The sequence below is a fragment of the Scyliorhinus torazame genome, chromosome 10 (assembly GCF_047496885.1).
Source record: "Scyliorhinus torazame isolate Kashiwa2021f chromosome 10, sScyTor2.1, whole genome shotgun sequence".
In the NCBI taxonomy this organism is placed as follows: Eukaryota; Metazoa; Chordata; class Chondrichthyes; order Carcharhiniformes; family Scyliorhinidae; genus Scyliorhinus; species Scyliorhinus torazame.
This window is the reverse complement of record NC_092716.1, coordinates 28185826-28257914: the sequence shown is the minus strand read 5'-3', so window position 1 is coordinate 28257914 and position 72089 is coordinate 28185826. Positions and strand designations below refer to the sequence as shown.

At 46.6% G+C, this 72089-nt stretch overlaps 1 protein-coding gene across 1 annotated transcript; it reads right to left on the bottom strand.

The window, feature by feature from the left end:
* Positions 1 to 30700: 30700 nt before the first annotated feature.
* Positions 30701 to 56019, bottom strand: cotl1 (coactosin-like F-actin binding protein 1). The gene is made up of 4 exons (XM_072517900.1): positions 55677 to 56019; positions 55474 to 55556; positions 53838 to 53995; positions 30701 to 31221 (listed from the first exon to the last, which is right to left on the bottom strand). Exons 1-4 carry the CDS (start codon positions 55751 to 55753, stop codon positions 31105 to 31107), a joined length of 435 nt encoding a protein of 144 aa, XP_072374001.1. The 5' UTR covers positions 55754 to 56019; the 3' UTR covers positions 30701 to 31104.
* Between the last annotated feature and the right edge of the window lie 16070 nt (positions 56020 to 72089).

Here is a 72089-nt window from a genome sequence, read left to right as displayed (position 1 = left end):
AACATACTCGAAGAGTCCACTGGAGACCCAATTACAGTGACCTTCCTGGGAGTCCTTTGGTCCATTTGCACATTTGTTCCTGCCAGGTCAGCCAATTGATGTAACACAGTGATCAACACTATTAACTGGGTTCAGCGCAGCCTGACTTATTGCATTCTGTTTTCACACTCTTGGGGTTTTGATCGACCCCAATTTATTTTACAACTTGAAAGGAATGAAAAGGGGTCAGTAAGGATTTTTTAAAATTTGGGTTGCCCTGTTTTGCAAACAGAAAAATGTCGCTCTTGCAGAGAGTGTCCATCACAGAATCTGTTCAACTTTTATTTCACGTTTACTTGATTTTTAATCTAAAAAAACATACTTATGAGTTTGAACACTACAGTACCTTGAGTTGGGTATTCAGTGTTATTGGAGCAGAGGACAATTTTTTTTTACATTGTTCAAGTTAAACAGATATAATACATATAATAGTCAAAGAATGAAAATGAAGACTTAAGGGCTGGATTTTATGCCTCCTCCCACCCGCGATCTTTTTTCCAGCGGCAGAGGCAGCTTGCTATTGGTCACCAGAGAGATCTTCCGGTCCTATCGATGTCTAAGACGTTTTGCGTGGCTCCCCTGCCCCGCCAATGGCCATCGGCGGGACTGGATGACCCCAAGTACATATTTCAAACGTACACCTTATCCTGAAGTCTTTCAAATTTAGATGTCTGCTGTCAAATTCAATCATTTTTGAGGCAACTATCCAATCACACAAGTAATTTTACTGGATGACTTAATTTTTATTTGATAAAAGAGTTCCTTCCCTTATCTACAAATAGTTCTAGGCAACATTGATCAATTCTCCTAATCATCAACTTCTCACCATTTCTAGATCTACAGGAGAGCAGATTTTATCTTTTGGAGCGGTTAATGTTTCCTCCTATGGTTAATAGGGATGTGTTCTGTGTGCATGCCTTAATCAAAGGCAGCTCCCAAGACGCATCAGCAACAGACAATATGACTGATTACAGTGATTTAGAGAACCTTACACAAACCTTCTTGAGAAAAAAAATAGTGTAACCCATTGTATAGTATTCAGTAATACTAAATTCAAGTGTTAAAAAGATAAATTATACTGTGTCTTTCCGGGGCCCAAGGGTTCTAGGCCCCAGAGCAGTTGCTGAAAGGCCGCTCAACTCAAATTATTTATTGCCGTTTAGGTTTGACCATGGTCAAATAAAGTTGCCTGCCATACAGCTAGAAATTTGAGTCTGCCGAGAATACCTTCATAGGTCCAGTTACTCCTGCAAGCAGTCTGAACATTTCATTTTTATAGGAGTTGACTCATTTTGTCCTCTATCTGCTTCTATCATACCATAACAGTAACATCATATCATCTAAACTGGACATTTGTGCCTTCTGTTCCTCTGAAAGCAAACCAAGCAAACACTTGGCAAGACACCGACAGTTTTGAATTGAGAAACTGCTTTAATTCAAAGTATAGCAAGTTTATTTGCAATATGTATAAACATGAATTGTGGCTTTTGGCGGAGGGGGAGTGGAAGCTGGAAAATATCATCCTGTATTCATTTTGGTTCATCAACCGTAATTCTCACCTGCTGTGCAACAAACATGCCTCCATCTGCACACAAGGGAATATTGAAGCGATTGTATCAATGTAATCAAAGCTCAGAAGGCGCCCTGCTATGTGCATCCTTATATTTGCATCGTATTTTTTCATTTTGAAATAAATTCAGTCTTTCATATTTTAAAATGAATATATTTTGCATTAACAACCCTTACTTCGTCTTGAAGAGGTTTATACATTGAATTGTACAATAGGATATATACATGAATTTTTCATCACAAACATACAGATTAGGAGCAGGAGTAGGCCATTCAGCCCCGCACGCCTGCACCACCAATTTCCTTTTATTCTTTCAGCGGATGTGGGTGGCTCTGGCTGGGCCAGCATTTACTGCGTTTAAGGGTCAATTGCATTTAAGAGTCTGTGAATCGGGCGGCACAGTGGCGCAGTGGTCAGCACAGCTGCCTCACGATGCCGCGGACCCGGGTTCGTTCCCGGCCCTGGCTCACTGTCCGTGTGGAGTTTGCAAGTTCTCCCCGTGTCTGCATAGGTCTCAGCCCCACAACCCAAAGATGTGCAGGTTAGGTGGATTGGCCGTTCTAAATTGCCCCTTAATTGAAAAAAAATGAATTGGGTACTCTATAAAGTTTTTTTAAAAAGAGTCTGCGAATCTGGAGTCACATGTAGGGCAGACCATGTAAGGAGGGCAGGTTTACTTCCCTAAAGGACATTAGTGAACCAGACGGGATTTTACGCCAATTGCCATTTTAAATTAGACATTTAATTCCAGATTTTTATTCAATTCAATTCAAATTTCACCATCTGCTTTGGAGATTTACTCGCCACCCGAGTCGGGTGTGGCACAACCGTTAAATTTCGCCCAAAGTCTCAGCATCGTTATCAAAAACTAATTCTAAACTCCCCGGATGAGATTGCAGGCAGGTACCAGTGCGAATTGGTACACTGCTTTTGTTTTTAAAAATTATTTCATGAGATGTGGCAGGGCCAGCATTTATTGCTCATCTCGGATTGCCTTTGGATCGAATGGTTTCCTCGGCCATTTCAGAGGGCAATTAAGAGTCAACCATGTTACCTTGGGTATGGAGTCACATGTAAGACATTAGTGAACCAGATAGGTTTTTAACAACAATCAATTGTAGTTTCACCGTCACCATTACTGAGACTAGCTTTATATTCCCGATATATCAATTGAACTGAAATCCCACCAGCTGCCACGACGGTATTTGAACCCGTAGCAATGTGCCTGGGCCTCATGATTGCTAGTCCAATGACATTACCACTACCCCACTATCTCTTACTGTACCCCAGGTGGAAAGGGGGAAGGAATATCAAGTTCTAAACAATTCTGATTAACTTCCTTTCTGTTTCTTTATTGAGTATATTTTAATATTAAATTGATAAAGTACTTAGAGCAAATTGCCTGAGCCAAGCTGTTGATCCAGACAATCCAAGGGAATTAAATTGGCAAGATATGGAGTGATGGAATTGTTAAGAATTAAATATCTGATAAATAAGCCTGAAAAGCTTTTTCCTCTGTTGTGTCATCAATATATATTGTTTAGACAAAAAAAAAAATCAAAAGTAGCAGACACACAGAACATATAAATTACAGTTTTCTTTAAGTACACTGAGATTTCAGGTGGGATCTTTGTTAACTCATTCCTTCAGGAGACAAATTTCCAAGAATTCAAAAGACAAATTCATTCTATTCCTGCAGAGTTCCCGTCCTGTCCAGATGTGAGCTCTATCCTCTTTTAGCATTTTCCAGGTAGCCCATTGCCTTCTTTTTTGTAGCAACAACCCAAAGCACTGAGGCAAACTTCAAGAACTTCCTTCCCATCTAATCATCTCCTGCCCTTGCACCTTCTGAAGTTCCTTCATGTACAAGGCTCTTTCCATCCACAATGGAATGGTGGAATGGACATCCTGATTGTTGACTTTGCCTGCGGGTGCAACACCTTCCCCCCTAGTGAAGCCTCCCCACCCGATTATCACCTCTCCCAACTGACGCACTGTAGTGACGATACGACCCAAATGTTAAATCATACTTTAATCTCTTCCTTTACTCCTAAACCATATTCTCCTTTTATTTTGCCTCAGCTCATTTTGCCGTCTCTTCACTGCCATCCAAAAAATCTTACCTCCATGCAAACTCTCCTACACATATTCAATCTTGCCATTTCTTGTGGTTTCTCCAATCCCATGACCTTGATCATTTTTATGGAGCTCTCTCTTCCCTGTACTGTTCACAATCTACACATCCACTTTATCAATCCACACATACCTAATCTTTCAGCCACTCTCTCTCTCTCTCACCTCAATCTTTGAGTTCCTTGCCCGTAGTAAAACCTTCATTCTCTTCCATCCCATGTTATTGGTCCACCTTCTCCCCCTCACGTCCGAGACTTCACAATATCTGATGCAAACCTAGTTTAACTTTCCATTATTTGAATTGGATGGGCCCCATCAAGTGGCACCGGCAGCATTGGTTCAACACTTTACTAAAGCTGCCACAACTCCAAAATCAAGGCCATCAACTTCTTTACACCACAACCAAGCATTTCCTTAAACCCCTCCCACTTCTTCCCTCCACCTTCACCTTCATAAATGTGCAAAGAGGTGATGGACATCTTTCTCATTGCGGTGGCGACCCTTCATCCCGCTGCCTCTGGTGCTTCTCCTTCCCCTCATGCTTCCCTCAGCCAAGCCTCTCCTCATCAGGGGTGGGCTGATCTGAACTGGCTGCAGAGGGGGTGGGGTGGGAACGGACGACTTTAGGGGTGGGCTTGGCTCAGGGATTGCGGTTCAGCCAGCACTCACTGCTCCGATGTCTCTCTTCCCCCCCCCACTTCACCATCAACATCTCCGCCACCCCAGGGATCTGATGGGACCATGCAATGGAATGACCAGCTCGCGTGCGGGGATCATCCAGGTGGACAGCGTTGAAGTGGGCAGGAGTTAGACGGTGTCAAGCGATGCGGAGCACCAGAGCTCATCGCAGAGCAGGTTGTCATCTAAACGAATTAATTTCTGACTGGTGGAGCACTCAATTAGGAGAGGGAGCTTAACTTTGGTGAGGTGGTCTTTTAATGAGTGTGCATGACTACAATGCAAGCAGGTTTCCTGATATTGTTTGTTGGCAATCTCAACCTGCCATTAAAGACCCGAGAACAAGATTGCAAAGGTCCAACCCGCTATCAGGAAATTGATGTTTGGACGCACGCCAAATTAAGTTCCCCCGCCCGCCACGTTTCCCTCTGCAGGGAGGGACTGGAAGGTTCTGGCCAATGGTCTAAAGCACTTCACAGTCAAACCATTATTTCTGAAATGTAGCCACTGTTGTAATGTATGCAATCCCAACACAATACTTCTTCACTGCTGTATCACCTACAACTCAGTGTGCAGCACACACACCTCTGAGGCAGAAAGGTCAGGTCCAGTGCCTTGGGTAGAAACTCCAGGCTAAGATTCCAGTTAGTACCAAGGGAGTGCAACATCGCTGCACGTGCAATCATTCACCCGAGACATCAAACCGAGGCCCGGTCTGCCTTCTCGGACGGAAATAAAACATCCCATGGCAGCAGAACAGGAGGAGAGTTCTCACCAGTGCCAATATCCACCGCTCAATCGTTGACCCGAAATGGACCCGATTTGAATTCCCTGCAAGTGAAAGAGTTTTGAGTGAGTTAAAATCTCACCCGTTAACTCTGCTGCTCCCTCCACAGATGCTACCAAACCTGCTGAGAATTCCCAGCATTTTCTGCTTTTATTTCAAACTTCCCACATCCACAGTATTTTAATATTGGATTGGATTGGATTGGATTTGTTTATTGTCACGTGTACCGAGGTACAGTGAAAAGTATTTTTCTGTGAGCAGCTCAACAGATCGTTAAGTACATGAGAAGAAAAGGGAATAAAAGAAAATACATAATAGGGCAACACAACATATACAATGTAACTACACAAGCACTGGCATCGGATGAAGCATCCAGGGTGTAGTGTTAATGAAATCAGTCCATAAGAGGGTCATTTAGGAGTCCGGTGACAGTGGGGAAGAAGCTGTTTTTGAGTCTGTTCGTGCGTGTTCTCAGACTTCTGTATCTCCTGCCCGATGGAAGAAGTTGGAAGAGTGAGTAAGCCGGGTGGGAGGGATCTTTGATTATACTGCCCGCTTTCCCCAGGCAGCGGGAGGTGTAGATGGAGTCAATGGATGGGAGGCAGGTTTGTGTGATGGACTGGGCGGTGTTCACGACTCTCTGAAGTTTCTTGCAGTCCTGGGCCGAGCAGTTGCCATACCAGGCTGTGATGCAGCCTGATAGGATGCTTTCTATGGTGCATCTGTAAAAGTTGGTAAGAGTCAATGTGGACATGCCGAATTTCCTTAGTTTCCTGAGGACGTATAGGCGCTGTTGTGCTCTCTTGGTGGTAGCGTCGACGTGGGTGGACCAGGACAGATTTTTGGAGATGTGCACCCCTAGGAATTTGAAACTGCTAACCTGACAGGGGTGTGTACAGTACTTTGCTTCCTGAAGTGAATTACCAGCTCTTTAGTTTTGCTGGCATTGAGGGAGAGATTGTTGTCGCTACACCACTCCACTAGGTTCTCTATCTCCCTCCTGTATTCGGACTCATCGTTATTCGAGATCCGGCCCACTATGGTCGTATCGTCAGCAAACTTGTAGATGGAGTTGGAACCAGGTTTTGCCACGCAGTCGTGTGTGTACAGGGAGTAGAGTAGGGGGCTAAGTAGGCAGCCTTGCGGGGCGCCGGTGTTGAGGACTACTGTGGAGGAGGTGTTGTTGTTCATTCTTACTGATTGTGGTCTGTTGGTCAGAAAATCGAGGATCTAGTTGCAGAGTGGGGGGCCAAGTCCTAGGTTTTGGAGCTTTGATATGAGCTTGGCTGGAATTATGGTGTTGAAGGCGGAGCTGTAGTCAATAAATAGGAGTCTAATGTAGGAATCCTTGTTTTTGAGATGCTCTAGGATGAGTGTAGGGCCAGGGAAATGGTGTCTGATGTGGACCGGTTGCAGCGGTATGTGAATTGCAGTGGATCAAGGTGTTCTGGGAGTATGGAGGTGATGCGCTTCATGATCAACCTCTCGAAGCACTTTACGACTGAAGTCAGGGCCACTGGTCGGTCGTCATTGAGGCACGTTGCCTGGTTCTTCTTTGGTACCGGTATGATGGTGGTCTTCTTGAAGCAAGTGGGGACCTCAGAGTGGAGTAGGGACAGGTTAAAGATGTCCGTGAATACCTCTGCCAGCTGGTCCGCGCAGGCTCTGAGTGCACAACCAGGGATCCCGTCTGGGCCCGTCGCCTTCCGAGGGTTCACTTTCAGGAAGGCCAATCTGACTTCGGAAGCTGTGATGGTGGGTATGGGTGAATTATAGGCTGCTGGGGCACTCGCCAGCGGATTGTTGGTTACCTGCTCGAACCGAGCATGGAATGCATTGAGTTCATCGGGGATTGTCACTGAAAATAGATTGTCTGGGTGTTATCTTATTGCTGTTTGTAACCCCCTCACATGCAAATTGGCTACTGCATTTTCTGCATTGCAACCACATCAATTCAAAATAAAAAAGTACCTGATTAACAATAAAGCACATCATGAGGTTGTGAAAGGGACTGTACAAATGCGAGCTAGTATTGCATCTTTTATCCCAGCATTTTATTTGTACACAAGGGCCCACAAGCAGCAGTGAGATGAACAACCAATGCAGGTACTGGTTAAGGGATTAATGTCAGGCCTCCTCCCCTGTACACATTCAGTTGATCTCCCCGTCAAGGCTCAGAAGTAAAGAGTGGCTGTTTGTGGGTAGCAGCAGAACAACTGAATGAATTCAGAGATCCCAGTGATCTTAGCAGGAAAGCTGCGTTCGAAAGGAGCTCCCCACTGGGAGTGCAAAAGCAGCTGGATTTAAACTCTCTCTCTCTCTCTGTCCTTTCTCTCTCTGTCTGTCTTTCTCTCTCTCTGTCCTTTCTCTCCATCACAGCTCACATTGTCAGGGGAGAGTGAAGGAAACACCAATCTTACACTGGCACCCAAAAAAGAACATTCCACAATACTAGCTCTGATGTGACTACAGGTGCAGAGAAAATGCGCTGTTTTTGTCCAATAACAGGACATATTAATGTGCTATCTGTCATATTTGGTCTTTGCATTTCTCTTACACTGGGCATGGCATTATTAGTAATTTTTAAACAAATCTTTCGCGTGTATTAAGTCAGCTAAATACACAGCAGATATTCATTGAATTTCCTCTTATTTAGTAATTTTAACATTATGTTTCTCATTATTTTAACTACGAGTGTGTTATTTGCTTTTAGAAGCAGTTCTGAATTTTAGTGAACTTTTGTTTGTCTGGCACCATCTGTGATCAGGAAGACAATGATATGCTATTGTTTGACTCTGCTGTTACGAGTTGGGGGGAAATTAAGATTAATAAATGAACTTGGGATAAAATGAATTAAAAAGGGGAACTGATAAGGATAGGTGAAGATAGGTGAAGGTGAAGGATAGGTTGATATGCAAATTAACATATCCATGAGAATAGCACAGTCAGAAGTCTAACAACACCAGGTTAAAGTCCAACAGGTTTGTTTTAAATCACTAGCTTGCGGAGCACTCAGGGCATTCAGCCTCTGATCTCCGGGTAAGAGTTCTCCAAGGCAGCCTTTCAGGACGCGCGACAACGCAGAATCGCCAAGCAGAAACATATAGCCAAGTTCCGCACTCGGGTATGGCCTCAACGGGACCTTGGATTCATGTTGCATTACATTCACCTCCCCACTATCTGGCCTGGGCTTGCAAAATTCTAACAACTGTCCTGGTTTGAGACAATTCACACCTCTTTAACCTGGAGTTACCCCTATCTCTGGATCTGTAAAGACTTAATCACCTGCAAATGCTCGCATTCAAAGCATTGTCTTGCACCTTTGACTTTGTCTATATATATGTTTCTGGAACATACCGCTTCATTCACCTGAGGAAGGAGCAGTGCTCTGAAAGCTAGTGATTTGAAACAAACCTGTTGGACTTTAACCTGGTGTTATAACCTGCTCACCCCAGTCCAATGCCAGCATCTCCACATCATGAGAATAGCAAGTGTTTATTGATGCGACTAAGGCAAAACAATGGGGTTTCGAAGAGGTAACTGCAAAGTGGAGAGATAAGGGAATTGGGACATATATGCTAAAAGCCAGATCCACAGGGTGGGTAACATCAAAGTGAAAGCATTATATATATATAGCAAAATAACTGGAGAAAGGGACACAGTATGAGCGGCTACTGTCACAGTCACACCCAGCTGCAGAAAACAGTCTCCCCTGAAAACAAGTTATTGCTAAAAGGGCAGCCAGCTAAAATCCACAACTCGAACCAAGAAGGTTACACCTTTGCGAAACTGAAGATAGGGGGGTGTAGGAATTGGTTGGGGGGGAAGGAGATGAGTTGATGGACACAGCCTCGTCCTATGAGAGTCAGGTGAGGATAAGGACCCCCTGGTTCTCCGGGCATGCTGGACCCTTGCCACGGCCAGTGCTCCATCTTCCGGCTCCTCCCAGGGCTCGTTCTCCATCCCCTCCTGTTTCGCCTCCTCCTCAGCCAAGGCCACATGCTCCTCATCCTCTGCCAGCACGACACCCCACTGCTGTGCTAGGTTGTGGAGGGCACAGCAGATCCTCTGGGCTGTTTTGCAGTGCACCACCAGAGTGGTTCAGACATTGGAACCATATTTTCAGTAGTCCGATCCACGACTCAATGACAGCATAGGTAACACCATGGGCCTCATGATATCGGATCTCCGCCTTGGTCTCTGGCCTCCGCACAGGTGTCATCAGCCAGTGCCTCAGCAGGTACCCCTCATCCCCCAAGAGCCAACCCGTCATCCTGGGGAGGCCCTCGAAAATGTCAAGCATCTACGAGTGTCCCAGGGTGTAGCAGTCATGCACACTCCCTGGGAAGAGTGCACACATGTGCACCGAAGGCAGTGGTCACACACAAGTTGAACATTCAGGGAGTGGAACCTCTTCCTGTTACTAAAGTTACTCCCTGATGCCTCAGTGTGCACAAGTTGACAGGCATGCCTTCTATTGTCCCCTGGACCTGGGGCATCCCGGCGATGGCAGAGAATCCTGTAGCTCGGGCACCTTGGTGGGCCTCGTCCAGCTCAGTTGATAAAGTCTGACATCCGGGCATCTAGGCATCCATGAGCGCATGAATGCACTTATGGGCTGTAGCTTGGGAAATGCTGCTCAAGCCCTGGAATGATTTAGATTTATTGTCATGTGTAGCGAGGTACAGTGAAAAGTATTGTTCTGTGTACAGTCCAGGCAGATCGCTCCATACATGAAAAAGCATAGGACATACGATAAATATACCATGTAAGTGCATAGACATTGGGTGAAGCATACGGAATATGGTGCTAAACAATTGCATAGAAGTTCAGGTCTGGGGTGACCTTCATGGCCACCAGAAGCAGGTGTTCTCCTCCACGGGGTGCCAAGTCCACGAGGACATGGTGCCTTACTGTCTCTTTGTTGTGACAGAGTCTCCTGTGGCATATGCTTTCTGTGATCTCCTCGAAAGACCAACAATGCCTGTGCACCTTGGGCCGTCGTCCTCTGGGTTCCTCTTCAGCCTAATGGGCGACTGGGTTTTCAGGGTGTGCGGTGGCCCCATGCACAGGGTACCGTCTCCAGCCTGCGACAACGCTGCTGCCACCTTCTCCGGAGTCTGCCTGCCTCGTCTGCCACCAGCAACTCGAGGGCAGCCTCTGCAGGACCGACATAACCAGCCACATTGTTATATCTGTAAGGAATTGGAGGAGAGACACCGTCAATCAGTTAGGGCTTGCACACAGGACCCTCAAATCCCCCAAGCCTCCTCCAGCCTTACGTGTCCCACCTTCCCTCAGAGAGCCATCCAGTGAGCCAGTTGTGCTAGAGAACCTCGCTCTGTAGAAATATAGAAAGAAAGGAGGAGGCCATTTAGCCCTTCAAGCCCACTCCTCCATTCATCATGATCATGGCTCATCATCCAACTCAATAGCCTAATCCGACTTTCCCCCATATCCTTTGATCCCTTTCACCCAAAGTGCTTTGGATTCAACTACTTCCTGTGGAAACAAATTCCACTGTCTCACCACTGTCTGGGTGAAGGAATTTCTCCTCATCTCAGTCCTAAATTGTCCACCCTGTCATAATATACACCAGTATATCCTGGTGCAGACACACACACTGATGGACACACAGCAAGACCAATCAACACACACAACACCGCAGCCAATCACCAGTTAGAGCACACTCACTATATAGACAGAGGGCATCGGTTTTCCCGCTCATTCAGGATGCAGCCTCTCAGAAGGACAGAGCTTACAGCTTACAGCGCAGATCTTCACCGTGTACTGAGTGCATAGCTGGTTAGGACAGGCATAGGTCTTTAGTTTAATCTAACATCGTGTTAACCCACAGTGAAAGTATGTTCAACAGTTTCTAACTGAATAAAATAGTGTTGCACTATTTTAAGTGTTGGCGGCCTGTATGTGTTCCACGGATCCAGAGCACCCAACACATCATGGTACCAGGAGTTGAGGGATGTTAGAACTTCTTAGACATACCTGCAAGTGATCTGCCTTCCACCAGCACACAGTCATTCTGCAAAATGGACAGCGTCCGCCCGCCGCCGCCGCTCCGCATCACCGGTAACCTAGGGGCCAACTGGAAGATATTCAAACAACGCTTCCAGCTCTACCTTGAAGCCACAGACCGGGAAGCTGCCTCAGACACCAGGAAGATCGCTCTCTTCCTATCCATGGCCGGGGAAAATGCCATCCACATTTTCAATTCTCTCACCTTTGCTGATGGTGAAGATAAATCAAAATTCAAGACGGTCCTCCTTAAGTTTGACAGTCACTGCAACATAGAGGTGAATGAAAGTTTTGAGTGCTATGTATTCCAACAGCGTTTGCAGGGTAAGGATGAACCTTTCCAGTCCTTTCTCACCCACCTCCGCATCCTTGCGCAGTCCTGTAATTACGGGCCCACCTCCGACTCCATGATATGCGACCAGATCGTTTTCGTTGTTCAGTCGGACCCCCTACGCCAGCAGCTCCTCAAGGTAAAGCAGCTCACCCTAGCGATTGCCATCGAGACCTGCGTGCTACATGAACACGGCGCTAGTAGGTATTCCCACATCCAAGCGACTGAAACGGCGCGGCAAGGTCCCCACGAAGCAGAACGGGTCCAAGCAATCGAGCAACTCCAGGGCCTCAGCTTTTCGCGGACTCCCGGGCTTGTGCGCACCGAACGAGGGGACGGCGACGTCGACGAACGTACTGCGCAGGCGCGCACCACGAATGACCGCACCACGCATGCGCGGTGGCGCAGCGAACGTACTGACGCTACAACGTGCGGCAACTGTGGGTCCGCCCACTTAAAGCAGCAATGTCCTGCCAAATCCCGACGATGCCTGAGATGTGGCAAACTTGGCCACTATGCTGCTTTATGCAGATCAGCTCAGCCTGCCAACTCTCGCCACTCCAGCCAGCCTCGCAGGAATGTCCGGGCCATTCAACTCATGGTCACCGAGCCCGATTCGGACCTGTTACCCGATATTGACACCGAGGACCCGAAGGCGCCTTTTCGAGTCGGTATCATTACAAAAAACAGGGTGTCCCCGAAGCAAAGAATCAAGCCTCTATCGTATACAGCATCGATCCGGACGATGAGTGGTGTGCCACCCTTACGGTCAACCGGTCCAATATACGATTCCGCCTGGACACTGGTGCCTCCGCCAATCTCATTGCGCGGTCTGACCTCCAAAGCCTTCGTGTCAAACCAGCCATCCTGCCATCAGCCTCCCAGCTATTAGATTATAATGGCAATGCCATTGTTGCCAGCGGCTCATACCAACTTGAAGTGACGCACAGGTCACACAAAGCCATCCTTCCCTTTGAAATCGTGGGCTCCTCGAAAGCCTCCCTGCTTGGCACGCAGGCATGCAAGCTGTTGAACCTAGTTCAGAGAGTTCACTCTCTCGCTCCTGCTGACGCGTCTGCCTTTCAGGACACCGACTTCAGGGCGCAGCTCGACACCATTATCAACCAGTACCACGACGTCTTCGAGGGCATGGGCACGCTCCCGTACACCTACAAGATTTTATTAAAACTGAATACCACCCCTGTGGTGCACGCACCTTGCAGGGTCCCAGCACCCCTTAAGGACCGCCTCAAGCAGCAGCTGCAGGACCTCCAGAACCAAGGAGTGATTTCCAAAGTCACGGAACCGACCGACTGGGTCAGTTCCATGGTATGTGTAAAAAAAGCCTTCTGGCGAATTGAGCATTTGTATTGATCCCAAGGATCTAAATCGCAATATTATGAGAGAGCACTATCCAATTCTCAAGCGCGAAGAGCTCACATGTGAGCTGGCTCGCGCCAAGCTCTTTACCAAACTCGATGCCTCAAAAGGATTCTGGCAAATCCAGCTCGACAAATCCAGCAGGAAACTCTGCACATTTAACACCCCCTTTGGAAGATATTGTTACAACAGGATGCCATTTGGGATCATCTCTGCATCAGAAGTGTTCCATAGGATTATGGAACAAATGATGGAAGGTATTGAAGGTGTTCGCGTCTATGTCGATGACATAATCATTTGGTCCACCACCCCGCAGGAGCATGTTAGTCACCTCCAGCGCGTATTCAGACGTATACATGAGCATGGCCTCTGCCTCAGCAGGGCCAAATGCTCTTTTGGTCAGACAGAACTCAAGTTCCTCGGGGACCACATCTCCCAATTGGGTGTGCAGCCGGATGCGGACAAGGTAGCTGCCATCACAGCTATGAAAACACCAGAGGACAAGAAGGTGGTCCTCCGATTTCTGGGCATGGTCAATTTTTTAGGGAAATTCACCCCTAACCTCGCCTCTCATACCACAGCTCTCAGGAACCTGGTCAGGAAGACGACAGACCTCCAATGGCTCCCTGCCCACGAGCACTCAAGGCAAAACTGACCACGGCCCTGGTCTTAGCTTTCTTTGATCCATCAAAGGAGGCCAAATTTCGACTGTGCCAGTCAATCCGGCATTGGGGCAGTGCTCCTTCAACGTGATGAGGCCTCATCATGGGCCCCCGTTACATATGCGTCACGTGCGATGACCCCCACGGAGCAGTGCTACGCGCAGATAGAAAAGGAGTGCCTGGGCCTTCTGACCGATGTTGTTACGTTTCACGATTATGTCTACGGACTTCCTCAATTCACCGTCGAGACCGACCATCGCCCACTGGTCAATATAATACAGAACGACTTGAACGACATGACGCCTCACCTCCAGCGTATTCTTCTCCAGCTCTGGCGATACGACTTCAAGCTGGTATACACCCCAGGCAAGGACTTCATCATTGCTGACGCTCTCTCCAGGGCAGTCAACACTCCATGTGACCCAACGGGATTTGTCTGCCAGGTTGACGCCCATGTGGCATTCACGGCCTCCAATCTACCTGCCTCGGATGAACACCTCGTCCAAATTCGACGCGAGACGGCGGCTGACCCCTTGCTACAGCGTGTCATGCACCACCTAATGGACGGGTGGCTCAAGGGCCAATGCCCTCAATTCTATAATGTCAGAGATGATCTGGCGGTAGTAGACGGGGTTCTTCTAAAACTGGACCGCATTGTCATCCCGCATAGCATGCGCCAGCTCGTCCTGGAACAGCTACACGAGGGCCATCTTGGCGTGGAAAAGTGCCGCCAACGGGCCCGAGAGGCAGTGTACTGGCCCGGCATTAATGAGGACATCGCCAACACAGTGCTCAACTGCCCCACTTGTCAGCGCTTCCAGCCGGCCCAACCACGTGAGACCCTGCAGCCCCATGAGTTGGTCATGTCACCATGGACCAAGGTGGGCATCGACCTGTTCCACGCGCTGGGTAGCGACTATGTCCTGATCGTGGACTGCTTTTCGAATTACCCGAAGGTGATACGGTTGCATGACCTCACCTCATCTGCAGTCATTCGTGCATGTAAAGAAACCTTTGCTCGACACGGCATCCCGCTCACGGTTATGTCGGACAATGGCCCCTGCTTCACCAGCCAAGAATGGTCCAACTTTGCCAGGCTGTACAATTTTGCCCATGTGACGTCCAGTCCCCTGTACCCCCAATCCAACGGCAAAGCAGAGAAGGGAGTACATATCATCAAACGGATCCTATTCAAGGCTGCTGATGCTGGGTCTGATTTCTACCTTTCCTTGCTGGCCTATCGCTCCGCCCCACTGTCCACTGGCCTGTCGCCAGCCCAGTTACTCATGAGTCGCACCCTGAGGACGACGGTGCCGTCCATCCATGTCCCAGACCTCGACCACATTCCGGTCCTTTGCCGGATGCAGCTGTCTCATGCACAGCACAAGGCGGCTCATGACTCCCTTGCAGCTGATCCCCTGCTCTGCCTCCAGATGACAACGTCCGCGTCCATCTTCCGGATGGTGGCTGGTCTGCAACCGCTGTTGTCCTTCGGCAGGTGGCCCCCTGCTCGTTCCTGGTTTGTCTACCGGATTGCTCTATTCTGCGCCGCGATCGACGCGCCCTTCGTCTTGTTCCATGCTCGCTACGTGATCCTCCACTGTCGCCTCGCCCTCCTGCTGACCCTGCCACGGACTATGCAGAGCTCCCTGTCACTCTGCCTCCCCCTGACTTTGACGCAGTCCAGCCCGCTCCTGAACCGGCGGCTCTCGACCCACCCTTGAGGTGGTCAACCAGAATTCGTCGCCCACCTCAGAGACTAAATTGATGAACTTTTCGAATTTATGGACTCTCTGAATTGTTTCGTTGTTTTGTTTGATCGTTTCCCTGGTTTGTATATAGTGTTCATCTCGTTATTCTTGTTGCATACTGTTTCTCTGCACCAGGCACCTTCCCATGTAAATAGCTTAGTTCTCATGTATGTAGTCCTGTAAATATGTCTTCGCACCCCACACGTAGTTAGGAACATTCTCACCACACATTATTTATTGCCACACACATACATTTCTTTATAAAAGGGGGGGATGTCATAATATACACCAGTATATCATGGTGCAGACACACACACTGATGGACACACAGCAAGACCAATCAACACACACAACACCGCAGCCAATCACCAGTTAGAGCACACTCACTATATAGACAGAGTTCCCGTTCATTCGGGATGCAGCCTCTCAGAAGGACAGAGCTTACAGCTTACAGCACAGATCTTCACCATGTGCTGAGTGGCATAGACTAGTTAGGACAGGCATAGGTCTTTAGTTTAATCTAACATCGTGTTAACCCACAGTGAAAGTATGTTCAACAGTTTCTAACTGAATAAAATAGTGTTGTACTATTTTAAGTGTTGGTGGCCTGTATGTGTTCCACGGATCCAGAGCACCCAACACATCACACCCCGTATCCTCAGACTGTGATCCCTGGTTCTGGACACACTCACCATCGGGAACATCCTTCCTGCATCAACCCTGTCCAGTCCTGTTAGAATTTTATAGGTTTCTATGAGATCCTCCTCATTCTTCTGAACTCCAACGAATATAATCCTAACTGATTCAATCTCTCATCGCAGGAAGCAGTCTGGTGAACCTTCGCTGCACGCCCTCTATAGCTCGAACATCCTTCCTCAGATAAGGGGTCCAAAACCTCAGACAATATTCCAGACAATGTGATCTCAGGTCCTGTATCCTGCTCCTATACTCGAATGCCCTCGCAATGAAGGCCATCACACCCGGCCACAGCAGGAGTCCCTAGACTGCAGACCCCTGTCGGGAACAATAGGGAGACCAGGCTCAGGTGCCCTCCCCTGATCCACACACTAACCCTACGGTCTGAGGATATCCCCAGTGCAGAAGCTCAGCTCTTGAGTGTTGGATTGTTGGCAGCTGCCTCTATGGTGCTGACGCTTCCAAAGGTCAGGCAAACTGTTCAGTGTTTAAAGTTTGATCAAAATGCGATGCAATAATCATCATCCAAGACATGGCCCGTGTACTCCGAAGCCACTGGAGAATATGTTGTTTATTAAACGGTCAACAGTAAGAAAGATTTGAAAATCAACTACGTAACATACCACATATAACACTAACAATCAAACAACAAGGAAACGTCACCGTTCTGTATTGGTACCAATACAAAGCTAGATCAGCTCATTTTCACAGAAAAAACACTAACACACGGTATCACCCCTCGCAGGTTCCTCAACAAAAACGGAGGATAAGCCTGAGAATGTGTTGTCATGTCCAGAACTTCGCCATAGAAATGATCTGTCCATCAATGTGTCATTTGTTCTATGTATCAGTGCCATTCTCCACCCAGGAGCCGCAGCTGTGCAGGCCCTCCCACACGGCCCAATCTCACCGGAACAAAATATTCCACTGGCACCCAAGGTGCAGTTGAACATCCTTGATTTCTAGTGTGCCTAACCCATGGCGATGTGCCAGTTACAGGCAGCACTCACCAGGTCAACAACAAAAACATCAGCAATCCGCGAAAGCGTTCCTTCAACGGCATCATCAAGTGGCCCATTTAGATCAATGTCACACACCAGGTCCCACAGCTTCTTCTTGCTTCAAACCGGATTGCCTTCTGGACTCGGACGTCCTCCAGAGCCTGGTGTTCCGGCTACAGAAAAAAGGAACAGCAGCCTCCAGGCGTCTGCAGCCACCAGCAGCAAACACAACCTGCAGCTGTGAATGCTCTCACAACTAACAAGGCTAATTCCTCGTTAGCAGTAACCTTCAGCTGCGAGTTACCGTGACCTTCAGCATAGAAATAAGAGCAGGGCTTGTAGCGCACAAAGACTCCATGAGACGAATAGAGTGAAGTCGATGAGGCTTTATTAAGCGTGTCTGTTCCCCAGCAGCTCGATAGTAAACTGGCCTGCGGGGGAAGACTCCGGCTTCTTATACTCCGCCTTCAAGGCGGAGCTTGAGGTCAACGGCCAACCAGGACCCGGGATCTGTCAGCCAATGACATTAGGGCTTCCAGTCCCACATGACCCCCAATACATACTACCACATTCACCCCTTGTCAAAAATGAACCCGGCGGGGTGATGCTTCGTATGGTGGTAAGGGTTTACAGGGCTGGTCCTGGGAGGATAAAACATTCACATGGCAATACAGTATTGGACAATTTCGTACTGTTGCAACTATTTACAGAGGGTCTCGGAAGAAAAGCAAAATGTTCTTGTGAACAGTCCATATTTGTGTTACATCGACGCCACGAGTCGGTCGGGCGGTCTGGTCGTCCGTGTCGATCGCCACGGCCCCGGCGGTGGTGGTGGTGCTTGTACCAGTGTTGTCGCCTCCAGGAGCCGTACGGTTTCAGCTGTCGGTGCAAAGGGGAGGGGGACCGATCCTCCTGGGAAGGGGGCGGTCGCGGGGTGCGGCGGTGGCAGGAAGGGGGGGGTTGGGTTGATGGTGTCGGGGGGGGGTGCGTGTTGCCGGCGGGCGCCAGATCCCGCAGGGAGACCGTGTCCTGTCGGCCGTCGGGGTACTCCACGTAGGCGTACTGGGGGTTTGCGTGGAGGAGGTGAACCCTTTCGACCAACGGGTCCGCCTTATGTGCCCGCACATGCTTTCGGAGCAGGATGGGTCCTGGGGCCGCCAGCCAGGTCGGCAGCGACGTTCCAGAGGAGGACCTCCTAGGGAAGACAAGGAGACGCTCGTGAGGGGTTTGATTAGTGCTCGTACATATTAACGACAGGATGGAATGGAGAGCGTCCGGGAGGACCTCCTGCCACCGTGAAACTGGGAGATCCCTGGACCGTAGGGCCAGTAGGACGGCCTTCCAGACCGTGCCGTTCTCCCTTTCTACTTGCCCGTTCCCCCGGGGGTTGTAGCTGGTCGTCCTGCTTGAGGCTATGCCCTTGCTGAGCAGGAACTGGTGCAGCTCGTCACTCATGAAAGAGGACCCCCTGTCGCTGTGGACGTATGCGGGGTAACCGAACAGTGTGAAGATGCTGTTCAGGGCTTTAATGACTGTGGCCGCGGTCATGTCAGAGCAGGGAATGGCAAAAGGGAAGGGGGAGTATTCGTCCACTACATTAAGAAAATATGCGTTGCGGTCGGTGGAGGGGAGGGGCCCTTTGAAATCGAGACTGAGGCGTTCAAAGGGGCGGGAAGCCTTAATCAGGTGCGCTCCATCTGGCCTGAAAAAATGCGGCTTGCATTCCGCGCAGATGTGGCAGTCCCTTGTGACTGTACGGACCTCCTCTAAAGAGTATGGGAGATTTCGGGACTTGATGAAGTGGTAAAACAGAGTGACCCCCGGGTGGCAGAGGTCCTCGTGGAGGGTTTGGAGGCGGTTAATTTGTGCGTTGGCACATGTGCCGCGGGATAGGGCATCGGACGGCTCATTCAGCTTTCCAGGACGGTACAAGATCTCATAGTTGAAGGTGGAGAGCTCGATCCTCCACCTTAAGATCTTGTCATTTTTAATTTTGCCCCGCTGTGCATTATCGAACATGAAAGCTACCGACCGTTGGTCAGTGAGGAGAGTGAATCTCCTGCCGGCCAGGTAATGCCTCCAATGTCGCACAGCTTCCACTATGGCTTGGGCTTCCTTTTCCACTGAGGAGTGGCGGATTTCTGAGGCGTGGAGGGTTCGGGAGAAAAAGGCCACGGGTCTGCCCGCTTGGTTAAGGGTGGCCGCTAGAGCTACGTCGGAGGCGTCGCTCTCGACCTGGAAAGGGAGGGACTCGTCGATGGCGCGCATCGTGGCCTTTGCGATATCCGCTTTGATGCGGCTGAAGGCCTGGCAAGCCTCTGTCGACAGAGGGAAGGTCGTGGTCTGTATTAGGGGGCGGGCCTTGTCTGCGTACTGGGGGAGCCACTGGGCGTAGTACGAAAAGAACCCCAAGCAGCGTTTCAGGGCTTTTGGGCAGTGCGGGAGGGGAAATTCCATGAGTGCGCGCATACGTTCGGGGTCGGGGCCTATTATCCCATTGCGTACTATGTAGCCCAGAATGGCTAGCCGGTCGGTGCTAAAAACGCACTTGTCCTCGTTGTACGTGAGGTTCAAGGCTTTGGCGGTCTGGAGGAATTTCTGGAGGTTGGCGTCGTGGTCCTGCTGATCGTGGCCGCAGATGGTTACATTGTCGAGATACGGGAACGTGGCCCGCAACCCATGTTGATCAACCATTCGGTCCATCTCCCGTTGGAAGACCGAGACCCCGTTTGTGACGCCAAAAGGGACCCATAGGAAATGGTATAATCGCCCGTCTGCCTCGAAGGCTGTGTACTTGCGGTCACTTGGGCGGATGGGGAGCTGATGGTAGGCGGACTTGAGGTCCACGGTGGAGAAGACTTTATATTGGGCAATCCGATTGACCATGTCGGATATGCGGGGGAGAGGGTATGCGTCTAGTTGTGTGTACCTGTTGATGGTCTGGCTGTAGTCACTACTACCACCTGCGCTCTCCAGGGGCTATTGCTGGCCTGGATTATGCCCTCCTTTAGTAGCCGCTGGACTTCGGACCGAATGAAGGTCCGGTCCTGGGCGCTGGACCGTCTGCTCCTAGTGGCGACGGGTTTGCAATCCGGGGTGAGGTTCGCAAACAAGGACGGGGGTTGCACTTTGAGGGTTGCGAGGCCGCAGATAGTGAGTGGGGGTATGGGGGCCGCCGAATTTGAACGTAAGGCTCTGTAGATTACATTGGAAATCTAATCCCAGCAAGGTGGGGGCACAGAGTTGGGGAAGGACGTTAAGTTTGTAATTTTTGAACTCCCTCCCCTGCACCGTAAGGGTAACTATGCAGAATCCCTGGATCTGTACGGAGTGGGATCCTGCAGCTAGGCAAATCTTTTGTGCGCTGGGATAGGTGGTCAAGGAACAGCGTCTTACCGTGTCGGGGTGTATAAAGCTTTCCGTGCTCCCGGAGTCGACTAGGCATGGCGTCTCGTGGCCGTTTATTTATCGTCGTCGTCTGGAGTGTCCGGGGCCGAGCCTGATCGAGCGTAATCGAAGCGAGCCGTGGTTGTAGTAGTGGAGTGGGGTCCGTTGTTGCTGTCCAAGATGGCGTCGGGGATGAACAAAATGGCCACCCCCATACATCGCACGTGGCTGGGGGGTCACAAGATGGCGGCGGGGGTGGACAAAATGGCCGCCCCCATGCGTCGTACAGGTCTGGGACGGTCCAAGATGGCGGCGCCCCTCCTCCCCTCGTGGTGGTCGGGACCCAAAATGGCGGCGGCTGCGGGTTGCACATGCTAGGACCGCGAGCACTAGGACCGCGCGGAGCTCCCTCACCGCGAGCGCTAGGACCGTGAGCGCTAGGACCGCGCGGAGCTCCCTCACCGGGGACAGCGGTGGTCGGGGCCCAAGTAGGTGGCGCCGGCGGGTCAGGCGTGGGGCGCGGGACGGGGGTTAGGGTGGCGTTAGGGACGCGAAAAACTCCCTCCTCTCCGTGGAGAGTGTTGGCCGGGACCCAAAGCGGTAGCGCCGGCGGCGGGTCATACATGGGCTGCGGGGAGGGGGGTTGGGGAGCGTAGGCGGCATGCAGGGCTCCCAGATCTCCCGGGACCGCGGTGGTCGGGACCCAGAATGGCTGCGCCTGCGGGTCGTACATGGCGTGCTGGGGGGGTTGGGGCGCATAGACTGCTTGCAGGGCTCCCTGTGCTCCCGGGACGGCGGCGACCTCGCGGGACTGGCACACAACCGCATAATGGCCCTTTTTCCCGCAGCTTTTGCAGATGGCTGCGCGGGCCGGACAGCGCTGTCGGGGGTGTTTCGCCTGGCCGCAGAAATAACAGCGGGCGCCCCCAGTGCGACTCGGCGTTTGGACCGCGCAAGCCTGTGGGGTGTCCGGGGGGGGGGGGGGGTAGGGGGTTTGCCGCGGGGGGTACGTACGGGGCCCAATGGGTTGCCGCGCGGTCAGGGCCGTAGGCGCGGGTATTATGCGCGGCCACGTCTAGGGAGGCTGCTAGGGCCCGTGCCTCTGAGAGTCCTCGCGACTCTTTTTCTAGAAGTCTTTGGCGGATTTGGGAGGATTGCATACCTGCCACAAAAGCATCGCGCATTAACATGTCCGTGTGTTCGTTTGCGTTCACCGACGGGCAGCTGCAGGCTCGTCCCAAAATCAGCAGCGCGGCATAGAACTCGTCCATCGATTCTCCGGGAGCTTGCCGCCTCGTCGCGAGCTAGTAGCGAGCGTAGATTTGGTTAACTGGGCGAACGTAGAGACTTCTGAGTGCTGCGAACGCCGTCTGGAAATCGTCGGTGTCTTCAATGAGGGTGAAAATCTCCATGCTCACCCTCGAGTGCAGGACCTGCAGTTTTTGTTCGTCTGAGACTCGGCCGGTGGTCGTTCTGATGTAGGCCTCGAAGCAAGTCTGCCAGTGTTTGAAGGCTGCTGCCGCGTTCACTGCGTGGGGGCTGATCCTCAGGCATTCTGGAATGATCCTGAGCTCCATAGTCCTTTTTAGGCACGCTTAATAAATTGTAGCGCACAAAGACTCCATGAGACGAATAGAGTGAAGTCGATGAGGCTTTATTAAGCGTGTCTGTTCCCCAGCAGCTCGATAGTAAACTGGCCTGCGGGGGAAGACTCCGGCTTCTTATACTCCGCCTTCAGGGCGGAGCTTGAGGTCAACGGCCAACCAGGACCCGGGATCTGTCAGCCAATGACATTAGGGCTTCCAGTCCCACATGACCCCCCAATACATACTACCACAGGGCTCTGTTCTGGAAGTGTGTGGTAGGACAGACAGGCAGCCGCTGTTGTTGCCCCTGTTATGGGTCTCCATAATATTTAAAGATGGCTTGAAGGCCTCACAGACATGAAACCCATCACACACTCTCAGCTCAGTGCCGACTCCCAACCTGGAATGCTTCAGCCTCCTGACCCTCCCAAACACTCCAGGCTGCATGGCCGAAAATGGAAATAACCACTCACCTCCTCGGTTCCTCTCAGCAGCCACTGCGCCAGCGTCACATTTTTAAAAAGCAGTACTAAATGATGCCCACGTGATTTCTTCCTGGGTGCATTCCCAGGAAGCCATTGCTTTTGACTTCAATCTCGCTAATGAGATGGAAATGAATGCAAATGAGAGTTAATGAATGATCTGCTCGGCCTGATCCGGAATGATCTGCTCGGCCTGGTCCGGAATGATCTGCCCAGCCTTTTCCGGAATGGTCTGCCCGGCCTGATCCGGAATGATCTGCTCGGCCTGGTCCGGAATGATCTGTCCGGCCTGGTCCGGAATGATCTGCCCGGCCTGGTCCGGAACTCGCCATACTGTGCGGGGTGGTTAGATAGCAAACAGAGCTGGTTTAGCTCAGTGGGCTAGACATAAGAACCTAAGAACGAGGAGCAGGAGTAGGCCAGCTGGCCCCTCGAGCCTGCTCCGCCATTCAATGAGATCATGGCTGATCTTTTGTGGACTCAGCTCCACTTTCCGGCCCGAACACCATAACCCTTAATCCTTTTATTCTTTAAAAAACTATCTTTATCTTAAAAACATTTAATGAAGGAGCCTCTACTGCTTCACTGGGCAAGGAATTCCATAGATTCACAACCCTTTGGGTGAAGAAGTTCCTCCTAAACTCCGTCATAAATCTACTTCCCCTTATTTTGAGGCTATGCCCCCTAGTTCTGCTTTCACCCGCCAGTGGAAACAACCTGCCCGCATCAATCCTATCTATTCCCTTCAGAATTTTATATGTTTCTATAAGATACCCCCCTCATCCTTCTAAATTTCAATGAGTACAGTCCCAGTCTACTCAACCTCTCCTCGTAATCCAACCCCTTCAACTCTGGGATTAACCTAGTGAATCTCCTCTGCACATCCTCCAGTGCCAGTACGTCCTTTCTCTAGTAAGGAGACCAAAATTGAACACAATACTCCAGGTGTGGCCTCACTAACACCTTATACAATTGCAGCATAACCTCCCTCATCTTAAACTCCATCTCTCTAGCAATGAAGGACAAAATTCCATTCGCCTTCTTAATCACCTGTTGCACCTGTAAACCAACTTTTTGCGACTCATGCACTAGCACACCCAGGTCTCTCTGTACAGCAGCATGTTTTAATATTTTATCATTTAAATAATAATCCCTTTTGCTGTTATTCCTACCAAAATGGATAACCTCACATTTGTCAACATTGTATTCCATCTGCCAGACCCCGGCCCATTCACTTAGCCTATCCAAATCCCTCGGCAGACTTCCAGTATCCTCTGCACTATTTGCTTTACCACTCATCTTAGTGTCAGCTGCAAACTTGGGACACATTGCCCTTGGTCCACAACTCCAAATCATCTATGTAAATTGTGAACAGTTGTGGGCCCAACACTGATCCCTGAGGGACACCACTAGCTATTGATTGCCAACCAGAGAAACACCCATTAATCCCCACTCTTTGCTTTCTATTAATTAACCAATCCATGCTACTACTTTCCCCTTAATGCCATGCATCTTTATCTTATGCAGCAACCTTTTATGTGGCACCTTGTCAAATATACCACATCCATTGGCTCCCCGTTATCTACCGCACTGGTAATGTCCTCAAAAGATTCCACTAAATTAGTTAGGCATGACCTGTCCTTTATGAACCTATGCTGCATCTGCCCAATGGGACAATTTCCATCCAAATGCCTCGCTATTTCTTCCTTGATGATAGATTCCATCATCTTCCCTACTACTGAAGTTAAGCTCACTGGCCTATAATTACCTGCTTTCTGCCTACCTCCTTTTTTAAACAGTGGTGTCACGTTTGCTAATTTCCAATCTGCCGGGACCACCCCAGAATCTAGTGAATTTTGGTAAATTATCACTCGTGCATTTGCAATTTCCCTAGCCATCTCTTTTAGCACTCTGGGATGCATTCCATCAGGGCCAGGTGACTTGTTTACCTTTAGCCCCATTAGCTTGCCCATCACTACCTCCGTAGTGATAACAATCCTCTCAAGGTCCTCACCTGTCATAGCCTCATTTCTATCAGTCACTGGCATGTTATTTGTGTCTTCCACTGTGAAGACCGACCCAACAAAACCTGTTCAGTTCCTCAGCCATTTCCTCATCTCCCATTATTAAATCTCCCTTCTCATCCAAGGACCAATATTTACCTTAGCCACTCTTTTTTGTTTTATATATTTGTAGAAACTTTTACCATCTGTTTTTATATTCTGAGCAAGTTTACTCTCATAATCTATCTTACTCTTCATTTATAGCTTTTTTTAGTAGCTTTCTGTTGCCCCCTAAAAATTTCCCAGTCCTCTAGTCTCCCACTAATCCTTGCCACTTTGTATGCTTTTTCCTTCAATTTGATACTCTCCCTTATTTCCTTAGATATCCATGGTCGATTTTCCCTCTTTCTACCGTCCTTCCTTTTTGTTGGTATAAACCTTTGCTGAGCACTGTGAAAAATCGCTTGGAAGGTTCTCCACTGTTCAACTGTTTCACCATAAAGTCTTTGCTCCCAGTCTACCTTAGCTAGTTCTTCTCACATCCCATTGTAATCTCCTTTGTTTAAGCACAAAACACTAGTGCTTGATTTTACCTTCTCACCCTCCATCTGTATTTTAAATTCCACCATATTGTGATCGCTCCTTCCGAGAAGATCCCTAACTATGAGATCATGAATCAATCCGGTCTCATTACACAGGACCAGATCTAGGACCGCTTGTTCCCTCGCAGGTTCCATTACATACTGTTCTAGGAAACTATCGCAGATACATTCTATAAACTCCTCCTCAAGGCTGCCTTGACCGACCTGGTTAAACCAATCGACATGTAGATTAAACTCCATGATAACTGCTGTACCATTACTACATGCATCTGTTATTTCTTTGTTTATTGCCTGCTCCACCAGAATGTTACTATTTGGTGGCCTATAGACTACTCCTATCAGTGACCTTTTTCGCCTTACTATTCCTGATTTCCACCCAAATGGATTCAACCTTATCCTCCAGAGCACTGATGTCATCCCTTACTATTGCCCGGATGTCATCCTTAAATAACAGAGCTACACCACCTCCCTTACCATCCACTCCGTCCTTCCGAATAGTTTGATACCCTCAGATATTTAACTCCCAGTCGTGACCATCCTTTAACCATGTTTCAGTAATGGCCACTAAATCATAGTCATTCACGATGATTTGCGCCATCAACTCATTTACCTTATTCCAAATACTACGAGCATTCAGGTAAAGTACGCTTATGTTGGCTTTTATACCTCTGTTTTGAATCTTAACATCTCGATCAGTAACCTCTCCTCAGTTATATTTCCTCTTAACTTTTCTCCTAAATTTCCTTGTCGTTGAACCCATATCTTCATGTAACAACCTGCCGCGTCACTTACCATTAATGTTTTTACTTCCCATTTTATTCCTTTTAGTATTACTGGGCCTATTCACTGAGCTCCCCTCAGTCACTGTACCTTGTACTGTCACTCTTTTAGATTTTTGACTATGGCTTCTCTGCCTTACACTTTCCCCCTTACTGCCTTTTGTTTCTGTCCCTGTTTTACTACCTTCCAACTTCCTGCATCGGTTCCCATCCCCCTGCCACATTAGTTTAAACCCGCCCCAACAGCTCCAGCAAACACCCCCCCCCCTTCCCCTGGACATCGGTTCCAGTCCTGCCCAGGTGCAGACGGTTCAGTTTGTACTGGTCCCACCTCCCCCAGAACCGGTTCCAATGCCCCAGGAATTTGAATCTCTCCCTCTTGCACTCTCTCTCGAGCCACGCATGCATCCTATCTATCCTGACATTCCTACTCTGACTAGCTCATGGCACTGGTAGCAATCCCGAGATTACTACCTTCGAGGTCCTACTTTTTAAGTTTAACTCCTAACTCCCTGAATTCTACTCGTAGGACCTCGTCCCGTTTTTTACCTATATCGTTGGTGCCTATGAGCACCACAACAGCTGGCTGTTCATCCTCTCTCTCTCCCCCCCCCCCCCCAAGAATGTCCTGCAGCCGCTCAGAGACATCCTTGACCCTTGCACCAAGGGAGGCAACATACCAGCCTGGAGTCTCGATTGCGTCCGCAGAACCGCCTGTCTATTCCCCTTACGATTGAGTCGACAGCTGGTTTGTAATGCAGAACAAGGCCAGCAGCGCGGGTTCAATTCCCGTACCCGCTTACCCGAACAGGCGCCGGAATGCAGCGACTAGGGGCTTTTCACAGTAATTTCATACTTGTGACAATAAAAAGGTTATTTTATTAACTGTTCGCACCCAACAAGAATCACCATTTTGGCTTTGCCCGTTATTTGACAGATGCACCCAGATCCGTGCCAAGTGCAATGCTGTCGTTGAATTGCACCTACAATCTTATTGAATGGTGGAGCAGGTTTCAAGGGGACATGTGGCTTTATCCTGCTCCCATTTCTTATGGTCTGATCTGAAGCTAACCGTGTTTCACAGCGTAGGCAGAAACGGGAAGTGCCCGCTCCGTACAAGAATCCTTGAACATTTTCCTTTCCCTCCCCCCTACATTTAACTATGAGCCCATGAAGGTTGTATTTTCCATTACTTGCAAAAATATAAAACTTGATCAACTTTCACAAACTAAAGACTGTTAAATATGATTTATTAGCATTTTATAAAGTATTTGTGAAACAAATTGAAGTTTAAATTGTTCAGTGCAGTTCTTTCAAGGAGTTCTTTCAAGGGTTACAAACTAGATCAATTAAATGGATTGCTTTGGGGTATTAGATTGCTACTAGGTCAATACATGCACAACAACTTATACAACAGTCGATCAACTCACTCTGGCCATCAGAATTCTAACTTAACCCTTTTATTCAAATTCACCTTCACGTTACAGCTAGGCGCATCAAGGTTAATTGAAGTCAACTATGAATCAGCATCAGTTTATGACATTTGTGCAGTGTTTTACTTCACAGATTTCCTTTGCCTTCACAATAGTCGCTGCAATCCCCCCCAAAAATACATTGAATGTAGTGACAGAGACGACTTCAATGACGCAAGTTTGGCAAATTATAAATGGTCCTTTGACAGAATATGCAGATAAGCTGGTGTAAAGCTTAAAACACAGACATCGACCAGTCAGGCTAACTGGCATGTATCTGTGAATTATTTTCTTGCATCCAAGAACATTTTGTGAACTGGTTAGGAGGCAGCATAGAGGCAACCAGATGGCCTGGGTAAGGCTGCTTCGATGATCCAGCACTTTGTCCAGCCCTCACGACCCATGCTGCCTATGCGCCCCACCCACCCTTTGCAGTCCCATGTCCCTAAGCACAAACTCATGCCCAACTCACCACCCTTTGCCCTCACCCCCGCCAAGCACCAATTGATAAAATCCATTTAATAAATTAAAGTTCCTTCTGCCACTTAACCCCTTATAACGAGCATTTGTATTCACAACCCCACAAAGACTTGATAAATAATTGGAGCTGTCAGGCTGTGAACTGACAGGGATCCCACTAGGATAGATTGCAAAATCAGTCATGCAGCACAAATCCCATCATGATAATCCTCAAGGCTTAGCAAGCACCGACTTTAGTCATTTGACAGCTATGAGTTTATCCAAAGGGTCATCTGGACTCGATACGTTAGCTCTTTCCTCTCCCTACAGATGCTGCCAGACCTGCTGAGATTTTCCAGCATTTTCCCTTCTAGTTTGACATAGGTTGGCAACCAAAATGCTGGACTTCCAACATCTCTCAAATTCAGAATTAAGTTGGACACCTGGTTAAGATTCAAAGATGTCCAATTAGATCTGTGATGTCTTGATTACTAGAAAAACTCCAGTTAAAAATATAGCTTCAAAAATTATAACCATTGTACAGATTCCTACGAATAACTGGACAGGCCTAAACAAAAAAAATGGAGCCAAAAGCATCACATTTTAACTCACTATTACCATTAGAGCAACACTCAAATCTCAAAGCATTGAGGAGGAGAATCATCTGGCATTTCTCCAGGAGGATGAAGTGTAATGCAATGTACAGTAACAAATGGAACCATTAGCTAGTGACAATTTTCCAATGATGTCATTATTGCTTATATATAGTTTGATAACCAAAACATCAAACCTGTTCTTGTTATGAACTGAATTGTTTGCTTTCTAACTTGCAGCTGAGCCATGACCTTTGTTTTACTGCATCAACTTATTAGTTGCCCTATTGTACTTGCGTGAATTGACTGGTCAATAAAGAATTGTTCTCGTTAATGCACTACAGTATGCACCTACCTGTGGCAACATTTGCTTTCTCGTTGAGCAAAAAAGGACAGATCATTCTGTAATTCTCACAGTTTTGCTGGGTGGCCATGGACTGTATGGAACACTGTTATCGCGCCTCAGCTGTACCATTCTTTACTATTCCAATTCTCTCCTGTGGGACATGCTCCAGAAAATGGAGCTCATCCAAAACTCTGCTGTCAACATCCTATGTCAACTCTCACCACCAAGTGTTATTTGCCCATCTCCTTGTGCTCACTGAGCAGCATTGCTTTCCAGTGAGCAAAGCCTCAACTTTAAAAGCTTTTCAAATATGAACATGGAGTAGGAGAAAGAGGTCATTCAGCATCTTGAGCCTGCTCCACCATTTAATAATAGTGGCAGATCAGATAGTAGTCTTAAAGTTGTGTCACTACCACCTCCCCTCCCCTCACCCCCTTACCCAAGAATCGATGCACCTCTGTCTTAAAAATATTTAAAGACTCTGCTCCCACCACCTTTTCAGGAAGAGTTCCAAAGACCCACGACCTTCAGTGAAAATATTTTTGCCACATCTCAGTTTTAAATAAGCATTTAATACTAAAATCTGTCAGCCCTACAACCCTTCAAGATCTCTGTAACCCAATTCTAGCCTCTTGGGCTACCTCTGTTTATGGTTTTTCCTACAGCTGACCAGGTTCCAAGCTTTGGAATTCCCACGCCAAGCTGGTCTTCCTTGCTCTGCTTCTCATAACCCAACACTTTGACCCTTTTCTTTATCTGTCCTAATATCTGGTGGTCAGTATTAAATTTAGTTTGGTCATGCTCCTGGAGTACTGCCTTAGAATTTTTTACATTTTGTATAGCAGTATGTTATGGTTGCTACAAGGCACCATTATCTAGACTTTGTATGCTTATCAGGCCTCATTTTCTTTCTTTCCTCCCTCTATGACTCATTGTATCAAAGATGGAGTTTATAAAAGGGGGAGGGAAAGAAAGAGAAACAAAAGCAAAGGGCCTTGGGCTTAGCCCTGGTTTACCAGCTAACCAAAACAGTATTTACCCAAATAAAATTATCCTCTCAAATCATTGTACAATATTTAAGGCCTAAAATCATAGAATCCCTACAGTGCAGCCCATCGAGTCTGCACGAACCCACTGAAGGAGCACCCTACTTAAGCCCGATCCTCCGCCCTATATCTGTAACCTCATCGAGACACGATGGTCAAAACTAGCACGGCCAATCCACCTAATCTATACATCTTTGGATTGTGGGAGGAGTCTCCAAACTCCACACAGACGGTCACCAAGGTCAGAATTGAACCCAGATCCCTGGCGTTGTGAGGCAGCAGTGCTAACCACTGTGCCACAGTGCAAAAAAAGCTTTCTCGGTTGGCATGGTTTCAATACCATTGACCCGAAGAATCCCAAATCCAGAAACAATAGTGATGGGGCCAGTTCCTGGACACTTAACCATTCATTCATCAGACATCTGCAAACCCAAAACAATTGTACCAAAACCAGGAAGGCCTCAAATTCAGCTTAATTGCGAGTGGTTTTGGAATACAAACACCAGCACTATATTCTCCATATCCAATAGATGGACGACTAGCAATAGCTTGCAACATAGCTTCTACACATCAGGGGATGGAATTGGAGCTCGAAATCCTTGGAATTTCACCAATTCGTTCAACACGTTACTGAATAGAGCAACCAGTTGGATAAACTTTTCTCGTCATGGTGCAGAGGCAAAATCTATTATAACGCAATTGGATTGTGAAGATGTTGATACCATCCAGAGGATATTCCAGAAAGCTCAGTCCCAACAGGTTTAACAGTTGCTGCGGCAACCATCGATTGCCAATCAAGTCTTAACAAGCACAATTCGGAAAGAAAGCTCGTGTTTCTTGGTTCTTTAAAAGTGGCTTCATATTAAAAAAAAAAACACCAGTGCTTCATTTTTGAAAAAATTTATTTGGGAATGCATCATGATCATCATCCGCCCCCTGCCTCATGCCCACCACTTAACACGTTTCCAGAACAAGGAGCCTTGGCAAACTGGCATATAAAAATTTGAAACAAAATAAGATATCTTCTTCTGGGACCATTTTGAAGAAATTATTATGTCAACCACAATTTAAACAAAGAAAAGGCAAACCAATAAATTGATGAAAAGCTTTTGACTGTGCCAGTGGACTCTTTTACATGCACCTCCAAACTAAATTAAAGAGGGCATCCAGGAAGCTGAATGACTACAAGTCCCTTGGGGTTGATGTGGGTAGGAGATGCAACTATATGGCCATCCAATTTTCTCCACATCCTATAGCCAAGCAGCAGATCGAAGGTTGCTCGTACACTTCATTCAACTTGTTGTTGTGCATCATAATTGGCTCCTCCAGTTTTCTCTAGTTCTTGTTTGATGTATTCCTCCGCCAATTCTTGGTGGTCACAGATGACAAACTCCTTAGCAAAGTTCTGCAAGTCAAAAAAAAAAAAAGAAAATTCTTGGTGAATAACCAAATTAAAGATTTTAAAATAACTTCTGGTGCATGCGCACACCACTAAAACACACACTTATTGCCCATCCCCAATCACCCTTGAACGGAGCGGCAGCCAGACCATTTCAGAGGGCTTTTAACAGTCAACCATATTGTTGTGGGTCTGGAGTAGTATGTAGGCCAGACCAGAAAGGGACAGCAGATTTCTTTCCTTAAAAAGAACATCCCTAAAAAAGACCATTAGCGAACCAGATGGACATTTACAATAATTGGTCATAATTCATGGTCATCGTTAGATTTGAACTCAAAATATCAAGTCTGCCACGTTGGGATTCGAACCTGGGTCCCCGGATTACTAGTCCACTAAGTCATTGCCTCCAATAAATTCCAGAATGTGTAAAACACAAGGGCTCGGTGAGATTCCCTGGCCTCCTCGCTGTGTGTTACGCAGCGCTAGAAGACGTCCTGCCATTGGCCAGTGGCAGAAGCTTCTGGTCCCACCACGGCCAGTGGGATTTCCCATTAAATCCACACATGCTATCTGCAGGGCCCAGAGGTCGGCATGAACAGCCGGAAGATCTTGCCCATGATACAGGAACAGAAATGTTTCACGAATTAATTTGTAGCTAAAACTTCACGCATATTAAAAAGCGAATTTAGAAAGAAAGAAAAATCATTAACCAACTTGCAAAATCAACCTTCATAATCATAGAATCATAAACAAATCAGGAAAATATGAAGGACAAACACAGAAAATTAACAGTGGTCAAACGAATTCCATACATATTTGAACTGCACATCAAAAATGGCAAAACGTTTTGTGCATTAATGACCATCTTACATTCTGCCAACTAGAACAGAACTTCAAAAAAAATAAGGTTTTCTGGTATATCAATTTTATGCTCCACATATACTGAACAAACCTATCTAGAAAAGAATGGCCAAATTGCTAAATCCAATCATTCTTCTAACTTTCCTGTACACAGATTATGCTCCAATTTGGCACACATCATGACTCATTCTATGATACCACAAAAATCCTATAATCTACTGTTCATTACCCTCTGTTTCTTCCCAAAGAGTATGAATATGGCTCACTGTTCATTTCCCGCCTTTTCTTCCTGAAGGGGTATGAATGACTCATTTCTCCAGAAGATTTCTAGAAATGTCTCCCTCTTCCCCCATGCCCACGTCCTTCACCACATATCCCTCATTAAAATATCCAGTTATTTATTCATTCAACCAACTCATTAATTCTATTTATATACCCCTGCTCACACAGAAAAAACATGAAGCTTTCGAAACCATTATTATGAAATGGCAATGATTCTGTGCAAACAAATTTAAATGGAGGGGTTATGGCAATTATTACATAAGTGCACCATCTTTATAGAATGCATTACACTAGCAAACAAGTAGAATCTGAAAGTGGGTTTTCAAAAATTAGATTGAACAATATCACTTAGTATTCTCACATGTTAACATTACAAAAAATACTAGAATTAAAAAATTTTTTTTTTTTTTTTTTTTAAAAAGCATTGAGAACAAGCGTTTTTGTCCAAGTTGACCCCTGAAAGCAGCGCCTCTAAACATTCGGGCCCAACTGGTAAACTACTTCAGGGAAATAGTGATGTTGTATAATCTACATTTCGGGAGATTGAATATTAGCACACACTGAAAAGGTTTAACGTGCTGTTTTGAGCAGTACATACCCAATCGCCAAGAGCTGGAAAGTGGGGTGAGATTGGTGAGCCCATATTCAGCTGGCCTTGGCCAAATGGCAGCATCTGGTTTTGTAATTCAATCCAGAATGTGAGCTGACCATTGGATCACTATCTTAGGAATGATTTACTAAACATGTTGGAATGGCAAAGAACGTTTGAAGAACTTCAGAACACGTACGCAAGTGGTTTAATGTATTTCGCCATGTGTTACATAGAACATAGAAAATACAGCACAGAACAGGCCCCTCGGCCCACGATGTTGTGCCGAATCTTTGTCCTAGATTAATCATAGATTATCATTGAATTTACAATGCAGAAGGAGGCCATTCAGCCCCTCGAGTCTGCACCGGCTCTTGGAAAGAGCACCCCACCCAAACTCAACACCTCCACCCAACACCAAGTGCAACTTTGGACATGAAGGGCAATTTATCATGGCCAATCACTGTTCTGATGAAAATAAAGCTTGTGCTTCCAACATCAGCATTGCTTATTTTAAATGTACACTATACACTAAACCAAGGAAGAATTGCTGCTGTCAATGTACTGGGTTGATTGGGAAATGGTGATCTACACAAAATACAAGTTATAATAGAACTGCATAAAACATGGCCACAGCGCGAGTACCATGTACAGTTCTGGCCATGTTAGAGGAAGGATGTGATCTCATTAGAAAGGGTACCGAAGGAATTTAAGGATTTTGAAGAAGAGGTGTTGTCCGTTTACATTCTGCATAGAATTAGAAAATCAGAGGTTTACAGCACAGAGGCGGTCATTCGGCCTGCTGGATAAGGGTTGTCCAGACTTATCCCACATTCCAGCTCTCGGTCCATAGCCTTGTAGGATGCTGCATTTCACATTTTAAAACAATATGCATTTGAATGTTTCTTCCTCTACCACCCTTTGAGGCAATTAACTCAAGAATGCACCCACTGGTATAATTCTCAACTCCCTTCTAATCCTTCTCAAAATCACTTTAAAATCTATGCCCCTTGCATATTGCCCTGACCAGACACCTCTAATGTTATACACTTTAATTAAATCTTCCATTACCCTCCTCCATTCCAAAGCAGAATACCCAAACTGCTCCAGTCCTTGCAAATTCCCTCGGAACTCTTTCTAATGAGATCACATTCTTCCTCTAGCATGGACCTGAACTGTACACAGTGGCCTCATGTTTTATAGAGTTCTAGCATAAGTTAATAGTGAAAGCATACCACATGTATTAAATCACCGCATCTACCTGTCCTTGTGACTTGGGATGTGATTGTCGCTAGTGATTGCCCTGCTCTTACAGCCACAGTAAAGTTGACCCAGTTAAATGTCACGTCGCTGCTGAAATGAAAATCGCTTATTGAATGAATGAATGAAAATTGTTTATTGTCACAAGTAGGCTTCAAATGACGTTACTGTGAAAAGCCCCTAGTGGCCACATTCCGGCGCCTGTTCGGGGAGGCTGGTACGGGAATTGAACTCGCGCTGCTGGCCTGCTTTAAAAGCCAGCTACCTAGCCCTGTGCTAAACATGCCCCGTGGAGCCTCAGCAAATGGGCGTGGTCCTCCTGCTTTCAGGAATCCATGGCTGTCCCTTCTCTATCGAATCTCTTCCAACCCTTTGAAATATCTGCACTCAGTATTCTGGCCTCTGGAAATCCCTCTTTCTACTGACTTCACTATTCTTTAGGTGCCTAGGCCCCAGGGTTTAGAATCCCTGCCCAAATCTCCCTCCTCGAAGAGGCTCCTTAAAACGTAGGCTTTTGGCCATTTGGCCTAATATCTTCTTAGGTGGCTCAGCGTCAAATTTCAGTTATCAACTTGGAACTTTTTATTACATTAAAGCTGTTGATTAGGTTGTAGATTAAGTCAGGAAGTATTCGGTCAAGGAGCTTGCGGTCATAATGGGGCTGGTTTAGCACAGTGGGCTAAACAGCTGGCTTGTAATGCAGAACAAGGCATGCAGCGCGGGTTCAATTCCTGTACCAGCCTCCCCGAATAGGTGCCGGAATGTGGCGACCAGGGGCTTTTCGATAACTTCATTGAAGCCTACTTGTGACAATAAGCGATTATTATTATAATAACCTGTGAATTTGGAGAAAGGGGCCTAAGCAGTAAACGTGTGTGAAATGCGAACACATTTAGTCTAAGGCTTTTTCCAGAAGTGCATTTACTGAAGTTCAGTATTTTACAAATTCAGGCCATCTGTTTTTAGAACTATTTGTTATTGGTTACAAAAGCTGTATTGTAAGAGCCAGAGTGGTTGCATTTTGTTAACAGAGTCCTGACATTCATGTTAATTTACTCTGCACAATGAATACAAATTGTTCCTCTACAGCACAAAGCACATCTCCTACTTTTTAAAAAGGATCTCCACCCAGATCACAGTTCAACTTCCAAGAAACCAAGTTTTATTGCTCGCTATATTTATTCACTTTCCAGGTTGTTAATGTCGGTTGTTTATCCAAGCGACAAGTGAGATTACAGTAAAATTATAAATTTAAATATTGAAAATGATGATCGCAATTAGATTTGCAACAATATGGGAAAAGTGCGGTTTTGACACCTAAAAAATGGTATTGGCAAATATTACGGCACATCTAACATTACCCTGGACAACTCCATTTTATACCGCGTTTTAAATTTCACTAATACTATTGAGTAGTATCAAATTAATTGCAAATTTGAATAAAAACTACCAAGGGTACTGGGTCATTATGCCACAATTAAGACTTCACCTCGAGAGAATAGGCAAGAAAGTGGAATTGAGGCCAAGATCAGATCAGCCATGATCTTACTGAATGGGGGAAAAAAAAAACCAGACACGAGATACCATTTGGCCCATGCCTGCTCCCATCGCTTGGCCCCTTTGGTGTCCACAAGTAACAAATCTGACAGCAATTTCCAGTTTTCCACAGGCAGTGGTTTTCCATTTTGCCCTGTCCTTCACAAGCTTTGTACACTGTTGAACCTCTTGTGAGGCAACAATCAAATACATATGCAAGTACCTAATTTCAAGCCCTTCCCACAAGACATCGGGGGGGGGGGGGGGGGGGGGGGGGAAAGAGAAAAAAGAGACTAGCCCATTCAGTTGCTCGTAAATTTTTAATGGTGTGCCAAATCTTTGCCAGCTCACTTTTACAAATGCGAGTTTAAATACTTATCGTTCGGATAAATATCGGTACTCTTAACCCTTTCCCTCATTATTTAGCTTTCGGATTTTGACTTTATACCAAATTCTATTTTAGCAAGTCAGGAAATGCGAGGATTATTTTCATCTGATTGGTTGCAGGCACACATGTTGCCACCTCCCAGGTCCCAGATCCCGAGACAGAGTGCTGCCCTATTTCAGTTTCCATCACAAATCATAGTTGCAATGCTGGTCCCTTTACAAAGTAGCATATTCTTCAACTGAACATGGCAGGAGAACAGGAAAGAAAATCGGCTGTGCTGAGGAACACAAAAATATGCAGGTTCAGAGTCGCCTCTTCTGGCGAGCTCCAAAAATCTGACACTAAATAGGTTCTCCACCCTCCCCCCACACACAATTGGCCTCCACTTTTTCCCTGCATTGACTACTCTACACGAAGTAGTTACCAGGGGCTGTTTAGCACAGGGCTAAATCGCTGGCTTTGAAAGCAGACCAAGGCAGGCCAGCAGCACGGTTCAATTCCCGTACCAGCCTCCCCGAACAGGCGCCGGAATGTGGCGACTGGGGGCTTTTCACAGTAACTTCATTTGACGCCTACTTGTGACAATAAGCGATTTTCATTTCAAGTAGGTACATCTAAACCTCTGAACCATCTGCGCCTCACCAAATTGGAGGTGGTCTTTGCTGCTTCTCAACTTTCTGGCAAACTCCGTTCATAAACAAACTTAAATCATCGGAGGGTTGGGATTAACAGGAGCCTCTTCTCCAGTGAAGAATCCCAGGATCTCCAACTAGCACAGCTGCCTGAAGCTAGGTTGTCTTTTTAAATAAATACCATTTTTAATTTCATGCATGATATTTATGCTGCAGACATTTGACAAAAAGTGTACACCATTTCTAGGTTATGGCTGTGCTACTACCTTGAGCAGACAGAGTGGAATTCTCAGGCCTCAGCCACGTGTTGCTCAGCAATGGGAGGTGGCACGCCATTCACTGGCGGAGGAATTGGCTGCTCCTGCCGCTGTCAATGGGCATTCTCATTGAAGCCATCCCACACCGCCGGGAAACTCACGGGAAAGTGTGGGCTGCCGGCGGGACCAGGACATCCTGCTGCCAGTGAACGGCCAGAGAATTCCAGCCATTATCTTCTCTTAGAATTTGTGCTTCGTCCATGTCGGTATACAAAATCGGTTTACCATTCCTTATTGCTGCTACATGTTGCACGATTGGTTTTAGTGAACTATCCTCCAATATCCCGAGATCCCACTTCCACATCGAAGCCAGTTAATGGACACTCCCACCCGAATACATATCCCTAGTTTCAGTACCTATCATTTGTCCACATTAAATGCAATTTACTACTCATCCTATCCAGACTCCTCTATTTTGGCAAATGTATTGAATGCATTTCCTTCACGATCACCAATTTGTGTCACCCACAATTGACTACTTTGACAAATAGAAATAAAATGACCATGAATTCGCTGTGTTTAGCATTCTATGATTAAAATATTTTTTCTGCTAAAATGGTTTCTCGGGAGAATAGTTTAGTAACAGAAAACGCAGGGCAGCACGGTGGCACAGTGGGTTGGCGCTGCTGCCTCACGGCGTCGAGGTCCGGTTCGATCCCGGCTCTGCATTTAATAACAGAAAACGCAGGGCAGCACGGTGGCACAGTGGGTTAGCCCTGCTGCCTCACGGCGCCGTGTTCCGGTTCGATCCCGGCTCTGGGTCACTGTCCATGTGGAGTTTGCACATTCTCCCCGTGTCTGCGTGGGTTAGCCCTGCTGCCTCACGGCTTTAGGTCCGGTTCGATCCCAGCTCACTGTCCATGTGGGGTTGGCACATTTCTCCCAGTCTGCGCTTGGGTTTCACCCCCACAACCCAAAATGTACAGGCTACGTGGATTGGCCACGCTAAATTGCCCCTTAATTGGAAAAAATGAATTGGGTACTCAATTTTTTTTTTTTTAAAGTAACGCATTTTGATTTTCACATCCTCACAAGAAAACCAAATGTTTTATTAAATGACTTCCACACCGAAAATGTACAGGCAAAAACCTTGATAAAGCAGGTTTATACTTTGTAAACCTAACAACTAGTTCTGGAGTTCTCTCAATGGACTGTTCTATCACAGACTAGGGGTGAAATTCTCCGGTATCGGCGCGATGTCCGCCGACTGGCGCCCAAAACGGTCGGGCATCACGCCGCCCAAAGGTGCGGAATGCTCCGCATCTTGGGGGGCCGAGCCCCAACCTTAAGGGGCTAGGACCACGCCAGGCGAATTTCCGCCCCGCCAGCTGGTGGAAAAAGCCTTTGGTGCCCCGCCAGCTGGCGCGGAAATGACATCTCCGGGCGGCGCATGCGCGGGAGCGTTAGCGGCCGCTCACGGCATCCCCGTGCATGTGCTGTGGAGGGAGTCTCTTCCGCCTCCGCCATGGTGGAGACCGTGGCGAAGGCGGAAGGAAAAGAGTGCCCCCACGGCACAGGCCTGCCCGCGGATCGGTGGGCCCGATCGCGGGCCAGGACACCGTGGGGGCACCCCCTGGGGCCAGATGGCCCCGCGCCCCCCCAGGACCCCGGAGCCCGCCCGCGCCGCCTTGTCCCACTGGTAAGGTAAATTGTTTAATCTACGCCGGCGGGACAGGCATTTTAGCAGCTGGGCTTCGGCCCTTCCGGGCCGGAGAATCGCCGGGGGGGGGGGGGTCCCGCCAACCGGCGTGGCGCAATTCCCGCCCCCACCGAATATCTGGTGCCGGAGAATTCAGCAACCGGCGGGGGCGGGATTCACGCCAGCCCCCGGCGATTCTCCGACCCGGCGGGGGGTCAGAGAATCTCGCCCCAGGTTTGGAATTCAGACGTGAAGGCCTAAATTAGCCTCAATCCTGGTGAATGTTCAATTTTCCCCAGATACCAAGAAGAGAGCATGGGAAACACGATTATTACATCTCCAACCTGTTTATATCCCCTCAGGATTTCCAAGATGCCAACAAGTTCTAGTTCCTCCTCCAGCACACCGGAGATTTGGAAAGCTCGTGGAAGCTGATCTCCGATGAAGATTTTTCAAGACTTGCAGTCATGATTTGGGTGTGCCCCGTCTACCCACTACCAAGAACATCAAATATCAAAATAAACCATCATAATTTTAACGGGATGTTGAATACGTGAACATGGAACGTCGGTTTAAGTTAGTGTCAAATGGATTTCAGATGTAGTCAGCTTCACGTATCCAACTTGGATTATAAATATTCAGTGACTAGAGCTCAATTAATATTGAAAGACGGAGATCCAGAATAATATCACTTTAGGTCATTTATGGTGCAGTAAAACCGATTTCAGATATGGAGGAACAAGGATTTACACGTGGGTGGAAGAAAATTTGAGGCGGGGCTAGAGAGCTGAGCAACCAACATAAATTTAAGGTAAGCCACAAAATAGGTCAAAAAAATTGAAATGTGAAAACTAAATTTAGACAAAATTTCTGCCTACTAGCATCACAACCAAGTGCATTTTTCTCCTGAAGTAATGTTTCAGAGCTTATGGTGTAGGAGGTAACACATTAGCATGGATAGAAGATAGTTCCCGGTAGCTAGCCAGTCCTGGCATTAATGGGTCTTTCGCTGGTTGGCAGGATAGAAGTAGTGTGCCACAGAGATCAATGCTGGGGCCTAAGAATGAAGGGACCAAATGGCTGCTAAAAAACAACGATATGTAGGACTAAGGAGGCTACAAAGGGAAATTTAAAGGGCACAGATCTGGCAAAGGGATCAAAATGTGGGGAAACATGAAATTCCCCATTTTTGGCAGGAAGAATACAAGAGCTCATTATCCAATTAGCAGGAAATTACAGAGGTCGGAGATTCAGAGGCATCAGGGCGCCATCGTGCATGAATCACAAAGGTTAGTATGCAGGTACAGCAAGAATTAGGGAAGCTAATAGAATGCTGTTTATAGAATGTTATTTACTGCAAGGGAAATTGATTACCAAAGTAAGGAGTTTATGCTTCAGTTGTACAGGCCATTGGTGAGGCCACGGCCAGAATCCTCCTAGCCATTTGCCGGCAGTGGGGTTCTCTGGTCCTGCGGAAATAGAATCCCGCCATCAGCCCACCGCCAAGAAACACGTGGCTGGGAGGCCAGAGACTCCCTCCCCACATCTAGAATACGGTGTACAATATTAGTCTTCTTATTGAAGGAAAGATACAAAGGCATTGGAAGCAGTTCAGAGAAGAAGGTTTACTAGATTAATACCTGCAATGGACAGGTTTTCTTAGGAGGAAAGGCTGGATAGGCTAATCTTTTATCTACTAGAGTTTAGAAGAGTAATAGCTGACTTGATTATAAGCACACGATCATGAGGAGTTGTGACAGGGTGGATGGGAAGAGAATGTCTCCGCTTGTGGGAGAATCTAGATATCCATTTAGGACAGAGATGAGGAGAAATCTTCTCGGAGGGTCGTGAGTCTTTGGAAACCTTCCTCAAAAAGGCAGTAGAAGCGGAGCCCTTGAATATTTTCAAGGCAGTGTTATATAGATTAACAAGTCTATCAGGTCACAGTCAGATCAGCCATGGTCTAATTGAATGACGAAAGGCTCGAGAGGCCAAGTGTCCTACTCCAAATTCGTATGTACATTTGTTACTTTGAAAGGTCAGAGATAATTGCACCAGAATGTACTGTAAAATTCAATCCCCAACAGCACAGGAGGCCATTTGGCCCATCAAGTCCATACCCACTCTCTGGAGAGCAATGCAATCAGTCCTATTCCCCCCATTCAATTTAATAATCTTTATTGTCACAAGTAGGCTTACATTAACACTGCAATGAAGTTGCTGTGAAAAGCCCCTAGTCACCACATTCTGATGCCTGTTCGGGTACACGGAGAGAGAATTCAGAATGTCCAAATTACCCAACAGCACATCTTTCGGGACTTGTGGGCGGAAACCGGAGCACCCGGAGGAAACCCACGCAGACACGGGGAGAACGAATAGACTCCACACAGACAATGACCCAAGCCGGAAATCAAACCTGGGACGCTGGTGCTGTGAAGCAACAGTGCTAACCACTGTGCCATCGTGTCTTCCCAGTAACTTGAGCATTAAAAAGGTTCAGCATAAACTAGCACATTTAAGTACAAAAGCAGCAATGTTATGAAGAGCAAGAACCCATAAGATGTGTTTAATGTTCTGTATTTCAATATCCAAATCATTTCTTTCAAAAAAAAAAAAGGCAGGGGGTTGAAGGACTGAACTGAGGAACACCACCGTCCACATCCTACAGTCTGAAAGATAACCATTTAGCACAACACGCCGTTTTCAGATCCAAGCAAATTTCTTTTATCCAAGTTAACACTGTTACTGCAGTGACACAAACCTCCATTTTATGTGGTACTTTGTCAAAGATTTTCTTAAGAATCCATATAGACAAACACCCAATGCATTCCCTTGAACAACGTTAGTTACTTGATCAACAACCTCAGTTACTTGATCAAAAAAATGTAATTAGATTAGTCAATCATGATCTGCTTTTACAAATCAGTGCTGGGTCACTTTAATTAACAAAATATTCTCAAAGTATCTGTTGATTATTTTCCCAGGATTCCTTAACCATTGCTGATGTTAAACTGGCCAGCCTGTGATTACTATCCTTGCACCTTTTATTGAATGAGGGTCAATCTTCAATCCTCTGACATTTCCCTCTTAACTGGGGAAGACTAGACGATTATTTCACTACTTCTTTTAGCAACATGGGGTGCAAACCTCTGGACAAGGTGACTTATCCAACCTCAAGCACAGCCAGTCTTTCCAATACATCCTTCACATCAATTTTTCCCCTTCTATCAATATTTTGTCAGCATCAAAAATGATTGATTTTAGTATTCTAGCCTTTCTCTGTGCCCAGAAGCATAGATCATCCTCTTTGATTCTATAAGGCCACCCACTCACTATTTATATGCAAGATGATTTTTTTTCCCCCACAAAGGGGAAAGCAGCCTATGGTCATCTGAGACTATGGCGACTTTACCTTGACCCAAGGCGGCAGTGTTTAGCGCTGCCGCCTCAAGTGCCAGGGTACAATTCTGGCCTCGAGTGACTGTCACGTTCTCCCCGTGCCTATGTGGGTTTCTTCCGAGTGCTCCGGTTTCCTCCCACAGTCCAAGGATGTGCTGGTTAGGTGCAGGAATAATGCTAAATGCAGGCATGGATGCACGGGGTTACAGGGATAGGATAGGGTAAGTGGACTTGCGCAGAGTGCGCTTTCAGAAAGTTGGTGCAGGCTCAATGGGTTGAATGGCCTCCTTCTGCACTGTAGGGATTCTACAGAATATTAGACACTCCCATCTAACCAATTTCAAGCCACAATTCTCCCCCAATTTTTTTGTTTTTTGGGAGGAGTTCGGCGAGGTGTTTCCCGTTGTTTTTTTGGGCGACGTCAGATCCGTATTCATGCGGACTCATTTTTGGGGGAAGTTTCTCACTGGTCAAGCCCACACTAAATTCTTTTTACAAACTTAAGAGCATCAATATTTGTTTTCCAATTAAGGGGCAATTCAGTGTGGCCAATCCACCTACCCCTGCACATCTTTGGGTTGTGAGGATGAAACCCACGCTGACACGGGGAGAATGTGCAAACTCCACACGGACAGTGACCCAGGACTGGGATTCGAACCCGGGTCCTCAAGAGCTGTAGGCAGCAGTGCTAACCACTGTGCCTCGTGCCGCCCGTCTAAATTTTTTTCAGCAGTGGGGAACTAAAGTCGCCTGCCAGACTGGCTCTTTGGGGCCGCATTTTGAAAGTATGCCGCGATCTCCAATTGAGCTAGAGGGTCTCTTCCCACCCCCCCTCCCCTTCCAATTGAGCTCAAGGCCCCCCCCCCCCCCCCCCCCCTCCTATGTGAGCACATCCCAACTTCTTCGCCCCCTATCATGGGCATGGTCCCCCTCAGGCTCAGACCCTTGGTAGTGCCACCAGGCACTGCCCACCTGACAGTACCAGAGACAGTGCCGCCCTGCCCATCAGGGGGACCCCCAGAGTGGCCATTACATCTGGTCTACGCTCAAGGCCAGTACCATCAGAGCCCGGGTAAAGCTTCACTGATGCCTATGGCCTAAAACAGTCAGTGCATATTTAACAAGCCATTATATTAGCTGGATTATGCCCAGTGAGGGAGTGATCTAGATGCCGGCAAGTGCGGAGTGAAGACTGTTTTGGGCCTTTTTCAGAATGCTTCTGGTGCAACGGGATCGGTGCCAGTGGTAAAAATTGTGCCCTATTTTACTGTTACTGCCATATCATATTCCACACTGCTATTTGCATTTGCAGCTCACCAACCTTATTCACCACAGAGATTTTAGATGTATTCTCTCTACTTTGGAGGCTGGTGCCCATCCCAAGCCCCTGCCAATTTTCTTTAAAATCCTTCCCAATCACACTTCATGAAAGTCTTGTGAAGACACGAGTCCCCATCCTGTAGGTGCAAAAGATATATACTCTTCCCCAATATTAAATCCTACATTCACTCCAATGGAAGCCACCTATATAAACCTCATACTGTAATTACATCCACCCACTGATGGCTCACAGTGATCCCTCCAGTGCCATAAGGATGTATGAGATTGTATTATTGCCTTCCAAATCCATTCCCATGGATTTTCCAGAGCCCAGTGTTTACATCCATGCATCAGGTTACTGCCCCTGCCATAATACCAAGTCAGCTCATCAAAAATCACAAACTACATTCAGCGTTACTGTGACAAAAGGTAAACTTTCCTCGTCCTTCTGGACTTGGCTGCAGCAGTTGGCCACTCCCATTTTCCTCCAATACCTCACCACCATTGACTAGCTGCGGCACTCATCCAATTCCATTCTTATCTATCTAGTCATAGACAAGAGAGTGTAACATGCAAGGACTTTCCTTCCTGCTCTTATTCCCCAAGGATCTATCTTTGGCTCTCTCCCATTTCTCATCTACTTCCTGCCCCATGGCAACAAATCAATTGAAGCTTTTCCAGCTTTACTTCACAATTATCACCTCTTCCCTACCTGTTCCACTGCTGCTAGATCAGACATCCAGCATTGGGTGGATGAGCAGAAAGTTCCTCCAAACATTGGGAAGACTGAAGCTATCGGTGCCTGCTCCAAACTCTTTGATGCCTATCTACCAACGCCATCCCATTCCCGAGGAACAGTTAGTGGTTCCAAACCTTGGTCTCACATTTGACCCCAAGAAGAATTTCTAACCTTCTACTCATCACACCTATCCCCATAACATTGCCAAGCATCTCAGCTCATTGGTTGTGGGAGCCCTCATTCATACTCAGGACTTCATTATTCCAACATCATCCTGGCTGGTCTCCCACATTCTACCTTGGTGGTGGAGGAGGGAGAGAATGGCCTACTTTGTCCTGGAATGTGTTAAGCTAGTGTCGTTGGAGCTGCACTCATCCAGGCAAGTGAAGCATATTCCATCACACTCCTGACTTGTGCCTTTTAGATGGTGGACAGGCTTTGGAGAATCAGAAGGCGAGTTACTCACCACAGGATTCATAGCCTCTGGCCTGCTCTTGTAGCCACACTATTTATGTGGTTGGTCCAGTTAAATTTTGTGCCAACAGTAACCCCAGAACATTGAGGGGTGATTCAGCAATTGTAATGCCACTGAATGTCAAGGGGTGATGATTAGATTCACTCTTATTTTAGATGATTAGGGCCTGACATTTGCATCATGCAAATGTCACTTATTACTTCCCGGCACCAGCCTGAATGGTGTCCACGTCTTGCTGTGTGCGAGACTGGACTCTTCAGGATTAGAGTTGTCGAATGGTGCTGAACGTTATGCAGATCATCAGTGAACATCCCCACTTCTAACATTACAATGAAGGGCAGGTCATTGATGAAACAGCTCAAGATGGTTGGATCTAAGGAACTTCTGCAGTGATGTCCTACAGCAGAGATGATTGACCTCCAACAATTGTCACAGTGTGTGTGGAGGTCGGACTCAATCAGTGGAGAGATTTGCCTCCGATTTCCATTTACTTCACTTTTGCTAGGGCTTCCTTGATATCACATATTGGTTAAATGTTGCCTTGATGCCAAAGAGAATCACATCCTCATCACAGGTTCAGCTCTTTTGTCTGTGTTTTCCTTCACCATTGGTTTCAATTCTCTGTAGCCTGTATGTATATTTAGACCTACCCACGTACGTAACACAAAGCATTCCTGAGGTAAACATCATTTAACAAACAGTGATTAATGTCCCCACATCATATTAACATGTTCTACACTTGTAGCTTTATTTGATCCACAATCTTGGATTATTTCCTCTGCAATTATCTTTTTATTTATGGCCTTCAAATAGAGCAAAGACCAAAGACCCCAACACAGATCCCTGCAGGGAACTAGCGGTAACTGGTTAGAAAACAGATCCAAATATGAACAACTTTCTGCCTAAAGGCCTTCTGCCAATTCTTATTCCACTCCAGTAAATTCTTTCCAATTCCACAAGATTCTATCTTACAGAGTAGTTATTTGAAAGAGTACTTTGTCAAAGGTTTCATGAAAGTCTAGGCCAAAATGGCAACTCGATTGCCCTGACCCACTAATTTGCCATTTCCAGAAAAAAAAAATTCTAACTTATAATACTTCCTTTTCCAGATGCCAATTCGGCATGTAGGGCATCTCTTTGAGAAAATTCTCAAAAAAAAAAGTTAACCATTCCTGAAGTTCTAGTTATCTGGCTCTGTATCTATAGCAACATCCTGCCATTCCAAAGATACATGTCCTGACTCCGAGTTCTTAAAGACACATGGTTCGCAAAAGAATCGGTGCATTTACGTTAAAGGGGTTATTTTCTTGTGCGCATCCCTCAGCCAACACTCCCAATCTATTTTAACGTTTCTTTTTCTGTCCAAGATAGCATTCGCGATGATTTTATTTACAATTTTACAGTTAACAGCACAACTTTATTCTTTTTTTAAAAAAAATTTAGAGTACCCAACTTTTTTTTCCAATTAAGGGGCAATTTAGCGTGGCCAATTCACCTACCCTGCACATCTTTGGGTTGTGGGGCCGAAACCCACGCAAACACAGGAGTATGTGCAAACTCTACATGGACTTTAGTCTTGAAGACAAGGTCCTGGGAATCTTTCAATCTTTTCAAAGCAGTATTTATGTCTTCTTACTCTCGATTAATGATTTTCTTATTGCTGCTACAATTATCCACGATCCTTTTCTAATAACCATTTAGCTGACATAGCTTTATAGCTTCCCCATATCCCTGGAAACTATCTGCTTTTAATTTATACATATTTCAAATAGTCATACTTGCCTTTAGGATATGACCAGCCACCTCGGCCTATTATTGCCAAATTTCTTTCTTTTAGGGACATACTTGCCTTCTGTACGTTTGAATTCACTCTTTTAAAAACATGCCGTTCATACTCAGATGTCATCTCCCATCCATCAGGGTTAATCAATTGAACCACTTCAACTATTCTGCCATCTTACTGAACTTGGTCCTTTTAAAATCCAGAGACACTGATTTTCAGTTCCATTAGCCAACTGAAACGTTACAAGTTTTAGGGTTTGAAACAAACAGAAAATGCTGGACAATCTCAGCGGTTCTGACAGCATGGAATCCCTACAGTGCGGAAGGAGGTCATTAAACCCATTGAGTCGGAATCGACCCTCTGAAAGAGCTCCCCACCTAACCAGAGGGGTAATTTAGCACAGCCAATCCACCTAACCTGTGTATCTTTCACACTGTGGGAGGAAACCCAAGCAGACACGGGGAGAATGTGCAACTCCACCCAAGGTTGGAATCAAACCCAGCCCCCTGGTGCTGTGAGGCAGCAGTGCTAACCACTGTGCTGCCCTTCTGTGGACCTTCCATGTTGCATCTGTGGAGCGAGAATGGATTTAATTTATTGCCACATGTATTAGTATACAGTGAAAAGTATTGTTCCTTGCATGCTGTACAAACCATGCACCGTACATAGGGAAGGAAGGAGACTGCAGAATATAATGGGAAGGAAGGAGAGACTGCAGAATATAATGGGAAGGAAGGAGAGACTGCAGAATATAATGTTACAGTTATAGCAAGGTGTAGAGAAAAGTGTAGGTGTAGAGAATGGAGCTCACGCTGTGAGTCTGGATGACTCAGTATCAAAGTATTAGGATTTCTCTAGGCGATTTCCTACACGCACTTTTGATACCGAGTTAGGCTGGCTATTAAAAACTAATTTTATTAAACAATTAGTCGGATTTCCTCATGAAACTGTCATTTCAACAAACCTTTAGCTGCATGGACCACATCACATTATGCTACTGAATTCTGAAAATGGTCACCCAAACCGATCACTCGATTCAGAATTTAGTAATTTGGTGATATACTAACTCCTCACTTTCAGGTGCCTGGCCTGGAAGTCAAGGACAAACAAACACACAGATTCAAAATATTAGTAGATTACATATCCCAAGTGATAAATGTTTAGATAATCTGTCAAGCAGAATAGTACTACAAGGTACACTATGACTAGTGTACAATAGATTACAATGAGATACTAAGTGGGTCAGCCATACACCAGTATTACTAGGCCCTCCTGTGATTTGAGGTTTCATTGGACGTGCAACTCGGTTTTAAGATGCCCGAAAAGAGAAAAGGTGGAATAAGCTTATATTTATAGCATGTCAATCAGCAAAGTAATTTTGAAGCGCAGTTAATTAAAATATCCATTTTCAGAAATGGCAATGAGATAAATGACCTAAAAACAATTTTGGTTCTGTTCTTTGTAAATACTGCATCTCGTGCACACAAATAAGGGCAGAGACAATGCAAGGATCATGAAGATAAAGAAATTGATGCAACAGTTTCAAGTTTTTGGAAAAACATCCATATTTTGTAAATTAAAAGGATGGAGTTGGGGAAAAAAGTTGCGAATCAGCAGAAGATTTATCAAAGAAGGTTGACTGTCAAGCATGAAGGTCCTGCATTAGAGCACTAATCTTGTATTCCAGCTTCCACATTTGGAAATTCTAGCCTCAATTTTCACCCTGAAGGCAACACAGGAGCATAGAATTCACCAAATGACTTCATAAGATATATAATCATGAAAGTGGAGAAGAAATCTTCGAGCAGCTGCACAAGTTGTGCAGTTTAGAGTGGCATATATACCTGACCTCGCTCTGAAGGAGGAGAAGCTCTTTATCCATTAACATTTTATTTTCAAACTATTAGCTAAAGGAGCACAATGCCCAAGCCAATCGGCTTCAACTCCAGTCCCTCAGGATAAGCTTTCCCTTGTCCATGTCAAGACTGTGACCAGAATTCATCCAGACTTAAAGTGAGACAGAAACTGCATGCCAGGCAAAGGCATATTGTTGCTCTAAATTAGACAAACTGCGAAATTCCTTTGAAGAAAAATAGCTATTTATTGAAAAGTTCCAATATCAAATGCAGGGAATGGTTTCAAATCACTGGCACCAATCAAGTATGAGAGATTACTGCTAAAAAATAATTCTGCCATTTAATGATGTTGGCCAAGTAGATTTTGTTCCAAATGCTCAGATACATACAATGCATTACAAATCCTAGAACATTTAAAGCACAGGAGGTTGCCATTCAGCCTGTATCAGCTCTCTATTAAGAACAATTTAACTAGTCCCATCCCATGCTTTTTCCCTGCGGCCCTGCAATCTTTTGCCCCTTCAGGTGCTGATCAATACCAATTTGAAAGCCAGGACTGAATCTGCCTCCACCACATTCCCTCAGCAAGAAATCTTACATCACCAGGTTAAAGTCCAACAGGTTTGTTTCAAATCACTAGCTTTCGGAGCTCTGCTCCTTCCTCAGGTGAAGGAGCAGTGCTCCGAAAGCTAGTGATTTGAAACAAACCTGTTGAACTTTAACCTGGTGATGTAAGACTTCTTCCTGTGTTGATCCTGGTGATGCAAGACTTCTTCCTGTGTTCATCCCAGTCCAACGCTGGCATCTCCACATCATGGCCACATTCCCTCAGGCAGTGCATTTGAACTGGAAATACTCAAAAGCAATAAAAACCTTGGCCAAATGTTTCAAATCAGGGTCCTCCAGTTCTTGTCCCTTCTGCCAATGGGAGCAGCCTCTCTACTTACTGTATAGACCGTCCTTCATGATTTTGAACATCAAACCTCCTCTCAAACCTCTCTTCTCCAAGGAGAACCTCAGGCATCTCCAATCTATACAAACTGCGATTCTGCATCCCCAATAAATCTCATCTGCACCCTCTTGTCATTTGCTTCCCAAGTGTGGCCCAGTGCAGCGGAGGCCAAACCAGTATTTTAAAAAGTTCATCATAACCTCCTTGCTTTTGTAAACAACACTGCCATCTACAAAGCCCAATATCCCTATAGCTTTTTAAAAATCATGCCTCCTTCAATGACTCATGCACATAGACCCTGGGTTTCTCCATTTCTGCACCATTCCTTTATGTCATATCATCTCTCAGTCTTCTTAACAAAATGTATCATACCATACTTCGGTATTCCAATTTCACATGCCCATCCATTCCATCAGACTGCCTTATGCTCTCAACATTTATCTCTGCCCACCTCAGTTCACAATAAATACTCCAAGTTTTGGATCATATGCTAATTTTGAAATGGTGCCTCGTACATCAAAAAACTGCGGCAACAGACCCAAGTCTCGACCTCTGTAAAACCCCACTGTACATCCATTCATCACTATTCTCTGTATCCATGTTGTGAGGGTCCATTTTACTCCACGGTAAGCCTATTGCGTGGCTCTTTAACAACCCCATTACTTTGATCAACCCTCGGTTACCTCATCAAAAACTCAAATCAAGTTAGCTGAACAGGATTTGCCTTTTAACAAATCTCTGCTGGCTTTCTTTATTTAACCCATACAGCAATCATTAATTTGGTCCTGGCTTGTTTCGTTTCCAAAGGCTTTCTCACTACCAAGGTTAACTGACTGCTGTGTTTGCCCTTTTATGGAAGAATGGTATACTATTTGTAATTCTCCAATCCTCTGGCACCACCCCTGTACAGGAGGTAGTGCCGCCACAATTTGAATCCTTACTTCCCCGAATGTATACCACCTGAAATTGGCCTCCCTCCAATTAACAATTTTCACTTGATTGCTCTTTTTGTTTTCCACAACCAACTTAAACATGATGATACTTTTTGATCGCTGTCCCCGTCCCCCAAATGCTCTCCTACTGATACTTGATCGACTTCACTACTATCTACCAGAACCAGTAATGCTTCCTTCCTTCCTTGTTGGGCCAGAAATACACTGATCAAGAAAATTCTCCTGGCACACTTCATGAACTCTTCTCTGCCCTTTATTACACATCCTCAAGTTGCCCTTGAACAGAGTGGCTTGCTAGGCCATTAGTCAACCAAATTGTTATGGGTCTGGAGTCACATGCAGGACAAGGATGACAAATCTTCCCTGAAAAGGACATTAGTGAACCATTTGGGTTTTACAACAATCAATGATAGATTTCACAGTTACCATTACGGTGTCCAGGGGCGGGATTCGCCCCCGTCATCCTCCCAAATTCTCCGGGCCCCCAAAAATCGGCCCGGCGTGAGTCGCACCTCCCGCCTCGGAGAGTGGCGGGGTGTGGCACGACTCAATGGGCCCCGGGGCCACCCGAAGTCTCCGGCCCGCGATGGGCTGAAGTCCCGCCCGTTCTTTGCTTGTCCCGCCGGCGTAAATTGGAGTAGGTCCCTTACCGGCAGGACCTGGCGGCGCGGGCAGCCTCCGGGGTCCTTGAGGAGGCGTGGGGGGGGGGGGGAATCTGGCCCCGGGAGGTGCCCCCACGGTGACCTGGCCCGCGATCGGGGCCCACCGATCCGTGGGCAGGCCTGTGCCGTGGGGGCACTCTATCCTTCCGCACCGGAGGCTGTACCGGTCCGCCATTCCCAGTGCGGAAGCGAAGCCGTCTGCGCATGCATGGGGATGACGCCAGCACGCGCTGGCGCTCCCACGCATGCGTCAACTCCCGCTGGCTGGCGGAGGCCCTTCGGCACCTGTTGGCGTGCCGCCAAGCCCCTTTCCCTCCGGCCGACAGGGCACAAACCACTCCGGGATGGGCCTAGCCCCTGAAGGTGCGGAGGATTCCGCACCTTTGGGGTGGCCCGACGCCGGAGTGGTTCACACCACTCCGTCCCACTAGGAGTAGGGGAGAATCCCGCCCCAGTTTTTAAATTGAATTTAAATTCCACTAGCTGCCATGGTGGGATTAGAATCCCATTAGCCTGAGCCTCTGAATTACTAGTCCAGTGACATTATCACTACACCACCATCTCCTTCTTCATAACCCAACCTTTCCTGAGCAATTTTTATCCAGGAATAGTCCCCAGCCATGTCCATTGGAGCCAAGTCTCCATTATCACCATGACATCAGATTCCCATGTGGCCACCTTTACCTGCAGCTCTTCAACCTTATTTACAACTTGTACATTTACACACATGTACTTGGGGGGGGGGGGGGGGGGGCACAGTGGTTAGCACTGCTGCCTCACTGCGCAGAAGACCCGGGTTTGGTCCCGGCCCACTGTCCGTGGGGATTTTGCACATTCTCCCAGTGTCTGCATGGGTCACGCCGCCACAACCCAAAGATGTGCAGGCCATACTAAATTGCCCCTTAATTGGAAAAAATTGAATTGGGTATTTCTACAGTTTAAAAAAAATATATATACACATGTACTGGTTTGACCTCCATCTATTAATTTATTTCTTACTCTATGTTGACTCTCCCAATCTTTTGTACACCTGGTTTCTCCTTTCTAATATTATATCCTGGTTCTCACTTTACTGAAAAATTAGTTAAACCATTGCCAACAACACTAGCAATCCCACAATGAAATCCCACCTTCCCAGAAACCAAAAACCCACCCTTCTGCACCATATCTCCAGCCTCACATTAACTTATCTGCTCCATTCTCCTACCTTTATACTCACTAGCTTATGACACCAGGAGCAATCTGGATTGCTACCTTCGAAGGTCCTAATCATTAGTGTTCTTACTAGAAGGACCTCTACTGATGTTATTGGTACCAACATGAGCCACAGCCTCTGGCTGTTAACCCTTTCCCCTCAGGACATTCTGCATCTGCTCGGTAATGTCACCTCTTGGAACATGCAGAGTGAAGGAGTGGAATAATCAACCCAAAAGAATAGAATTAAATGGACAAAAGTCTCACATCACCAAACTGATTTTTTGTTTAAAAATCACAAATTATTAGTCCTGGTTTGAAAAGGTGATGTTCATGAAGACGAGATGCTTACAGTCAATGCAATAAACGGACAGCTCTTTATTCAAAACCTTATTAGGCAACCATACACTGCAATCAGGTTTGTTTCTGATATGCGCACTATATAAATTATTGGGCTAGCATGGGACAACAAATGGAAGTCCATGAAATAATTTCCAAAAGTCATTTTTCAGATCATTAGATGGAGCAATAAATGTATTCTGAACATGTGCATTAACCCTTAGTGCAAATGATCAGTAACTCGGATGTGCCTGCTTCCATCATGTTACCCCAAAAATATCTATTTCTGTTACCATATTTGTGTTCAGGTTATAAGGCAAGGTGATAAACATTCTATTTCTACCTCCAGTGGGTTACATTATAATTGAAGCTAATTATTATTCCTGTGGCATGCTATCTCACACACAACGCGCATGAGGGAGCAGGTTTCGAGTCTTTAGAGACTGTCTGCTATGGAAACTGTCTTTCTTCCATGTTGGAGAAAGCTTAAATCATAACAACCCTTCTGCAGCTTATGATGAGCAACACAACAGAATGATTTTTTTTTTTTTTTATAAAGAGAGTCACTCTAGGTGCCCTTAACCCAGAGGCAGTTACGAATAACAGAATATTAAACTCTATTCATAATTAAAGATATGATTTTTGAAGCAAGCAGTGCAGTATTTATTAGCCAAGTGATTTATTTACTTCCAATGCGGAGCATCCAGGCCACATATTACAAGTGACAATGCATCTCATCCCACGTTTATACCAATAGCTTACTGAACAGCATCAATTTGAAATTGAAGGAGTCAAGCAAACTGATAGATTTGCAAGCTATTAAAAAATGTTTGACATGATTAACATGCTCATTGTACACATGGTCAATGGGAATGGGTCTTATATAATAGAACGTTATAAAAGCATCAAGAGGGCAGTACGGTGGCGCAGTGGGTTAGCACAGCTGCCTCACGGCGCCGAGGTCCCAGGTTCGATCCCGGCTCTGGGTCACTGTCCGTGTGGAGTTTGCACATTCTCCCCCTGTTTGCGTGGGTTTCACCCCCACAACCCAAAAATGTGCAAGTTAGGTGGATTGGCCACGCTAAATTGCCCCTTAATTGAAAAAAATGAATTGGGTACTCTAAAATTTAAAAAAAATTAAAGCATTAAGTTCCATTTGCTATCCCCAAAGTAGGAAGAGACAGCTTGCAGATATAGGAAGAGACAGCTTGCAGATATAGTTGAATAGTTCAAAGTATTTACTGGGCTATTCCTTAGCAAATCCCTAATATTTTTATTGTAAATACAACTGCAGAATGCATTTCACAATCAAATTTTTTCTGGCATCTACAAGTGCCCTTGCAAGGCTTTGAATAAAAAAACCTGGAAACCAACTAAAACCAGTAGCCACACTCATTAAAATCCACTGTGTCGCCACAACATTTAACGGATTGATTGATGACCTACCTGTACTACTTCCTTTACCAAACTTTTATCAGTGCTGACTTTGGCTCTCTGCAGTACAGTGACTCCATCTCCAATCCAGGTAATCAGAGCAAACTTGGCACGCTTGCTCATGGCGTCTCCAGTGATGATTCGATGAAACCCAAATAATATACAGTCATCTGCCAACCAGAATGGCAGTATGTTAGAAGGACACAATTTTGAACATAACCATTCATTCATTCATTCAGCCTCACAAGGCCTCTCTCCTTTATATATAGATGCCAAGTGTTTCTAGCTGATCTTTTCAATTTCCAGCACGTGTATGTTTTAAATAAGAAACAGGATTTGCTCACGAATCAATCAGGACTAGTTTCTAACCCCGGCACAAAGTAATTATTTCAATTAATGACCAAAATAACGGCAGAAGTATTTTTAAAAAGTGAAAAGCTGTATTAAATTGAGCATGACGGGTTTAAGCTACACCTTGGAGCATTGCAGATAGTGTAAACATGCAACACTGTGGAATGCTAGGGCAGCAAGCATAATGAGCCAATCATCAAAAGGGAGAAGAAACTGGGAGGTCGTTCTTACTCACCTACTGCTCAAAAAAATTACAATGCCACAACCTTGCTTTATCTCCCCACACCCATTTCCGGCGGGTGATACATGCAGAGGAGTCAAGGGCAAATTGAAAATCCAAAATAAAAATAACAGCCAACTTCAGGACCAACAAGAGCCATACAAGAGGAAGATTTAAACCCTACACTTCACATTTTTTCTAAAAGAGTGGGAATGAACCCACATTTTAATATGGTTGAAATTTTGCCCATATTAAAATCATTGTTTTTTTTTTCCAAAATAGCCCCAAAGTTCTCTTTTAAACAAAATGGTTCCTTCGATTAGGTGATTGAAGTTGCCCAAGGACAACAGTTAAATCCTGATTAACGCTTGCAGTGCACTGCAGCTAAACCATTTTAGCCTGACAGCCAGCTACATCTCCCTCCTCTCTACTAAAATCCACACTCCAGAATGGAGAGTTTGAAGACAGCTATTTTGATAAACATTGTTCTTCAAATTCTTAGCTAAATACGAGGGACAATGTTTTTTTTAAAATAAAAAGCATTTCCAGAAATGGGGAACCAAAAGTAAAGCTGTGAACAATTTCCCAGTTGACTGCCACACCTTATTTTTTTTTTACATTTATCACAAGCTTTAAGGTGGCAACACAAAACGGGGGGGGGGGGGGGGGGGGGCGGGAAGAAGAGATTTAACTAATGCGGAGATATATTTTGCCCAATGGCATAGCAGTGAATTACTGTTAAAAGGGAAGGGAAAATATTGTGAAGACCTGGGATCATGTCGACTCTTTTGGTTGGATTAACATTGCGCGCCCCCGGGGGGGGGGGGGTAAAATATGGACAAGGATAATTTCTACAGGGAATGCAATACTCCAGATGCAGTTTCAGCACAGCGTGTATGTACCCTCCTAACGAGGTACCACCACACAACGAAGTGAGAGAGAGGAGTGCAGGGTTTATTTTAAATGGGAGAGCAGACGAGGCAGTTGCTTTTTCCACTAGATAGACCCTATGCACATCAAATAAGAAAATCAATAAAATAAGCAGTCACAAAAGCCCCCGTCCCCCAAAAATCTTACTTGTGCATTTAAGTTTAAAGTCCTCGTAATCTTTGCCTTGTGAATCAGGAACAATAAGGTGTCCGTCGTATTTGAAAATCACCCTGGAAGGGAGAGAGAGACACACAATGTTGATATGTACATACAGTTAGATTTTTTTTTTTAAAAATAAGGACGGAGTTTGCATAATTAGAAGAAAGTGAGCGATTTGGCCTGAAACGAACCAATTGACATCGTTGTCATCGCCCCGGACGAGATTATAGGACTCTCTGCACGCTTCTTTATCAATCTTCGTAGCCATTTGAGCGATCGGTGAATCAGCTGGCGAACTTCTGTCCAGTAAATCCGAGTATCAATGGGTTCAGCAGAGAGGAGGGGGGGAAATAAAACAAAATAACGTTCTGCAGCCGGCAGGAGGATTGCAGCTGACGATTTCAGGCGGGGTTGCCGGTTCCACGATATCTAGTAAGAGGTCTCAGACATGGGTTAGGAAGCTCCCGTTATGAGGCTGCACAGATAATGTGAGCAGCTTTAGCGGATGCATTTCAGCCCCTTTTTACCGGCTTTGGGCGTTGGTGATGTCGTATTTCCGTCTGTCACCATCAACTCGCTTTGCCTCCTTAAGGCTGATCTAAGTGACCGCTCTACATGACTGTCTCCCCCTGTTGGAATTGGGCAGGCAGGGAGAATGCAGCTTTCCAGGTATCTCTTGTCCTTTGCAGCAACTTTAAAAGGCTGCAGGTCGGTGCGGATTTTTTGTTGTTGTTGCACACACCTCTCCCCCCTGTTCCTCTGGCATTTTTCTTTGTTCTGCCTCCAAAACAACTCCGTCTTTGGGTATGGATCCATGGGTGCCAGAGTCCAAAGATGTGCAAGTTAGCTGGATTGGCCACTCTTTTGAGGTCAACCAGACAAACAGAAGAAAGGAAAGAAACTTAGGGACAAAGCAAAAAGGGGCACTACCTGAACATAACAAAGATCAACAAAACTTTAAAACACCAAATGAGAGTGCAATTAAAGTGGTCAATAAAGCACCCCACTCCCTGCGGTGCCCTCTGGGCATGGAAGGCCTCGATGGTGGCTCGTGGACACCGCATGCTCCCTTTCTAGGGACATGCGGCCGTGAAGTGGCAGACAGTCTGGTTGGACGACCCCCTCGGTTGCCCGATGCCTGGACCTATAAATGGCGCACTACGCCAGGCCGAGGAGCAGGTTCACAGGGAGGTCCTCCACCTTCCCGGTGACCTTGGCCTCCAGTTCTCACAAGTTAGTGGGCCAGGATTCCTCAGCTGGGCAAAGATGGACTCCCAAGCAGAGGATGCTGGTCATGCACCAGGTGAAAGGCCTGAGGTCCTCTGGGAGGGAATTCTTCCACCACGGACCAACCAGGTGTACAGAACACTTGGAACAGATGATCCTGGCAGAGGACGCAGCAGAATACACAGCCTGGCACTCCCACATCCTCCACAGTGGACCTGTAGAACACATCCCTGCTTCTGTTGATGTTGAGGCTATGGTCACCTCCATATCAGCAGTAGAGTGCTACCGCCACCATCACCACTATGGTGCTCATAGGGAGCAGAGGACCGTGTCCCCCTCCACTCCCTCAGGAGCCCGGTGAGGTAGGATTTAAGCTGCCGCTGCTCGGTTTGGACCGCATCCCGAGCCCCTTTGATGTTGGCATGGGAGGACCTGATGAGCATCGCCGTATCCGACCACCGGTGGAGGGTTAGCGGCACTCGGTCTGGGCGACCATGGGTTGCCGTCAGAAATTCCCGGTGTTCCCCAAGGGGGATGAGGGGCGACTCGCCATCGGGCACGAGGGAGTCCACCGACTCGCTGCAGATAGACTCCAAATCATCCCTCATGCCCGACACCGAGCAGCCGTCCTCCTCTGGGCAGTCACTGTCTGGGCCCAAATCCTCCGCCACATGAAGTGTGGCTAGGCTAATGGAATGGGAAAACCGTCTAGCCCTGGGCCTGCCTCAATCCCATCCCCAGGATAGCCGACAGGCAGGTACCTCAGGGGCTCCACGCCAGATGGAGGCACCGGCTCAGATGCGACATCACCAGACAAATCCAGGAACAGATCCGGAAAAAGCTCCAAGATAGTAATGGGCGTGCCCGGCGTCAGAGGTTGGGATGGAGAGGGGGGACCGCCCCATGCCACCGAATGACCCTGGGGTCAGGGAGCTGCCGCAGCCCTCAGGCGTCACAAAAACGAGCGCCTCCAGGCTGCAGAACTGCACCAGGTTAAACGGGCGCCTGGGGGTTCCGCCCATACCCGGCCCCAAGGCATCCTGCTCAGTAGGCTACAACAGCTCCGGGGCTGAGATAAATTTATTCTTATCAGTGTTTTGGGGGCGAGGGGTCAGGTCAAGTGGCAGATGTCGGGACGTCACCCTCATTGAGCCTGGAGGGATGGGGGGTGGCAGTGAGGCTTCTCTCCCCTCCCCCCCCCCCCCCCCACTTCCCCACCCCACCTGCCCCCCAAGGAGTGGTGCCGTTTACAGGAGAGGGTCTGAGTCGGGGAGACCTCCATCCCCACAATGCCCTCCCTTCACTCGACATTCTGGCTTGGTTCTGGTTTTGGTACGCCCCGGTTTGCGGTCCCGCGCATACCCGCCATCACACTTACTTGTTAGTGACCTTGGGCCCAGTACCCGACGCTGAAGCATCAATTGGCCCGGGACGTGTGGGGTGTCGGTAGGTTGAGGTGTTGCTCGTGTCAGGGTGTGAGTTCAATGAGACCATGAGGTACTGAGGTGCCTGGGTCTGACCCCTTCCTGGTCTTCCTCCGTGCCTTTCGATTGCACAGACACTCCTCCCCCTCTATGTCGGCTGTCGAGGTGTTGGCAGGTGCCTGCACAGCCTCCCCTCGCGGGTGGGAGGGGTCAGATGTAATGTCAGTGGAAGGGAAGAGGGTGGTGGTGCCAACCGCAGCTGCCTTGGTGGTCTTGGCGGACTTGGAGGTGGAGCAAGTCTTCCTGGCACACCCCACCTCCTTGCAGGTGTGCACCGCACGCCATCTGCGGACCAAAAGACGGGGCACTTTTCCCCTTCAAAGGGGATGTCAAAGCCTCCTTCCATTACCTCCTCCCGGGCCGGGCAGATGAAAACCTGGTCCTTGTGCCGGAAGGAGAGGCTATGTCGGGAGGAGGCGTCCTTCAGGCCGAAGGGAGTGGTGCCACCCCAGACCACACCTCCCCCAGTGGTTGGAGATGGAGGAGAAGGAGCTCGGTGGGAAGGTGGGGTGGGACATAGGACAAGATCACAAGGTGGAAATGGCACTCCCCCCCCCCCCCCCCTCCACCCCCCTCGGAAGAGAATCAGAGAAGTGAGAGACGCATGGGGCGAAGGAGGAGGGTGATACAGGAGGGTGGGGTGCCATGGATGGGCCGGTGCCGTCAAGGGAGACGCCTGCGCATCTGGTGGGTGGGGCGACAGAGGAAGATGAGTCTTCAGCCAGGGAGAGGCCCAACAGGTACACAATTTTCCAAGTCCATGCTCCCACCTTGGGACGAGCGTTCAAATGGAAGATGGCTCCCTCTGCCCGGCTGGAAAAGCAGCTGTCAGTGCGTAGGACCTGCAGCCCTGGAAGGGCTCAGCAACCATACACACCATCTACGGAGTCATACGGAGTTCCACTCTGACCCTCTACACAAGCACTTTGATGGAAGAAAAATAAAGATGTCCTTGCTGGAGAACAGTCGCCAGCGTGCAGGGTTGGCGACCCGGGAAGAGCACAGAAAACACACACACACATTGTCCAATCATCAGCAAACATTTCCACTTCTGACCTAATATTGGAGGGAAGGTCATTGATTTAAATGGAGAAAAACTGTAGAAAGCTGCAACACAAAGGGACTTGGGAGTATTACCAGACTGTAACCAGTCTCCTAAACGACCCTCTTATGGACTCACCTGATTAATACTACACTCCTGTATGCGTCACCCTATGCCGGTGTCTATGTATTTACATTGTATAACTTGTGTTGCCCTATTATGTATTTTCTTTTTCTTTTATTTTATTTTCAAGTACTAAATGATCTGTTTGATTTGATTTATTAATATCACATGTATTAGTATACAGTGAAAAGTATTGTTTCTTGCATGCTGTACAAACAATGCATACCGTACATAGGGAAGGAAGGAGAGACTGCAGAATATAATGTTACAGTTATAGCAAGGTGTAGAGAAAAGATCAACTTAATACGAGGTAGGTCCATTCAGAAGTCTGATGGCAGCAGGGAAGAAGCTGTTCTTGAGTCGGTTGGTACGTGACCTCAAACTTTGGTATCTTTTTCCTGACGGAAGAAGGTGGAAGAGAGTATTTCCGGGTGCGTGGGGTCCTTAATTATGCTGGCTGCCTTTCTGAGGCAGCGGGAATTATAGATAGAGTCAATGGATGGGAGGCTGGTTTGCGTGATGGACTGGGCTACATTCACGACCTTTTGTAGTTTCCTGCGGTCTTGGGCAGAGCAGGCTCCATACCAAGCTGCGATACAACCAGAAAGAATGCTTTCTATGGTGCATCTGTAGAAGTTGGTGAGGGTCATAGCTGACATGCAAAATTTCCTTAGTCTTCTGAGAAAGCAGAGTCATTGGTGGGCTTTCTTAACTATAGTGTCGGCATGGGGGGGGGGGGGGGGGGGGGGGGGGACCAGGACAGGCTGTTGATGATCTGTACACCTAAAAACTTGAAGCTCTCGACCCTTTCTACTTCGTTCCCATTGATGTAGACAGGGGCATGTTCTCCACTACGCTTCCTGAAGTCGATGACAATCTCCTTCGTTTTGCTGACATTGAGGGAGAGATTATTGTTGTCGCTCGCAGAAAAATACTTTTCACTGTACCTCGGTACACATGACAATAAACAAATCCAATCCAATAAGAGTAGGGAAGTCTTGCTGCAACTGTACAAGGTACTGGCGAGACCACATCTGGAATATTGTGAGCAGCTTTGGTCTGTTCATTTAAGGAAAGATATTATTTCATTGGAGGTGGTTCAGAGCAGGTTCAAGAGGATGATCCCCGGTATAGAACATAGAACATAGAACAATACAGCGCAGTACAGGCCCTTCGGCCCACGATGTTGCACCGAAACAAAAGCCATCTAACCTACACTATACCATTATCATCCATATGTTTATCCAATAAACTTTTAAATGCCCTTAATGTTGGCGAGTTCACTACTGTAGCAGGTAGGGCATTCCACGGCCTCACTACTCTTTGCGTAAAGAACCTACCCCTGACCTCTGTCCTATATCTATTACCCCTCAGTTTAAGGCTATGTCCCCTCGTGCTAGCCATTTCCATCCGCGGGAGAAGGCTCTCACTGTCCACCCTATCTAACCCTCTGATCATTTTGTATGCCTCTATTAAGTCTCCTCTTAACCTTCTTCTCTCTAACGAAAACAACCTCAAGTCCATCAGCCTTTCCTCATAAGATTTTCCCTCCATACCAGGCAACATCCTGGTAAATCTCCTCTGCACCCGCTCCAAAGCCTCCACGTCCTTCCTATAATGCGGTGACCAGAACTGTACGCAATACTCCAAATGCGGCCGTACCAGAGTTCTGTACAGCTGCAACATGACCTCCTGACTCCGGAACTCAATCCCTCTACCAATAAAGGCCAACACTCCATAGGCCTTCTTCACCACCCTATCAACCTGGGTGGCAACTTTCAGGGATCTATGTACATGGACACCTAGATCCCTCTGCTCATCCACACTTTCAAGAACTTTTCCATTAGCCACATATTCCACATTCCTGTTTTTCCTTCCAAAGTGAATCACCTCACACTTCTCTACATTAAACTCCATTTGCCACCTCTCAGCCCAGCACTGCAGCTTATCTATATCCCTCTGTAACCTGCTACTTCCTTCCTCACTATCGACAACACCACCGACTTTAGTATCGTCTGCAAATTTACTCACCCACCCTTCTGCGCCTTCCTCTAGGTCATTGATAAAAATGACAAACAGCAACGGCCCCAGAACAGATCCTTGTGGTACTCCACTTGTGACAGAACTCCATTCTGAACATTTCCCATCAACCACCACCCTCTGTCTTCTTTCAGCTAGCCAATTTCTGATCCACATCTCTAAATCACCCTCAATCCCCAGCCTCCGTATTTTCTGCAATAGTCTACCGTGGGGAACCTTATCAAACGCTTTGCTGAAATCCATATACACCACATCAACTGCTCTACCCTCGTCTACCTGTTCAGTCACCTTCTCAAAGAACTCGATAAGGTTTGTGAGGCATGACCTACCCTTCACAAAGCCATGCTGACTATCCCTGATCATATTATTCCTATCTAGATGATTATAAATCATGGGATTGTCTTATGAGCAAAGGTTAAACAAGATGGGACTCTGCTCATTGGGATTTAGACGAATGAGAGGAAACATCCTCTCAGCATTTACTCTGTCAAGCCCCTTAAGAATCCTATCGGCGCAGGAAATGGATAAAAGTGCAGCCGCGGCGTGGCATTCCCCGCTGAGGTCCCGAAATGAAACAGAGTTTCGTTAGGTGGCTGGTCTTTCTTGGCCCTGCGAGCACTGGGAAATACCCGGCTAAACATGCTCGCCATGGGTCTCTGTGGCATTCCCATTAAATCAAGCCCCTTGTGTATATTTAAGGCTGAGATAGATCGATTCTTGGTCAGTAAGGGAATGAAGGGTTTTGGGGAAAGGGCAGGAAAGTGGACGTGAGGAATGTCATTGGATCGACCATGATCCTATTGAGTAGCGGAGCAGATTCTGTGATGTTCTCTGTTGTGTCTATCAGGATGTCTTGAGAACGCAGTGTTAACAAAGAACATCAAGCTGAGTTATTGAACAAAGATGATTTATTTTCACTGCTAAATTATAGATTCTAACTAATCAACAAGGAATAAGTTAACACATGCCAGCCTCCCCGAACAGGCGCCGGAATGTGGTGACTAGGGGATTTTCACAGTAACTTCATTTGAAGCCTACTTGTGACAATAAGCGATATTCATTTTTAATTTAATTAAATAAAACTATATGATATCTCTTGCAACAGAACTCTATGCTATGCAACTAATCTATCTCACACCTAACCACCTTCTTGGGCAACAGGGTAGCACAAGTGGATAGCACTGTGGCTTCACAGTGCCAGGGTCCCAGGTTTGATTCCCCGCTGTGTCACTGTCTGTGCGGAGTCTGCACATTCTCCCCGTGTCTGCGTGGGTTTCCTCCGGGTGCTCCGGTTTCCTCCCACAGTCCAAAGACATGCAGGTTAGGTGGATTGGCCATGATAAATTGGCCTTAGTGAACAAAAAAAATGTGAGGAGGGGTTATTGGGTTCGGGGATAGGGTGGAAGTAAGGGCTTAAGTGGGTCGGTGCAGACTCGATGGGCCGAATGGCCTCCTTCTGCACTGTATGTTCTATGTTCACCCAGAATCCCAGGAGTCACATGATATTTATACCACTGCTCCTTATCTCCAACTGGTGGTGAGAAGTATTATTATCTTATTGTTAACCCTTTTTACTCCTTACAATACACATATTGTTACAGGTTCAAGGGGCCAAATCTCCTACTCCTGTTCCTATTTTTTATGGTTCCTGTTCCTATTTTGTATGGTGTGATGAAGTAGCTAAAGGTGGTTGATCCTGAGAAACTCCTGCACTGATGTTCCAAAGGTGAGATGATTTACCTCCAACAACCACAACCAACTTCTGTTGTGCTAGGTTTGACTCCAAACAGTGGAGAATTTTCCTCCTGATTCCTGTTGACTTCAGTTTTGCTAGGGTGCCACATTCTGACAAATGTGGTATTGCTATCAAGGCAGCCACGCTTACCTGATCTGAATGTGTTTTGTTCTGTGGTTGGAGTTTAGTTGAGGGTTTTGAATGTTTTATGTTATCCTAAAGTATGATGCTCAAGTCAGTAGTTCCACAAAACCGTTACTCTTTATTTGCAGCAAGTATTTACACATTTGGACACCTACACAAGGTTAAAGCTTCCCCTTCCTCGAGATCTCTATGTCTCATGTATGCTTCAGTTGTTAACTATTTACTCTACATCTACCCCCAAAATCTTTATTCCTGTCATATTCACATCCTCTTACATCTCTCCCAAAGTTTCCGACTTCACAGGTGTGGTGATATGCATTACTGTAAATACACAAGAGGTTAATGTAAATACACTAAGACTAAGTAAACACTAGAGGGAGCACCAGAGACATCACGACATGCAGACATACAGCTAATGAACACATAGAATAGGACACGACCAATGGGCAGTCAAGACACCCAGAGGTGACACTACCACAAGGGGGCATTACACAACCCATATATAAAAGGACAGGGCACACATGCTCTTTCTCTTTCCACAGGCGACACTTAGGGAGTAGGACAGGGGCAGATCAGAAGCATCACACCCACCACGTGGCTTAGAGCAGACTGGTTAGTTAGACTGAGTTACTACAGCAAGATTAGCAGAAGAGTCGAACTCATAGAGAACTGTGCTGATGGTTCAATAAATCACATTGAACTTACGTCAAAGTCTGGAGCATCCTTTGGTCAAAGCTGCATCGAGTTGCAGCCTGTGTTATCCCAGAGTGCATAACACATCATGGTACCAGTAGTGCCTGTTGAATCTATATAGTTCAACTCAGCAAGATCCGTGACTTCCAGCAACAGCACCCAGGCAAGATGATCGAGATTCCGGAACTTCAGCAGCTCAAGGATCATGGCAATCTCAGTGTCAACTGGGGTGCATTCAAACAGAGATTTGAGATTTACATGGTAGCATCCGACCTAGATGGCGTGGCCAATGCTCAGACGATAGATCTTCTACTCTCCATTGCGGGTGAAAGTCCAACAGAAATCTCAACTCCTTCAAGTACTCCAAAGGGCAGGACAAGAGAGACTTCCAGACAGTCCTGGACAAGTTTGAAAACTACTGCGAGGTAAACACAAAAACAATCTGTAAAACTGGCGCCTATACTCACCACGAGACAAAGGTAGGCTTGCAGCAGAGGCAAACGGCAGTTTTGATTGGCAGGCATCCTGCGCAAGGAGCCGCATATGCGCAGTTCCCAAGAAGACGCGAACCGGCAAAACAGTGTTTTGCGCATGGGCGAGAAGCCGCGAAAAGAGCGCACAGCAAAGGAAAAGTGATTTGCGCATGCACAATCCTTTCCTACGCTCTACGTCACAAGCGTCATGATGTCAGAGGCCCTGGACCACGCCCACTTAAAGGGGAAATGTCCCAAATTAGTGAGAAAAAAAATTTAAAGCCAGAAAACACAATTCTTTCACAAGGAAATGACAACACCAACATCAACACTTGAATAACAAAACAAGAAAGCCACTCGATCGTATAAATTCATCAACTTTGGACTCATAAATATTATTTGGTAGTGTCTAATCATCACTGTCATCATAGCTTGTACATTAAGAAGGCAAATGGAATTTTGTCCTTCATTGCTAGAGGGATGGAGTTTAAGAATAGGGAGGTTCTACTGCAATTGTATAAGGCGTTAATGAGGCCACACCTGGAGTATTATGTTCAGTTTTGGTCTCCTTACTTGAGAAAGGAAGTACTGGCACTGGAGGGTGTGCAGAGGAGATTCACTAGGTTAATCCCAGAGCTGAAGGGGTTGGCTTATGAGGAGAGGTTGAGTAGACTGGGACTGTACTCGTTGGAATTTAGAAGGATGAGGGGGGATCTTATAGAAACATATAAGATTATGAAGGGAATAGATAGGATAGATGCGGGCAGGTTGTTTCCACTGGCTGGTGAAAGCAGAACTAGGGGGCATAGCCTCAAAATAAGGGGAAGTAGATTTAGGACTGCGTTTAGGAGAAATTCTTCACCCAAAGGGTTGTGAATCTATGGAATTCCTTGCCCAGTGAAGCAGTAGAGGCTCCTTCATTAAATGTTTTTAAGATAAAGATAGATAGATTTTTGAAGAATAAAGGGATTAAGGGTTATGGTGTTCGGGCCGGAAAGTGGAGCTGAGTCCACAAAGGATCAGCCATGATCTCATTGAATGGTGGAGCAGGCTCGAGGGGCCAGATGGCCTACTCTTGCTCCTAGTTCTTATGTTCTTATGTTCTTATGACTTATCTACCTGTTTTGTTCAATTTTCTTTTAACAAAGTACAGAAAGTATGTAATGCGGAAAAAGGGGGGATGTGGTGATATGCATCACTGTATATACACAAGGGGTTAATGTAAATACACTACAACTAAGTAAAAACTAGAGATAGCACTGGAGATGTCATGACATGCAGACATACAGCTAATGAACACATAGAATAGGACACGACCAATGAGCAGAGGTGACACTACCACAAGGAGGAAACCCATAAAAAAGGATAGGGCACACATGTTCTTTCTCTTTCCACAGGCGACACTTAGAGAGAAGGACAGGGGCAGATCAGAAGCATCACACCCCCCACATGGCTTAGAGCAGACTGGTTAGTTAGACTGAGTTACTATAGCAAGATTAGTAGGAGAGTCGAACTCATAGAGAACTGTGCTAATGGTTCAATAAATCACATTGAACTTACTTCAAAGTCTGGAGTTTCTTTTGGTCAAAGCTGCATCAAGTTGCAGCCTGTGTTATCCCAGAGCACACCATGGTACCAGGAGTGGGGTCATGCAGTGGTCTCGCTGTGGAGTCGATCTGTGTGCTCTCAATGGAGTCGTGCAGAGGTCTCGCTGTGGAGTTTCTGTGTTCTCTGTGTGGAGACGTGCAGTGGTCGCGCTGTGGAGTCTGTCATCGCTTTCTGTGCGGAGTCAGGGACTCATTGTGGTGCGTGGACCACTCTCTGTGTGGAGTCGGGGACTCTTCATGATGCGTGGACCACTCTCTGTGTGGAGTCGGGGACTCTTCGTGGTGCATGGACCACTCTCGGCATCAGGCCACTCTATGTGGGCTTGTACCTCTCTCTGTCTCTTGGCAACAGGCTGCAGCAGAATCCTGTACTCATGGGTCGAGATGTTGTCTATGCTGGGCTGAGGATCCTCAAATCCGAAGAACTCGTCCATGACTGTGTCGGATTTGGTACTGAGGTCACCACGTCCAATGATGAAATCATCGTCTGAGTCATAGTCTTCAAGGACTAAGTCACCTTTTAGAGCGGTGCTAACTGCTTGTTGCAGGGTTCTGCGGAGGTTACTTTCAGCTACTGGTCGAAGTTCAGGCATTGTGCTGTCGTTCCAGGTGAACCAGAAAGGGCTCCACACGGGGAGTATCAACAAGCCAAAGATGATTCCAGTGAACCGGACATGACTCCAGACGGGGAGCGCCGAGGAATCCGAGACGGCACGCTCAATGAAACAGCAGATGCCACAAAGGACACTGACACAAGTAACTTTGTGAAGGACTCGAATTCTCCACTCGGTGTGGTTATTGAGCGCAACAAACACAACAACAAAACCTACAAAAACAACACCAACAACAACAAGAAGCGTACCAAAGCCACCAATGTCAACAACAAGCAATGCAAAGCCAACAACAATGGAACAACAACTAGTACGACATGGTACAACTCTGCCAATGCAGGACACTGTGACAGCACAGCTCGAGACAATGGCAAGTGTGCAGACATACCATGGCATGATAACACATCTTTAAATTCACGTTTGCTACACTACAAACAAGCAGACCAGCTTTCACGACAGCTGACATACGGCCTCAATACCGCAAACACAGACACCAGTTCAGGTCAGACAGGAAAGATGACACCAAGAATCGCTACCACAAGCATCGGGAAAAAAAAGAGTCCAAATCAGACAACAAAGTGATTTGACCATTTGAACACCTCCTGATGACTTCTTGGTTCCTTAAGCACAGGGACGTTGACGGCGTTCACAAGGAAATGCCACCAATAACATCACCACTTCCATAACAGCACAAGAAAGCCACTCGACCGTGTAAATTCATGATCTTTGAACTCATAAATATTATTTGGTATTGTATAATCATCACTGTCATCATGACTTGTACATGTCTTCACTTATCAACCTATTTTGTTCAATTTTCTTTAACAAAGTATGGAAAATATGTAACACGGAAAAAGGGGGGATGTGGTGATATGCATCACTGTAAATACACAAGGGGTTAATGTAAATACACTAAAACTAAGTAAACACTAGAGGGAGCACCAGAGACATCATGACATGCAGACATACAGCTAATGAACACATAGAATAGGACATGACCAATGGGCAGCCAAGACACCCAGAGGTGACACTACCACAAGGGGGCATTACACAACCCATATATAAAAGGACAGGGCACACATGCTCTTTCTCTTACCACAGGCGACACTTAGAGAGAAGGACAGGGGCAGATCAGAAGCATCACACCCACCACGTGGCTTAGAGCAGACTGGTTAGTTAGACTTAGTTACTATAGCAAGATTAGCAGGAGAGTCGAACTCATAGAGAACTGTGTTGATGGTTCAATAAATCACATTGAACTTACTTCAAAGTCTGGAGCATCTTTTGGTCAAAGCTGCATCGAGTTGCAGCCTGTGTTATCCCACAGTACATAACACATCAACAGGGTTAGGCTCTGAGGTGGCTTGACCGATTTCCCTGATCTCATTTTGATCTCCTTTTGAATTTGAGAATATTCTGTCCTCTCTTCTGTCGGTGTGAGTGTTCTTCCTCCTGGGTGTCTGTCAAGCTTGTTGTAAGTCTTCCTTCTTCTTCATCAGGATCTGAGTAGTAAGTCCAAGTTTCTAATGAATTTCTCCACAAGGATATTACGGCGCTGTAGTTTCTCCTTTTCTTACCCTGGTCTGTCTCAATCTCGTTTGATCTTGCTTGTGGAGCTTTCTCAATGATTGTGCCTTTCTTCTCTTGGTCTCAGTTGTATGCTCTCCCTTGGCCTCAGCACTGTTAACTGACATGCTTTTAAGGGCGTTTGCCAGGTGGCAAGTGGTGGAATTCCCGCTGCTGCCGCCACGCGCGGTACAGGATAGGGTGCTCTCCGGAGTGTGGGTTGGAGAGGGGAAGATCTCGGCAGCGTACCAGGTGATGCAGGAGGAGGAGGCGGCCTCGGTGGTGGAGTTGAAAGGTAAGTGGGAGGAGGAATTGGGAGAGGAGATCGAAGAGGGGACGTGGGCAGATGCCCTAGGGAGGGTGAACTCTTCCTCTTCGTGCGCGAGGCTCAGCCTCATACAGTTTAAGGTGCTGCACAGGGCACACATGACCGGGACAAGGTGAGCCGGTTCTTTGGGGGTGAGGACAGGTGTGTTAGGTGCTCAGGGAGCCCAGCAAACCACACCCATATGTTCTGGGCATGCCCAGCGCTGGAGGAATTTTGGAAGGGCGTAGCGAGGACGGTGTCGAGGGTGGTAGGATCCAGGGTCAAACCGGGCTGGGGGCTCGCAATATTTGGGCTTGCAGAGGAGCCGGGAGTGCAGGAGGCGAAAGAGGCCGGTATTCTGGCCTTTGAGTCCCTGGTTGCCCGGCGAAAGATTCTTCTTCAGTGGAAAGATGCGAGGCCCCCAAGCGTGGAATCCTGGATCAACGATGTGGTGGGGTTTATTAAATTACAGAGAGTGAAATTTGCTTTAAGGGGATCAGTGCAAGGGTTTTTCAGGCGGTGGCAACCGTTCTTAGACTTCCTGGCAGAACGGTAGACAATGGTCAGCAGCAGCAGCAGCCCTGGGGGGTGGGGTTCTATTTTATTTTTGTTTGTCTATACTGGGGGATCTGAGGGGGTGTATATATTTGCTATGTTTGCAATGTGCTTCGGCGGGTGTTAATTGATTATTTATGTATAGGGGGAGGGGGGCACTGGGTTGTTTTGTTTGGTATTTAATTCTATTGGGTTCCTTTTACATTTTGTTGTTGATATTTTGTGAAAACTTTAAATTAAAAAAAGAATTTTTAAACTGTCATGCTCTGTGCCTGTGATTAAAGTTCCAAGCCTGATTGCTTCTCTGTTCTGCCTCATGCTATTTTAAACTCTTTTGGACATTCATGGTGATTTCGGGCTTGAGTTTTTGTTCTAGAGATGGACGCTGTGTTCTCAATCTCCTACCTATTGGTAACTCTGATGGTGAGAAACCATTTTGTAGTCGTGAGGATCAATAACTCAAGAGTTAGATTAAGGCTTTTGTTTTTCTTTAATAAATCTTTGATGGTTTGCACTCCTCTTTCAACTTCTCGATTTGCTTGAGGATTGCAGGAGGAACTGGTTACATGAACAAAACCATAATTATTTGTGAAATTGTGGAATAGCGGGCTGTTAAAATGCGAGCTGGTTCAGCTCAGTAAGCTAGACAGCTGGTTTGTGATGCAGAACAAGGCCAGCAGCACGGGTTCAATTCCGTTACCGGCTTACCCGAACAGGTGCCGGAATGTGGCAACTAGGGGCTTTTCACGGTAACAATAAAAGATTATTATTATTAGCTCATTAGCAAATTGCGGCCCATTGTCGGACATTTTAATGTCTAGGATGCCATGTATTGCGTAAGTTCTCTCAAGGGTTAGAACATAGAACATAGAACATTACAGCGCAGTACAGGCCCTTCGGCCCTCGATGTTGCGCCGACCTGTGAAACCACTCTAAAGCCCATCTACACTATTCCCTTATCGTCCATATGTCTATCCAATGACCATTTGAATACCCTTAGTGTTGGCGAGTCCACTACTGTTGCAGGCAGGGCATTCCACACGCTTACTACTCTCTGAGTAAAGAACTTACCTCTGACATCTGTCTTATATCTATCTCTCCTCAATTTAAAGCTATGTCCCCTCGTGCTAGACATCACCATCCGAGGAAAAAGGCTCTCACTGTCCACCCTATCCAATCCTCTGATCATCTTATATGCCTCAATTAAGTCACCTCTTAACCTTCTTCTCTCTAACAAAAACAGCCTCAAGTCCCTCAGCCTTCCCTCATAAGTTCTTCCCTCCATACCAGGCAACATTCTGATAAATCTCCTCTGCACCCTTTCCAATGCTTCCACATCCTTCCTATAATGCGGCGACCAGAATTGCACGCAATACTCCAAATGCGGCTGCACCAGAGTTTTATACAGCTGCAACATGACCTCATGGCTCCGAAACTCAATGCCTCTACCAATAAAAGCTAACACACCGTACGCCTTCTTAACAACCCTCTCAACCTGAGTGGCAACTTTCAGGGATCTATGTACATGGACACCGAGATCTCTCTGCTCATCCACACTGCCAAGAATCTTAGCCCAGTCCTCTGTCTTCCTGTTATTCCTTCCAAAATGAATCACCTCACACTTTTCTGCATTAAACTCCATTTGCCACCTCTCAGCCCAGCGCTGCAGCTTATCTATGTCCCTCTGTAACTTGTAACATCCTTCCGCACTGTCCACAACGTTAGGGCGATTACTTCTACTAAGATACTATACAATCGGTTTACCTCAATCCATTGTGAGTAGTAATCAATGCCATCAAGGGAGGTATTCCCCTAAATTCAAATAAATCAATTTGCCAGTACTCCCACAGCCATGATGGAAAAGTAGAAAATAATAGTGGATCTTCTTATTCTTTACTGTTCATGGCACAAGTAAGGCAGTGAGAAAACATTTCTTCTATGGAGCGAATAAAGCCTGCTCACCAAAGTGCTTGCGGTGCTCTCACACAATATGTTGCTATTCTTAGACCATCTTTCTGAAGTCTTTGAAGAATATCAAGCCAAAGTGTTCTCAGTATGACTGTTCTCTTGTTGAGGATTAGTAAATTATCAATGACTGTGAGGCGCTTGCACTGTTCAAAGTACTGATGTTGTTTGGGATTACTGGGGATATAGTCAGGCCAACCTTCCAGGCAATGGTCTCGGATTTGGAGTCATTCTTCATCTCATTTCTTGGCTTATTTTATTTCCTGCATCTCTTTGGCAATAGCTGGTAAATGCTGAGCGATTAAGAATGTATTTGCTCCAAACTCCTCGATGAAGTGTAAATCCTCTTGTTTGCTTCCTTCTGATGATATTCGTGTCAGGGTGTCTCTTGCACATCCTCTGTGATGGTGCCATATCTCAAAACCTTCCTCTGAACCACTGGATTCTCTTTGGCACCTTCGCAATCTCTTTCAGGTAACTAGTGGCTTATAGTCTGTTTAGATTTTGAAACACAATCCCATAGTCTGAAAATGTTTTGCATGCCCGCATGGATGTCGCAGCTTCTTTTTCTATTGTAGCTTTTCGTTGTTCTGTTCTGTTATTGACCTAGAGACATAGTAGCCATCTCTCTGCACTGAAGCAATACAATCTCCAGACCTGAAGGCAGTGCATCTGCTGCTCCTATAGCCACTAATTCTGGGTCGTAATATGCCCAAGATTTCAGAAGAGATTAAGAGTTGTTTAATCTCTTCATAAGCATTTTGCTGGTCCACATTCCAGCACCACTGTTCACCCTGCCTCAACAGCTGTCTCAAAGGTTCGTTGGCCTCTGCTAAATTCAGTAGGAACTTGCCTACTTGGTTGATCATCCAAATTTCTTTGAAGCTCAGTTATATTCCTGGGTTGTGGAAATTCTTTGATTACTTTCATTTTCTGTGGATCAACTAATTTGTCCAGTGGTTTACACGACCTGTAAAGACTTAATTACCTGCAAAGACTCGCATTCAAAGTATCGTCTTATGGGGCAGCACG

Bases quoted from the DNA above. Each gene is read 5' to 3' on its own strand.
- cotl1 (XM_072517900.1), bottom strand. From the start codon at position 55,753: ATGGCTACGAAGATTGATAAAGAAGCGTGCAGAGAGTCCTATAATCTC. The intron at 53,996-55,473 runs GTAAGATTTTTG...TCTGGTTGGCAG, and splicing joins CTTTAAACTTAAATGCACAA to ATGACTGTATATTATTTGGG. The intron at 31,222-53,837 runs GTAGGTCATCAA...TTTGACTTGCAG, and splicing joins TGGTAAAGGAAGTAGTACAG to AACTTTGCTAAGGAGTTTGT.